This window comes from Argentina silus (genome assembly GCF_951799395.1).
Source record: "Argentina silus genome assembly, chromosome: 9".
In the NCBI taxonomy this organism is placed as follows: domain Eukaryota; kingdom Metazoa; phylum Chordata; class Actinopteri; order Argentiniformes; family Argentinidae; genus Argentina; species Argentina silus.
Window position 1 is genome coordinate 12,985,931 of NC_139663.1, and position 60,948 is coordinate 13,046,878.

The 60,948-nt window shown below is 43.9% G+C and overlaps 3 protein-coding genes across 5 annotated transcripts; 1 reads left to right on the plus strand and 2 right to left on the minus strand.

Moving 5' to 3' along the window:
* Nucleotides 1-5,846: 5,846 nt before the first annotated feature.
* On the minus strand, nucleotides 5,847-21,798 carry LOC310810044 (ral guanine nucleotide dissociation stimulator-like 1). The gene is made up of 17 exons (XM_083677637.1): nucleotides 21,360-21,798; nucleotides 17,596-17,888; nucleotides 16,416-16,460; nucleotides 15,932-16,101; nucleotides 15,606-15,766; nucleotides 15,111-15,359; nucleotides 14,638-14,741; nucleotides 14,268-14,352; nucleotides 13,081-13,152; nucleotides 12,168-12,254; nucleotides 11,891-11,923; nucleotides 11,197-11,318; nucleotides 10,723-10,812; nucleotides 10,311-10,443; nucleotides 9,359-9,637; nucleotides 8,734-8,848; nucleotides 5,847-8,523 (listed from the first exon to the last, which is right to left on the minus strand). The coding sequence occupies exons 1-17, from the start codon at nucleotides 21,381-21,383 to the stop codon at nucleotides 8,393-8,395; spliced, it is 2,193 nt and encodes a 730-aa protein (XP_083533763.1). The 5' UTR covers nucleotides 21,384-21,798; the 3' UTR covers nucleotides 5,847-8,392.
* Nucleotides 21,799-29,719: 7,921 nt separating this feature from the next.
* LOC310810039 (choline transporter-like protein 2) lies at nucleotides 29,720-51,527 on the minus strand. 2 transcript variants are annotated; one of them, XM_083677631.1, is made up of 22 exons: nucleotides 51,391-51,527; nucleotides 40,428-40,476; nucleotides 40,236-40,309; nucleotides 39,993-40,077; nucleotides 39,725-39,809; nucleotides 39,511-39,627; nucleotides 39,143-39,203; nucleotides 38,294-38,417; nucleotides 37,893-37,976; nucleotides 37,364-37,476; nucleotides 37,097-37,228; nucleotides 36,867-36,966; nucleotides 36,493-36,585; nucleotides 36,173-36,257; nucleotides 35,665-35,927; nucleotides 35,440-35,534; nucleotides 34,723-34,826; nucleotides 34,488-34,561; nucleotides 34,300-34,370; nucleotides 33,897-33,985; nucleotides 33,476-33,560; nucleotides 29,720-30,891 (listed from the first exon to the last, which is right to left on the minus strand). In XM_083677631.1, exons 1-22 carry the CDS (start codon nucleotides 51,419-51,421, stop codon nucleotides 30,785-30,787), a joined length of 2,121 nt encoding a protein of 706 aa, XP_083533757.1. In that variant the 5' UTR covers nucleotides 51,422-51,527; the 3' UTR covers nucleotides 29,720-30,784. The 2 variants fall into 2 exon arrangements, with proteins under 2 accessions (XP_083533757.1, XP_083533756.1); XM_083677630.1 differs by lacking the exon at nucleotides 51,391-51,527 and adding an exon at nucleotides 43,240-43,712.
* Nucleotides 51,528-53,570: 2,043 nt separating this feature from the next.
* On the plus strand, nucleotides 53,571-60,664 carry gcdhb (glutaryl-CoA dehydrogenase b). Of its 2 annotated transcripts, none has more exons than XM_083677865.1 (12): nucleotides 53,571-53,606; nucleotides 54,540-54,655; nucleotides 54,964-54,993; nucleotides 55,315-55,455; nucleotides 55,721-55,783; nucleotides 56,426-56,596; nucleotides 56,964-57,093; nucleotides 57,912-58,128; nucleotides 58,520-58,623; nucleotides 58,810-58,935; nucleotides 59,213-59,373; nucleotides 59,523-60,664. In XM_083677865.1, exons 2-12 carry the CDS (start codon nucleotides 54,553-54,555, stop codon nucleotides 59,594-59,596), a joined length of 1,320 nt encoding a protein of 439 aa, XP_083533991.1. In that variant the 5' UTR covers nucleotides 53,571-53,606; nucleotides 54,540-54,552; the 3' UTR covers nucleotides 59,597-60,664. The 2 variants fall into 2 exon arrangements, with proteins under 2 accessions (XP_083533991.1, XP_083533990.1); XM_083677864.1 differs by lacking the exon at nucleotides 53,571-53,606 and adding an exon at nucleotides 53,835-53,898.
* The last annotated feature ends 284 nt before the right edge of the window (nucleotides 60,665-60,948 follow it).

Sequence of the window (60,948 nt, forward strand, 5' to 3'; positions counted from 1 at the left end):
ACTGATTTATGCATTTATAAAACCCTATAATTTGGACTTGCAGAGACAGAGTTGTAGACTTGTAGAGAGCACTCTGAAAAGTCCATCCTGCATTTCTCCAGTGTATTCCTCAACCAATGGGGTATGGGTTCAGATAGCATTCCTCATTCTATTCCAAGCATTCCAATGAGCCTGTCCTCCGATTTCTACCTCCACCAGCCTCCCCTGTTCTGAACCCATGCCCCACTGGTGGTCCGGTCCGGGGCCTCATCTGAGGCCGGGAGCGACATACAACAGACAAACACAGGCCACATTGACGGGATGCTTTCGTAAACAAGTCAGAGAGAGAGGGGTTAAGCCGGGACTTAACTCAGCAAGGGAATGAGACCCACTGAACCTGTAAGATTACGTTTCTCAGACGGTTTGATACCGGCGATGACAATCTCAGCCCCAGTCAAAACACACTGCTTTTCATTAGCCTTGGGGTTCAACCACTGTCAAATAAGCGAAACCTGATAGCTTTTGTGTGTGTGTGTGTGTGTGTGTGTGTGTGTGTGTGTGTGTGTGTGTGTGTGTGTGTGTGTGTGTGTGTGTGTGTGCGCGTGTGTGTGTATGCGTATGTGTGTGTGTGTGTGTGTGTGTGTGTGTATGTGTGTGTGTGTGTGTGCATGCGTATATGTGTGTGTGTGCGTGTGTGTGTGTGTGTGTGTGTGTGCGTGTGTGTGTGTGTGTGTGTGTGCGTGTTTGCGTGTGTGTGTGTGTGTGTGTGTGTGTGTGTGTGAGCATTCCTCTGTCCATCTGCTGTGGAGCAGAGCACACATCCTGAATGTCATTTAGCCCCTCAGCCTACCCTCACGCTCACTGACTTCCAGGAAAACTCTTTACACTGAAATCTTTTCACTCGTGGCTTCGTTGGTTTCTTCTTCTCAGAAGTAGTTCATGCATAGTTCTGTGTCCATAGCAACTTAGGGATGGACGGGCAGAACACGTTTACATGATCAAGGATAATCAACGCAACATCTTCTCTGAGAGTCTTGAAACAACCGAAGCCAGGAAAATTCCCCAGAATGCTTGAACTACAATGCACAATCACAACGCAAACTAAAACACACACATTGCCGAAGCACTGCCAAAGACTATCAACGATGAGAGATAGAACATTGTATGACAGGACGTCATAGAGGGACTCTCAAATTAAACCTGCTCTTATGCTGTCTGCTTCTTTTGTCCATTAAACAGTGTTATGAACAACTCAAATGGTGCTATTGTCCGCCCAGCAACAGACAGTGCAGGGCATAGGATATGATATGGGTGGGTTGCTGTTAAGAGACAAAAAGTAGGCCAGAGAGAGAGGAAGGTAGGGAGGGGAGAAGAAGGCCTACACTTGAGGGCATAGTGTGTGTTGTCTGGAAGCCATGTGTCAAGGCCAAGTGTGTGAGTCAGTGGAGCTGTTAACGTCATAGAACATGAGTCATATACTGTACTGGGAGGGCATTCGTACTCCCATTCACACACACACACACACACACACACACACACACATATGCGTGCACACACAGGCGCACACACACACACACACACACACACACACACACACACACACACACACACACACACACACACACACACACACACACACATACAGAAACTAGGTGAATGGAAAACGCATTAACACACCAGGCAAATGAGGAAATAATGACAGGAAACATGTCCGACTAACAAGGAACGGTCTCTAATTACAAGAACAGAGACACATGCTCCATCCACTGCCCACTTTAAGTGGGAGAGGAGCAGTCTAACCTGCTTTCAAACACCGTTACATAACTACAGCCAGATATAACCCAGGCCACTGGGGCAAAGTTCACAGTACGACCTGCTGATCTAGGGCACGGTGCTCAAACCACTAAAGGATACACTGAAGGGCAAAGAGGAGCGGAGGTTGTAAAACCAGTAGCACCAGCAGCAGCTTGAGCCACAGGTTGAATACGGAGAGAAATCTGTGTCGGCTGAGAGAGCAACTGTGGCTTTCTCAGCGTATTAAAAAAAATCATTAAAAAAAATTAACAGGCTGTAACACTACCAGTTAAACGTGGCACAGGACCAACAAAGCACTGCAAACAGTAACAGCATAATATATATATAATAATAATAATATAATATAATAGCATAATATGCCATTTAGCTGACGCTTTTATCCAAAGCGACTTACATTGCAGTCAGAGCATACATTTCAGTATATATGGTCCCAGCAGGACTCAAACCCACAACCTGTTAGCGCCATGTTCTACCGACTGAGCCACAGAGGACCACTGTCAGAACAATAAAACCTTAATAGCAAACCACGCGTGAGTCTCCAACCATATGACAACTGAGCTGAACTATCTTTAGGTACCCCCGCGGGAGAGAAGAAACCGCATGGTGGAGGAGCCTGTTTATCACTCACCTACGCTCATCTTACACGTCTCGTAAGAGCGAGGCAGAAACATTTGAATAACTTACAAAGTGTGTGGGAGGCTGAACATCTGTCTGTGAATCTAAATGTGAGTAGCTGGGTAAAAGTGGGCTATGAGTGAACAGGGGAGGGGAGGCTGGTGGAGGTAGGAATTGGAGGACGGGCGCGTTGTAATGCGTGGAAGGGAATGAGGAATGGTATCAAACACACGTGAATGACTGTAGAGCGCGGTTAGATGCACTGTAAGTGGTCGTACGTGTGTTTTCTGAGTGTGTTCATATTCGCATTCACAGTATGAGTAATCTATAAACTACATATAGTGTGTGTGCATGTCGTGCATGTGTGTGTGTGTGTGTGTGTGTGTGTGTGTGTGTGTGTGTGTGTGTGTGTGTGTGTGTGTGTGTGTGTGTGTGTGTGTGTGCATGCAGTGAATCTGTTTGTGTGTGTGTGTGTATGTGTGTGTGTGTGTGTGTGTGTGTGTGTGTGTGTGTGTGTGTATGCTTGTGTGCCTGGGTCACTGCGTCATTGGACTGCTCACTAAACCCCCAGCTTCCTCTTACTTAGAATGAGGAACCATGCTCTCCATGCAACAGCTCGATGCAGAGAGCAGACGCAGCCCCAAACAGGGCTTGGTTGCAGGCTGCAAGGGCACGTTCACACGTCTATTTATGATGTCGAAAACAACCATCACTGCAATTCAGCGACCTCAACACACATGCTACTGATGCCATTCAGAATTCCTCTAGCCTCATAAACCAGCCAGAAAAAAACTGCCAGATCAAACATTCTGTTTCACTTCATGCATATACTATGGATAATGGATTGCATTTCAGAGTGCTTTTCAAAGTGGTAAAAGCACTTGACAATGTAAGGAGTCGGAAGGAGGGAGGAGGAGGGGGGATTGTATAGACTTAATCATGATGCAAGCAACTTATCATTCGTGTTACCTTGAAAGTCCTGCGAAAGGGACATGACCTTTGAGTTGTGCAAGCTTCCATTATTGTGGAAATATGTCAATCTGACACAGAGGTCAAGTAGAGGTGCAGATTGACATTGATCTCCCTCATCAGTTCCTGTTAATTGATTTCTCAACACATCACAACAAGGGCTAACAGTTCTCATCTTGCTGTATAATAACCAGGGGAGGCTGGTGGAGGTAGAAAACGGAGGACAGGCTGATTGTAATGCATGGAACGTAAGACATGTTTGATACCATTTCTCATTCCGTTCCATGCATTACAATCAGCCTGTAACCCTATAGACCTGGGCAAAATACGTATTTGAAATGGCTTCATATATTTGAAACAATTCAGAGGTGTGCTTGATTTACATTTTCAGGCACAACGGAAGCAATGGAACAGCCTCAGAAGTACACACACTGCATGCAAGGCTAGCTTAGTCAATGAGATGCAGCCTCATGTAAAGATTAGTATTCTTCAACTCTGTGTGAAGATAGGCAGCATTGATATAATGGCTGCTGCTCCAGCTGTAGGTCACACACACACACACACACACACACACACACACACACACACACACACATTTCTGGCTGGCCATCACAAGCATACATAATACATGAAAGTGCATGAGCTGCAGTAGCGTCCTGTTTCTGCTGACCTCAGCGTCATCTAACCCCCCCCACACACACACACTCCCTCCCTCCCTCCCTCCCTCACTACCTACACACACACTGTTCCGAACGTTTTGATTGTGTCTTGTGTTCTGTTGTGTTTCCGTCCCTCTACTTATCTCCATCCTTCTCAGGCATTCTGGCAATCCATTTGGTTCAGCTGCACCTCATTCCTCATCACCTCCACCGCCAATCAGAGGACGGCCCCGACAGATTTAAACCCTTCCTCCCCTCACAAGATCCTTTTGTTTCTGTCTGTCTGTTCAGAGTGTGAGTGAGTGAGTGAGTGAGTGAGTGAGTGAGTGAGTGAGTGAGTGAGTGAGTGCGTGCGTAAATGTATTGTGATAATTCTCTGTTCAGACCTTATTCCTTCATAATTCATCACTTGGATTTTTTTTTTCTGGTTACAGAAGTGGTATAGGTGAGAGCAGCCCATGGGTATACATTTATGCACCTAGGTTACTCTTATCTATATACACTAGTTAGTGGGGGGCAGGTGCCATCTGTTGTGTTTTCGGTTAGCTTAGAGTGTTGGCGCTACACTGTGTCTAGTGGCATTCTTCAGTATAGGTTAGGCTTAGTTTAGGGCTACTTTATTTTTGGTTCTTCCCTCCTCCCCCCCCCCCCCCTCCCCTTAGTCCTGGTACAATAAATCCTCATTCCATTGTTCCCCTTGTGTCCTTGTTTTTCACTGTTCTCACTCCTTTGTAACTGTCTGCGTGTGTCCTATGTTTACGTGCCTCATCCATCCCCTAGACCTGGGCCGGGGTTCGTAACACACACACACACACACACACACACACACACACACACACACACACACACACACCCTGCAGCACATAGAGGCTCAGTGACGCCTTAACGAATGAATCCATCCAGCCAATATCAGTCTGCTGAGTTGGCATCTGCTGCTGCAGTCAAGTGCATTGACCATGGGTAGGGGTGTGCCAACAGGAACTCGATAAGCATAGATTTTTTTTTTAGTCGTTCTCAAGAGAAATCCTTTACTAGAGAAAAATCACCTGATTAACTACTCTATCAATAAGCTGAGAACTGGGTTTTACATCAATCAAAAACCTGCCCACTTCAGAGAGTATCATCACTAGAGTATCATCACTATCACGGCTATTATAGGATATCACATCCTACTTCCATTGACAAATCGTACTTGTAGATAAGTGTGTTATGTGGAAAGACAGTGGAGTGGATTTTGTGCGAGCGCACATTCTGTTACAGAACTAAAGCACAGACAGACACGCTTTGTCTTTGTTGCATCCTATTGCCACCGTGTGGTGATCCGATGTACTGTACTGTTCTACTTCTGTAGACAGCTACGGGAGAGCGGGGTGTGTGAAGCATAAGGTGTCTAGTGCCATCTATTGGCCTCGTTCTATAAATGATTTGGTCATGAAAACAAAGGGAAACATTTACAGACATTGGCATAATCATCTAATGGTTCTTGGGCTTGATTCAGCGGAGGCAGATGGAGGTGGAAATCGAGGACGGGCTCATTGTAATGCATTGAACAGAATAGAGTTTGACACCGTTCCTCATTTTGTTCCAGCCATTACAATGAACCCGTCCTCCGATTTCTATTTCTATTTCTATCATTAATAATGAGTTGTAAGTTTGCCCCTCTGTCAGTAGGGGTCAGTCCACTCATGCATAGGCCTATATCCTACAATCCAACATCCAAGAACGACAATTTGTAAAACACTGAGATTGTTTTACAAGCCTATATATTACAAGCCTATAGTCTTAATGACAGAATGAGAGTTCCTCATCATCTCTTTATCTTTTTTATTGAGTCAGATGTTTGAAGTACTCACCATGATATCTAAAACATAGTCATAGCTCATACATTAATTTACAAAAGATGACAAAGAAAACTTTAACATTTCTGATGAACATAATAGAAAACATAAAACAAATCATCTGATAGTGTAAATCTGTTAATTTACAAACCCATTGGGTCATCAAATGAGTGCTAATCTTGCAGCTGTGCAGAGGAGATTCAGTCAGAGATGAGGTGGCAACAAACAATGACAGGATCACAAAGTGAAATAAAATCAATTTAAAAAAGCACATAAACTGAATCAGACAAGTCATGCAAATTCCACACAGAATCAGAATCGACTCAGAAAGTGTTTATGTGAAGGATCGTAAGATCCACCAGCCTCCACTGTTAAGCTCCCCATTACTCCCCATACTTGAATGTTAGGGTGTGTCCCAATAGTCTTTCCTCTATTAGATGAGAACATCCAACATTCAAGTCTGAGATCAGCAGTTCCCAAACATTTTTATTTTCTATGAAGACAAACATGGTCTGTAGCCTATGCAGTGTTTTGGGGTTCATATCCAACCAATTAGTGCATCTTTAGACGATTAGAATACACTTGGACATCGTTATTATGTGTTGCATAATTGCATTATTATGTGTTGCATCCCGCAATCAAGTTGTTGGGGGTCACAGGAAATTATTGATGTCAATTTAGGGTCGCAAGACAAAAACGTTAGGAAAACCTTGCCTTAGACAACCTCTTCCAATGTTATTTAAGAAGGAAGTGAGGAGGGAGGACGCAAGGAATTGAGGGAAGGCTATTGAGACACAACCTGTGTCAGAGACTGTCAGACTACATCACAGACCCCCTTACGTCACAGCCTCCTACGCCCATTGAGAGCTTCAGAGTTCACTGGCAGCTGGGTGAAAGATGGGACGTCAGTGCTGCTGTGTGAGATGAAAGTCAGTCTTGCTATTTATAGCACGGTAATTAGATAGGGGCTTATTCAGTCTCAGTGTTCAGATTTCCCCTTTTCACTTTCTTGTCGTAGGATCTTGCTCAACCAATTTGGTTCAGTACTGAGATGTGAAACATGTCAAAAGCTTAGTATTCATCCGATAGGCCTCTTTGCCGAGATAATCTAAATAAAGCAACCAAGATGTCAATGCACCTATTTTAGAAATACATGCTTATAAATACCTATCCTTCTGTGGTGCCATTTTATCTTACCAGGAACATTACCTGTGTGTCAAACCGATAGTTGAGCAAACCAAAAAAACACAGTGAAAAACTGGAGCGATTCAGAATGAATTAATCTTAATCCAAGTAAGGTAGAACCTACAGTATGCATTATTAACAAGAGCCATTTGTAGACATACATATAAAACGATGTAAAAACAACAGCTAAAAATCAAATCACTTGCACAGTATCCACTCTTGGCACTAACAATGAAATGCAACTCCCCATAGACGATTACAACACACACATCATCATCATCAACATCTTCATCATCAACGTCATCGTCATCGTCATCAAAACTGTGATAGTCTTTAAAGGTTTGTGAGTGTCCCTTCATACAGTAGGGCGTGGAATGCCATCCAGCCAGTCAGGGCAGCCACTCCCCTCTCTCTCTCCCGCACTTGATCAGTATCGCCATGACGCCGGGGCTGACACTGTGAGGAACATAGTGATCCTGGTGAGAACATTCCCACCCACTTCTCAGGTAGCAGAGGAGGTGGTGGTACGATAGTCAGTCAGTCAGTCAGTCAGTCAGTCAGTCAGTCAGTCAGACTGACTGACTGACCGACCATGTGTGTCTGTCTGTCTGTCTCTCTGCCTGTCAGTCTGTCTGCCTGCCCATTAACTACAGTACAGTATGCCCTTTACTGAGCATCTGACCACATTCCCTTTTAAGACTCACAGGTTATTTTTCTCCCTGGTTATGTTTCTCCCCGTTGGGGAAACGTCAGTCATCTCATCCATGTCCATTTAGAAATGCAGGTCAATGGTGTACACCAGAAAGGAGACACAATAGGGAACAACAGCAGAGAGTGTGTGTGTGTGTGTGTGTGTGTGTGTGTGTCAATCTTAACAGAAATCTCAATACTAAACTCCAGTGATTTTTTCGATGCAATGTTTCTGCTGATGGTTGATGAAGTGCCGTGTGATGTCCTCCAGGAATGTTGTGTTCAATTCTCCAAAGGCGAGAGTTCACTCCCCCAATAAATAAAGGCAATTCTGTTGAAAGAGTTTTAAAATGTACTGTGGCTCTAAAAATCTTCAGATGTGTCTTCAGTGTCTTTATAAAGTGCCATTGTCATACCGTGTGTTATCATCAATCACACAGTATGCTCCTTTCATTTCACCACACGACAGACATGGGTTTGTCCATCTTGGAACAGGATTTAATCATGCTCAAATTATAAAATAATGTAAAAAAAAATAAAAATAACTATGAACATGCAATAAAAAAATCCCTTAAGCCCAGTCCTGGCTTGCTTGAATTACAGTCACTCCTCCACGCCATAGAGGGCGCTACTTTGTATAGCCTAACAACCAAGACTGGACGTTGCGGCCAGTGGTTTCTTCCGGCCTCTTGGACACTGGCGAAGAACAAAGTCATAGTTGGCCGAGGTGGACATGGCGTAAAAGACGTTTGCTTTGTCTGGAATGAGCAACTCTGGAAAAGAAATAAGATAAATTAGAAATTAACCATGACTGTATAACAACAACCACCATGACTGTATAACAACAACCACCATGACTGTATAACAACCACCATGACTGTATAACAACCACCATGACTGTATAACAACAACCTTGACTGTATAACAACAACCATGGCTGTATAACAACAACCATGGCTGTATAACAACCTTGCAGTGCTCACCTCTCTCCTGGGAGATGACCTGAATGAGGGTGAAGTCCTTGCTGCTCATCAGCTCCAGGTTGTGCTTCTCCAGGGCTCTCTGGATCACCTGGGCTGTTTTGTCCTGACTGGTCAGCTGAGGAGGACCCACAACATCAGAGTCAGAAGATTCAAAAGATTCAGCCATTCAACATACAGGAGAAGAATGAGGAAGTGAATGATTTGGCCACCCTTCAGCCAGCCAACCAACCATGGTGCTAGTACTGTATGTTGCCCTGTGCTTATAACCAATGATCACTTGAGTTGCATGACTAAAAAGTTCATCATCTACTCAACCATCTCCCTATTCTCAAAGTGTATTTCACAGAGAAGTCCCCAGATCTCCCCCACTCCATTCCCATGATCCCCAAAATGGCGCCATTTAACAGATGCTTTTACCCAAAGCAGCTTACCGTACAGTAAGTGCCTATTTGCATATATGGTCCCAACGGGAATCGAACCACCTAATCTTAGCATTGCTAGCACCATGCTCTACCAACTGAGCCACAAAACTACCTAGGACTCAGACTAAGCCTAGGCCCACCCCTACCCCTACCCCCACCCCCACCCGCAAGACAATGTTAGTCTCCTGTAACTTTAGGCTCACCAGGATGCTCTTGTACATGTTGCCGTTGTTGCTGCCACACTCCACGCTGACCCTGACGATGCAGGAGTCAGCCACCTGTCTGTTGTACAGGGGGAGGGACGTCATGGACACAGAGCGCTTGTGGTGGGAGACATAGGGGGGTTTGGGCTGGGTGGCCACGGAGGGGGCCGGGGTGGAGAGGTCTGGCTGAGAGCTGTAGGAAGAGCTGGACGAAGTGGTTGAGTCTGAGGAAGAGGAGGGGAAGGCCTCGGCTACGTTCTGGCAGGAGCTGGATAAAGACTGGCGTAGGGGGGGAGAGAGAGAGAGAGAGAGAGAGGGAAGGAACAAGAAGGAGAGAGAGAGGGGAGGGACAGAGAGTGAGAATATCGATGAGTGCCATTGGAAACAGTGAAATTGTCACACTTTGTGCTTTGTCTGTCTGTCTGTCTGTCCTCAACACCACTGGGTACAACTGCAGTATTGAGCCATGCTTCACCAGACAGGCATGCACTAAACAAACACCACTCCTGCTTCACCTGGTCAACTGACATTCCTCTTCTCAAGGACATGAGTTTCGATGGAACGTCAACGTAGATCAGGATGGTAAATTGGAGCTTATATAAAAGAACCATTTAAGAAAATCACTGCTGGACTTGAGTTAAAGAACATAATACTTGCTTGCTGCAGGGTTCGTTTTAATGGCTAACAGGATGTGCTGATGGTAAACTATAACTACAGGATGTTTTTCAGTACACTGTGATCTGTAATCCTCAACGGATCATTAACTGAATCAGAGAGAGTGTGTGTTTACTAGAGAGAGAGGGGGGGGGATATGTCTGTGTGTGAGAGATAGAGAGTGAGCGGGAGAGTGTGTGTATAATGTGTATAAGAGAGAGAGGGAGGGGGAGTGTGTGTGAGAAAGAGAGTTGAAGGTTAAAGGAAATAGTAGACGTGTGTGTGTGTGTGTGTGTACCTGCAGTCTGAGTGAGGGGGAGGAGTGAGGGATGGACAGGTCCTCCATCTCTGATCCACTGGACCCTGAGGAGGACACACTGATCTGGTCTGCATGGGTCTTTCTGCTGCTTCCCTCGCTCACGGTCAGGAGTCTGGAGACACACCACACAAACACACACACACACACAGGGTTAAAATGTGCCTGCACAGACCAAATACTGTATCGTCAATATCCAAATCCTGGATTTTGAATGAGGACTCTATGTACTCAATATGTCGTGATTTGACTAAAGTAATATGTCATAATAAGTTTAACCCAAATTGTGTGTGTGTGTGTGTGTGTGTGTGTGTGTGTGTGTGTGTGTGTGTGTGTGTGTGTGTGTGTGTGCATGTGTGTGTGCGTGTGTGTGTATGTGTATACTAGTACTCACGAGGAGAGTTTCTTGCTGAGCGTGCGGTGGCACCAAGGAGTCGGGGAGCACAGGTCCACCGGAGGCTCCAGCCCTCGGGACAGTTCATAGCTGTGACATAACACATTAACAAACAGTTAGAACTATTGTATAGCACTGTATGTCTACTAGTCATTACTGAGCAGCAGATGATCGTATGACAGCCCTTCAGGACAGAAGACACGTGAATGCCTCTAAACACACAGGGGTTGTTTTAATGTTTTAACTCTCAACAGAGTGTCCTTTATTCATTACTGGAATGAACTCTGTACCAATGACAATGGAACACTTTAAAAACATGAAAAGAGGCCCTTCAGGTTACACTCCCTGCACATGTGCACAAGGGTTTATTGGCAGACCAGGGCCATCATTTTAAGACATGATGATTGCACCCCTCAGTGCCACCCTCTCCACACTGCTCTACCCATAAAGCCACTGAGGGGGAAAGACTCTCACCTCTCCTGGTCTGTGAGCAGCTTCTGCCCCTGCAGCCAGGCAGCGATCCTGGGGTGATGAGGCAGGTGGTACTGGGAGCAGGACGCCTGGAGCTGCCGGATCTGAGATAGAATCTCAAACTCCTGAAAAGAGAGAGAGGGGTGGACAAAATGATGAGAGGGATGGATGGAGGGATGGAGAGAGAGAGAGAGATGGGAGGGGAGGGCCATCATGAGCCCTGTCACCTGTGTGGTGACACAGGTGACTAACCCTAACCCTAACACCTGGCGATACTACTCGACCAGTTATGTTGTAATAAAGGCTCCTTAAAGAGGGAGAGTCGTTTGGAGAGCAGAGCAAACATCCTACAGCACAAACGTGCGTCTCTCTCTCTCTCTCTCTCCCTCTCTCCCCCTCCCTCCCTCCCTCCCCCTCGGCATGTCTGAGTAGCAAAAACAAAGGACGGCGTATTGGACGGCGTACTACAGTACAGTTAAGTTAAGTCAACACTAGCGAGCACACCCTGCCACTCAAGAGGACAGGAGGCATGTGGAGATTGCACATGTAGAATAGTTCTTGGAAACTACCTTTCGTTCTGTACTTTTTTGCTCCCTTCTTACTTCTTTTGCTCCCTTCACTTTTTTAAGTAAGAACACATTCACTGAAGGCTGAGAGATGGAGGGAGATAAAAAAAAAAAAAACAGGAACAACTTACCCTTCTCCTCTTTTCAAAGTTTATGAGGTCCCCCTGTTGAGAAAATAGAACAATGTTCCATTGATTCATGTCTGTGTATTACTGTCAATATCAAACACTCCTCCTATACGTAAGTGGCTCTCAATACTGGCGCTGGACGTCAATGTGACGTCATTGGTTCTCTACCGTCTGGTCCACAGAATTAATTAATTACAGTTGAACTTTATTAATTCTGAATTCTGATTCTATAGTCTGGTCAGTCATGTGACCTGGAGTGTCAGTGTGTGACTGTGCTTACATCCACAGTGTCTATGAGAGCCGTGTCCAGCATGGTGAGGACAGTCAGGTAGGTGCCCAGGTAGGGGACCACCCCACTGGAGATGCTCTGGAAACACAGAGACAGAGAGAGAGACAGAGGAGAAGAGGAGAACGTCAGCAGGGGATTCTAATTACAATCATAGAATATTGTAGAATCTCCAAGGGATTTGTTAGGGAGTCAGTGACAGTAAAGCACTTTTAAGACTAACATCAAGACCCATCTGTTTAGAGCTGCATACAGTTCCCCTTAGGAACTCCCCCTCCTCACTACCCTTCTCCATTCATTTATGCTATGTGTTTTGTTAATGTGTTTGGTTAAACATAGAATAGAACCTTGGATGATTGCAAACGGTGGTGTACAATCTATGATATAGCGTTAGACTAGAGAATGTGCATAGGGTGCTCAAACAGCCTGTCTGGTCTATTATTACAGCCCTCTCCTAGGCTCGTCATCTGTGGCCATTTGAAACTTGTCAGAAACGTCTGTGGCTAAAGATAGAGTTGTCCTCTCTTGCCACACGAGAGACGAGAGAGAGAGAGACTCTCTTTCCACATCAGGGGATTCACTGTAAGCCTTGTGTGGTTTTGCAGCTGAAGGGGACGGGGGACGGGGGGGGAACTCATGAAACAGAAACTACCACTGAAAAATACTGAGTGGACAATACTACGCTTGCTCCTTCCCTTTTCCTCCCAAGATACAGGATTATAATAAACCTATTTGTATTGCACTCAGAATAACAGGGCTCTAACACTGCTGCATTCATACAGTCATTTATGATCCAGTACCTTTGTGCATTGAAGGACGCACTTTGAAGGCTATACTCTATGGCTGACCTCAAACTCATTTAACAACAGTGTATCACATGTCTGCATGGCCAGTATACATAGCTTACCATCTGCCTGGCAATAGCACAGCGCTTGGATATCTTGGGAGAAATGTTATCCATGGCTGGATGGCTCCCATCCTGCAAGAGGGGTCAGAATAGATGGAGCTATATTCAGTTTATGGGTTCATGGGCACATATTGCATTGTCAACCTATCCATCTGCAATGCTTTATGCATTCACGTTTTATCGCCTATAATTTGTCATTGCTCGCTGTGCAGGAGCTGTCAAAATGAAAGGGTCAGTTAACTACAAGTCATACTGCTGAAATGTTGCTTTAGATGCAATACTTCATACAAGGTGCATTGCACTGTATCTGGTAAATACATAATCTGTCTTCAACACGTTATGCCATCAATGCAGTACCAACTGTGGCTGTTCTTCGTACAGATAAGAGATTACAATGTTGAGTTTTTAAATCCAAGCAAAAAGGAGCGGTTGAGTGTTAAACGGTTGGAACAATAGCGCTCTTGTTGCTAACGGAACCTAGCGATAAGGACACCGGCACCAACAGTGTGAATACTTGAGAAGCGGTTTACATCTATTAAAGAAGGGTTCCTTTATACAGGGAACGCCTGTGGCTGATTCACTGGGGGAGTGGATAGAGTCTGGAGTGGGGTGGACCGACACCAACACAATGAGCAGAAATAAAGGTGTGAGATACAGTAAGCCGTTTCCATAGAGACTCGTGTCTAAATCAGGTACTTTGTGCAGTGTTGACAACATTAGCAAGGTCGCTTGGATATTCTACAATATACGTAAGTGTAGAAGTGTTGACTAACTTAAGAGGCCTTTCACTGGAGTCAGACCTTAAGTACCTATGACGCAAATGCCTGTAGCTGGCTGAGAGATAGGAACATCCTTTCTATGTACTTAAGAACAATGTTTTACCATTAACACACTGCTAGGTCACTTCACTAAACATTTACTCGACGGATGGACGGACGGACGGATGGTTTTCAATCAGTAGTCAAAGTAGACTGTGGAGGAGGTGGTGCATGGAAGATGAAAGCAGAGGTCAAAACAAACCGCTCTCATAAGACATACATAACACAGAGTTGACACATAACATAACATTTATAACTTCAGCATTTTTAACCAAGATGACCATACGCTGTGCTGGGTGCTTGGTTGAAGGTTAAACATAACAGCATTTTTTAAATCATCTTTGATATGTCTTTTTAATGTATTCTCACCTCCACAAGGATCTCCCTGTTGGTCAACACACAGTTCTCATCAGGAAACGTCTCACACAGGTTGTCAAAGATCGCCACACTCTCCCTAAAAACCCCCCACAAAGCATCAATAATGTCAAAAAACATACAAGACATTTTACAGCATATGAAATATGACAACGTTTAGGGCAAAGCTAAAGGCATGATGTATAGCCCTATAAACTATGGTTATAGAGTCTATAAACTAGATAATCTAGAAGTGAATAATTTGCTTACATAGACTGAATTCTTAGAGATGAGGGTCAAATGCCCTTGTTAATAAAGAATTACTGTCATATACAGTTTAAATGATTGGCAGTTAAACTACACGACTCTGTCCTTCAGTCCGTACCTACACACAGCTGCCCAAGTCTTTCTCAGCCTGTAGACTGCATTGGACTGAAGAGCCGACAGAATGGCCTTCAGAGATGAGAAGTTCTTCAGCAGACGACACTCCTGCAGAAGAAAAAACACAGTCAGAGGTTAAACTCTGTAGACTGAATGAATGGGGTTTTGCAATCAAGTTTACTTCCCTGGTTGTACTGCACTTTAGGCCCTGGAAAGCACTGATTGACTGAGATTTGATATGTTTGATGCCCGCACAAAAATATTTTGGCCTGCCACTGAAAAGTTCTGACTGAGGTTATGAAGCTTTGGAAAGGCTTGGATTGAACTATTTGGGCCTAAATGGCTTGGTCAGGTGGTATATCAGGTCCTTGACTCACCAGTGGCCCTGAATGCACTGATTGACTTTTTATATGTTTAATGCCTGCACTAAAATGTAACTAATATTTTGTGGTCTGAGATGCCAGCTCCTTGACTCACCTGTGCTACCCTGATCCACTTCTCCATGACCCGGGCCCTCTGTGCTGGGGAGGAGGGCGCCCTGCGGCAGGAGGTCGGACTGGACGTGTTGGAGTCGGGGCGGCACAGCAGAGAGGTGATGACCCGGTTGGTGACGGCGTTGAACTGGGCAATGGTGGCACGGATGGTGGAGGACAGGTTCTCCTTCTTGTCTCTCTGGGACCAGACACAGCCCAGACACTGGTAGGGCACCACCTTCACAAACAGACCCTGAGACACAGAGATAGAGAGAGATAGAGAGAGAGAGAGAGAGAGAGAGAGAGAGAGAAAGGGAGGAAGAGGGAGATATGGAGACATATTATTACTGATCTACTCCTGTGTCTGAGTGATAGTTCTTACAGTATCTTATTTCAGTTGTTTTCATTTTTAAAAGACGCTATGTGGGTATGAAATAAACTTGAATGTAATCTAATTCCATAGTAAGCAATTACAATGACAACCTAGATTGACACTTACAGAGTCCAGTCGGGTTAGCTGTTCCGCAATGCCCGTGACGGAGAAGTCAAGGATATCTCCCTGATCCAGAGAGTTCTCCCACTCTGCTAGGCCTTCCTCCCCTGAGCCTTCCTCTTCCTCCTCCACCTCCACCTGGGCAGAACACGCACTGGTCTTCACTTCTGGGGAGGGAGGGAGGACGAGAGAGGGGGTGGTCAACAATGAATAAATGACATCAATGTGTTTGTATCTGTTGTTATACTCTAAATAAACTATAACTAAATTAAATCAAGTACAATCCACAAAATACGCTAGTTAGGTGACAGAAGACTGTACACTGTAGTTACCTTGTGTCTGGAACCTGCTGAGCAGTGCTTCAGCGCTCTGGGCCAGGGGGCCGTAGGAGGGCTGGCAACGCAGGTGGTCCAACAGCAGCCTGAGGGAGGGGTGCTGGGGCGCGTCCCGGAAGTCCTCACTGTACTCCTCCAACCAAGTCTCGATTAGGGGCAACAGAAGACTGGGGAGACAACAACAACACAAATACATATTATAAAACCTAATTTACATAGTCAAGATATAAGATATATAATATAAATGCCATTTAGCTGACGCTTTTATCCAAAGCGACTTACATTGCAGTGAAAGCATACATTTCAGTATATATGGTCCCAGCAGGAATCAAACCCCCAACCTAAGCGTTGTTAGCGCCATGCTCTACCCACTGAGCCACAGAGGACCACATATAGATGTCATCAATGTTAAATATATTGATGAACTTGACCATCCATAGTCAAGATTAAATGTGATCTAGGGAATCTCGTCTCTACTCACCTTTGGTGACATTCACTGTTGTTCACATCTGAAGACACATTGTCCCTGTGGATGTAAGCAGGGACACAGAGTCAGATTTGGTGAACATGTCACATTCTCTAAGTTATTTTTGTAGTCGTTGTGTGTGCTTCATTTAACCTCAGAAAGCTGTTTTCTTTCAAAGAAAGGCTATTTTCGGTGTGTAGTTCCAAAGCTCTGTTACACCCTGACAGTGAACTCACTGCAACCATGAGCTGAGGCAACTCATACTTCTGTGTAATTGTTGTTGTTGGAAAAACCTGTAATAGCTACCTACTGGGTGCTTATTATCATTACATCAAAGATGCTGAGATAACCACTTTGTCATGGAAATAATGCAAAAAGAAAAAAAGCTGACGCAACATGGGGACTTTGGATGGACAGCAAGAGGAAAAACCCTTTAATCTGTGTACAGCGCAACATTCTGAAGCTAATTTGGTTCTCTTTATTTAGTTCTCTGATTATAAGGAATGTGTCTGCAGAGGTGGGTTTGCTGGAAGGCATTTAGAGAAGAGGAGGAGGAGATGAGGAGAAAATAAATGAACAGATAAAAGCCACAGAGCACTGTTGTTGAGAGAGAGAGAGAGAGAGAGAGAGAGGGGGGAGGAGAGCGAGATAAAGACAAAGAGAGAGAGACAGAAAGAAAGAGAGAGAGAAAGTGAGAGAGAGAATGTCAAAGTCTGTGTCGCCGTTCTAGTTATGTAAAGCACAAGAAGGGGTGATTACAAAACTCTGTTCGATCCCTCCACTAACCATTAACTCAGTAGAAAAAAGGGTTTTAATAATAAATAGCAAAAGTAGAATGTCAAGGTGATTTCACAACACATAAATAGGTCAAACTACCTCAACCTTGTGCCCTCAGAACGTTTCACACTTACAGGTGCACAATGTCATAGATGACATGGCAGGTGTATGTGTGTCATACATAACAGCCTTTACGGACAAAATGAGATGGTATACATCTCCCTGAGTGAAACAATAAAAGTATTTATGAGTACTATAACACCTCTGGAAGAGCAGAGTTATGAAAGCAGAGCACCTTTCGGTTTAATCGCTCCTGCATAGTAGGTACAGAATATAATTGTGGCTGCTGGTTTAAATGGGTCAAACACAACAGCACTGAAGAGTCGGTTGTGTTGTGTAACACAATGTCATGGCCCACCTCTGGAAGAGCAGTTCTATGAGGGCAGAGGTCGTGGTGAAGGTCCGGTAGGTAGACAGGAAGATGCGGCCGTAGTCCGGTTCCTGGCTGCCCGGGTCCAGGAGGTGGGATACCAGCCGGTCCAGGGTGGCGGCCTTCAGACGACGGACCTTGCAGGTCCGATACTGGACAAAGTCGTAGCATGGCCGGGCTTCGGTTGTTGGGTTGGGGGATGTCTGAACAGGCTCCCGGCGCAGGGTGACCCCGTACACAGCCCCCTCCTCAAACTCCTCGCCCCACTCCTGCACTGGGTTCTGGGGGTGAAGATGGAGAACAAGAGACTTGGGGTTAGGGAGTGACATTGGGGAGACTCCATTGCTCTAGCATAGATACATGCAGTGAAGCACCAGTGACCACAACCAACACACTAGTGTTTTTGGAACAACACTTGGGTGTAAAGGTGGGCCATTAGTGGGTAAGGATGGCAATAGGTGACCAACAACAAACAAGCTAGGTCAACCCTCAGACACGCAAACAACTTAACCCTCCCTGAGTGACATGAGTGACACACACACACACACACACACACACACACACACACACACGGCATGTGCTGACACGGTTGCCCTTGCAGGTCCATGATGAAGACATAAACAAAAGAGAAAGGTGCAGCTCTACTATATTTCAAACTAAAGTATTTATTTCAGCAAAATACTCCAAACAGCAACATTTAGGAAAATAACAGTGGGGTGTGGCAGAGACTTTTTATGCAGGTCTATGATGAACACAGTGACCACACAAACACAGTAGCTTCTCAACAACACTAGACCGAAGACTCTTAAGTCCATAATAACGGGGTGTAGAACCACACTGATGTTGATGGTCCATCACACTAACCCAAAGGCACGTTCTCACACTGCCTAGTCAGCAGAAAAGTAAACTCTTCAACTTTAATGTCTTTGTTAAACAGGGAGTCATTTGGTTAAACAGGGAGTCATCTTCTCATATCATTATTTTACAGCTGACTGATACAAAAGTAGGGTGATATGTTTGCATCTGTACACCAGGGGAGGCTGGTGGAAGTAGACATATATATTTGCATCCGTACACATAAGACCTGAGGGGGCCCTGCCTTGTACGGTGACTCTAAACGCAAAGAACCAGGGATGGAGGACACAGTGGCAGGCGGCTCTTCTGATCTCAACCATGACAGGGAAGTAAACCTATTCATCACAACCTCATAAATACAGTACAATGGTTGGCCCAATTCATAAGAAACAGAGTGTGCGTGACGTTAATGTATGCAGAAGTACCGTTGTACAGAAATGGATGAAAAGGAGCACAGCTTGCTCATTGAGTATGAGAGCAGTGTGATACAAATAGAGGCAGCGCCTGGGTCGTGTAATTAAAAAGGCAGAACAATGAAATTCGGCTAAAATCCGGGACGAGCTCATCAATAAATCAGCATAAATACATTTTTAAATCAGTTTTCTACAGGGCTGGGTAACACTCTATATACCCCTCATCTCGGTGCCAAATTGATCCTTCCGTTTAAATCCAGCCCCCCCCCCCCCCAACTGTACCCACATCTCTCTCTCTCTATCCCATCCATCTCTCCCTATCTATCTCTCCCTCTCTCACCCCTTCCATGTCTCCCTCTCTCACCCTATCCATCTCTCCTTATCTGACCCCATCCATCTCACTCTCTCCCCCTATCCACCTCTCCCTCTCTCACCCCCATCCATTTCTCCCTATCTGACCCCATCAATCTCTCCCTCTCTTACCCTATCCCTCTCTCACCCTATCCATCTCTCGCTCTCTCTCCCCCCCATCCATCTCTATCCTCCGTCCAACCCACCATAATGTGGGCTTTCTCCCTGGCCTGTCCTTTCCATTCTCAGAGCTCAATAGTCAGGTTTGGTTTCTAGCAACAGGAGGGCCATTGATATTATCATGAGTCTGGCATGCTTGACATATGTCTTCCACCCAACTATCCCTGCATCATCGTAGACACGGCAGATCACAAGCATCAGGTTTCACATTCAAAAGTTGTACGCAATATGAAAGAGATATTTACAATGTATTGTGCAATAATAGTTAAAACACAACTCATGGCAAGGCTGGCAACCACAGAAAGGAGATTAATAACATTGGACAGAATACTACGGCTAGCGAACATCAACTAGAATGCATCTTTGTGTATTCCGCTTTTTGTGCTTGCCTTGCAGTAACCAGGGCAGTAGTTCCTCTTAAACACACTGTCACAGATATGGAATATTGTCATGTGGTTAGATATCATATACACAGAACAAATATCTAGTTCCTAAATAACAAGAAATGGCATTTAGGCATTTAAAATGTCTTGTGTCTCTCAATGTTCCTTCTGCATGTTATGGGGGGGGGGGGGGTTAAGACATTTAAATGCCTTGTGCCTCTCTCATATTCGCTCTGTGTTTTATGGGGGGGGGGGATTTAAGACATTTGAAACGCCTTAGGGCGGTTTCACAGACAAGGCTTAAGCCTAGAACTGGACTAAACAGCATCCTCAGTGGCAATTTGCCATTGAAAGTGTGAATTAGTCCAGGACTAGGCTTAAGCCTTGTCTGTGAAACCGGCCCATTGTGTCTCCCAATGTTCCCTCCTCATTTTATGGGGGGTTTAAGACATTTGAAACACCTCTCCAGTGTCTCTCCAATACTCCCTTATCCATGCCAGGTAGCCATGCAGGTATGCCAGGTGGATAGGCTGGGCAGTGTGCACTCAAGACTCAGGACCCATGACATCCATTATCCTGCTCCTAAATTACAGGAGGGTGACTGTCTGAGAGCTGCAGGGCTGACTGGCTGTGCGTCACAGCCTAATTATATACACCTGACCCCTGAAACGGGACAGGCCAAGAAGACCAGCCATTATTTATGGTGTGGTGGTGTGGCAAGGGCAGATACACTGCTGACCAATCACAGACAATTGTCCTTGATAGAATACTGCATTGTGGACGGCATTCTCTGTCGATGGATATTACACAATTTATTGATGCGGTCTGTGTTTCACAATACTATAGCAGCCAGCTACACTAAACAAGATATTCAAAACAGGGGAGAACTGGCCCACATTTCAGCATAGACACAACCATGTGACACCACCATAGCCATAGAATCAAGACATCAGAATAAGTGGCCTAACGAGGCATAACAGTTTTTTATCCAGTTTCAAGAATAAATAGACCTTGGAGTTGAACGGGTGTCCCTGGTCCTCACATCACATTGGAACACGCACACACGCGCACGCACACGCACAATCAATCTCTCTCTCACACACACATACAGAGCAAGCACACACAAATATGCACACACACAAATGCACACCCACACACACACAAACACACAGGTTAATGCAAGGACGTATAGTTTAGTACAGTGCAACATGCACGAGAGCTCTAATGCTGGGCCTATACATTATGTTGCATATTGCTGCTCGAGGCATATTCATGCAGCACAGATATAGCACTCTGACAAGATATCTCTTACTGATTTATGACTAACAGGTGTGAAAAAATACATGATTTTCTCTGGAGCCCAAACTTAATATGCAATTCATGCTTTAATGCTTTATGTAAACATATGCATGCAGAATAATATTTATACAGCCTGAATTGATCACTCTCTATTAACGCCATTCATGTATAACTTTCAAAAGCTGTCATTTCAAGCATGGTATTCAGTTTTGCAATTGCCTCTAGACAGCCTGTCACAATATTATGTTAAGTTATTATTAGATTCCATTACCATTGTTATCTCCCATTTTCCCATCTCGTCAAATACCGCTCGTCTGGAGGTTTATGGTGCGATCATTTCCATGTTGTTCAAAGTGATGTTGATGAAGCTGAAATTAAACATCCACTTCGCGGGAGGTGAAGTTTACGGCTGCATGGTGTATAATATGAAAAGTAATTTACAAAAAAGTTTTTCTTAAAACTACATAAATGTAAGTCATTAAAATACAATGTAACTTTTTAAACTGCGAATTACTCGTCACATTCTGCGTCCGCATAAAGATAGTAGTCTATTAGTCAAGAGCTACCAGGCATAGTTGATCAGTAAAAGTGTCAATGTTAAAAAAAACTTTTAAAAAATCCGTTTAGCACACTATTGCTACGAGCTAAAGTTCTCCAGGACTCGCAACCAAGCAACGGCACCTGTTGCGGTGCTGAAACCCTTCTCAAGAAGAAGCACAGCCGCTTACGAACTTCACCTGAAATTCACAACATTTATAAAGTGGGTGGTGACTCTGCTGTGGGAGGATGGGAGGAGGGCGTCTGTGAAAGGGGTGTGCACTGCGCTCTCCCTGCAAATCCATCGACTTGCTGATAAAGATGTTGGCTACATTTTGCTTTTTGGGAGTTTTAGAAGTGCGTAACACTTACTAAAGAACAATAAGAGTCTATTTTAATTATATTCTGACCACAAGAAGAGCACAGACACCTCTGTCTTTGCATTCCTATGTCTGCACCTGAGGGCAAAGACGAGTATCTCGTTTAAATCCTAGTGACCTCAGTTACTGGAGCATTCCTCCAGAACATGCATGATGTTCTAGTGACATCAGAGTGACGCAGGTCACCGGTGACGATCGTAAGTTGTCTTCTGTACAATGCTGTCAATGTGTTTTGTCAGTGAGTTTTCCATGAAATCCTGCTCACCAATGACCCTGTTGTCCTGAATGAGTAGCAAGCTCTTTCATCTCATTCCCTGTATCATTTGAGTTGCTATGTTTCATCTGCAAAGGGAACTCACTGTCTAATAAGCCTGTCATCAAAGTTGTTTATGATGTCAAGTGCTTAATAGGAAGTTGATGTCGCGCTTTTGTGATGTGCTGTCACCATGGAAATAGTTAATTGTGTGCTTTAATACCAGGTTGAAGTAACACGTTTGCGGTGTGCTGTCACCACCTCCCCTCTAACTGTGCATGGTAAACAAACGTGACAGAATGAGCACAATGGTTCGTTAGCACTCGATATTGTTGTCTCGCTCTGCCTCTCTCTCTCTCACACACACACACACACGCACACACGCACACACACATAGAGATGAACAGAAACAAACACACACACACACACACAGCTTATCCCATTAGTAATCCTGTATCGATTTGTTTGTTTTTGATCCAAATCTGCCCCAGTCAACATTCAACAGAAGGGCAGCAGACGGAACATGCTGGATAGATAAAGCTGGCCCCTGACACCTGCCCTCATCCAGGTCATCATCCAGGTCATCATTCAGGTCATCATCCAGGGCTAGTGTCACTGGCAGGATTTGAACCAGGGCCCTCTCTCATGGTTGACCCAGACGTAAAATCAGGCAGGGCTACTCATCACGAGAGAGTGAATCCAAATCATTCCGCTTCACTGATCCTTACCCAACTGTCACTAGGGCACTGTGAAAACACTTGTATTCAGTATGGATGGTTTTCTCAATAACAACTCAGTCTGAGAGCATCTGTATGTCCAAAACCCAGCCACTACCTTTTCCTACCATTCCATTCAATTGCCAAGAGAGAGTAGTGGAAACTGTCACAGATTGTTTTGAAAGAGCAAGAGCATTTGAGGAGAAATATTTTTGAGTCAGTCATCTTTTTTATTTGCCTGGGAAAAGTCAAATGAATCTATTTTTAGTAATATCCACCGTATCAGATTGAATTACCTCTGGCGCATTTCCTTGAATTTGGTTGTTTGTTTTTTATGTGGTGTTTGAAGTGGATCTGGGTCATTTGCCTAAAGGGAGCATCAACAGACACCCTCTGCCCCCCCCCCCCCCCCCAAACAGACACAGCCAGGACACAGAGCAAGCACAAGTTCACAAGCAAGAACTTTAGCTATCGTACAAACAAGTGCAAGAGGTGAGGTCAGATAGGAGGACAGGCTCATTCCGTTCCTCATTCCATTCCATGGATAACAATGAGCCCGTCTGCCGATTTCTACCTCCACCAGCCTCCCCTGGAGCTAGCAACATGTGAGGAACCACCAACAGTCGCTAACTAGGCCAGATGGAACCGAGACAGGACTGGTTGTGTCCTAATAGTTCTTTCCTCTTTTCCTCACATCCCCTCCTTGCTTCCTTAGTCAAAAAGCATTGGAAAAGCATCTACGGGGAGCCACCTTTGATCTTCTCCTTTAATGTGCATTGAGAAAGAAGGGAGGAGAGAGGATGCAAGCAATAGAAGAAAGACTATTGGGACGCACTGATACAGTGAAACGCCAAAGCTCAGAAGCAGGTCATAGACCAGGGGAGGCTGATGGAGGTAGAAATCGGAGGACGGGCTCATTGTAATGCATGGAATGGAATGATAAATGGTATCAAATACATGTGGATTGGATTGACCTATAGTATCTGGTTCCATTAGTTTAGGGCGTTCATAGTCATAGACTTTCTCTCTGTGGAATGAAGTGCAATTACTGTATATTAACATGCCACATGAAACATACACATGTTCCCTCAGTAAGTGCCCATATGCTAACTAAGTATTGTTGCTGTATGTACACCAGCAAGGTTACCCCAACAAAGCCTGTTCATGTACTTTGATATTCCACGATGGAAAGAGAGGCATTTCTTCTTCAGTTACTTTCGTTGCAATACATTTACATTACATTTACAGCATTTAGCAGACGCTTTTACCCAAAGCGACTTACAACAAATGCATTTGACTAAGTAGGTGAATCATTATCCATCAGTCATCATAAGAAAAAGTAATTTATGCTAGGACAAGGGGCTATTGGCAGTCACAATACCAGAGACTTGATTCTCTGACACTCACCTTTCTTTTCCTTTTTCAGTACTTGGCACCCACTTCACCCACTTCAGCCAAAGTCGTGCATTGTTGGTAATTCAAGTGTATCTGTTTACCTGCTCATGGAAATGCTATCATATCATATCACACTCAGGGCTGCCAACAGCAGGGACGCACCTGTATACGTCAGGACCTCTCATGTACCTGGTATTAAAGAGGTATCTCCTAGTTTGGGTGTGATAAGGTCAGGTGAGGGGCAGATTTAGTGTTTTGGATGGAGTTATGTCTCTTGCTTGGTGCCTTGGTCATTTGAGGACAACTCCAGAGGGTTTTATGAAATCTGCTAATGGTAGATATTTAAATATATCAATATTTCATCTGATTCTGAAGGATAATAACTCATCTTTTAAAAGCTACAAATTATGCTATACTCTGTGGCCTTTCTTCTGGAATCGTCAACACACCTAGATTCCACAACGGTGTCTCACTAAGCTGATTGTGTAAGGCACTAGTAACAGCCCTGTTTTCAAACCTCGCGTTTTGCCTCCTGCAGGTGAAATTCCAATCAGTGATCATACTCTCAACTATGATGCACGCAATGATTACACGTGGGCAGAGCATTGACTACATTAGCCCCGCCTTCAGGGTCATCAACTCAACCTCATTGGTTCTCCTATCAGTCAAATGTTCAATGGACATCTGACGTCAGATAATGGTAGTAGACAGATGACACAGGAGATAAAGGTCAGTTTGCGTGTCTAAAATGATGGATATCTCCCATAGCCAATAAGCAACTACCATCACCCATCCAGCAGTGACCCACAGGAGTCAACCATGTGACGGAATCTTCAAATGTCTTCTTAAAATTCTTAGAATGCAGACCATTGTTTGTAGAAGAGCAGACCAAATTATGAAGGCTACAGCTGTTGTGTAGAATGTAGAATGTCAGTAAATTATCTGAACTATATACACATTCCTGCTGGTAGAGAGAAAGACAGTCCAATCATACCTGAACTTCAACCTGTATGGCTGATGACATGGTGTCTACACCAGACTCCTATGTTGTATGTGGACTAAATGTCACTACAGCATCTTGCTCTCAGGACTCAGGACTCAGGTCTTTGTTTCTACAGCCTGATTGCGTATCAGTCAGGGGAGGCTGGTGAAGGTAGAAATCGGAGGATGGGTTCATTGTAATGCATGGAATGGAATGAGGAATGGTATCAACCAGCCTCCCCTGGTATCAGCGTACACTAGTCCTGCTGTTGGACTCGGACTCAGTCTTGGCAGAGATCCAACCCACATGTACATCCCCTTCATGAAGGAGAGTAGCATAATTGGATGGTGAACCATTGACTTTTACTGTTATGTAACAGTCCACAATGGTCATTGTGCGGCAACCGTCATTGTGAACTTTCCGTTGTTGTTAAAAAGGTCTCCAGCTGAAACATCGACCCAATACATTCGTGCAGAGGTCATGGTGTGTGCAGGAGTTATTTGACTATTACCAACTGTCTGAAATGGGACCATTAGACCATAACCATTAGGTCCTAAAGGCATAATTCACTCTTTTTCAACTTCAAATTATTTTTTTACTTGCTGTACTGAAGGTGTTGTCAGTCCCCCCCCCCCCTCAATGTTATTGTATTGTTTTGTATTGACATCAGAGGAGGCTGTTGGAGGACGTGCTCATTGTTATGCATGGAATGGAATGAGGAATGGTTTCTGCCTCCACCAGCCTCCCCTGATTGACATGTATTATCCATCCTCTATACCGTGACACTGACAACTGAAAGTGTCTTGGACACATTCCTCACATTTAAGTACTGGCATGCTTGTTGGAGTCACGCTGCCTGCTGAATACCGGTCTGAGCATTCCTCCTGATTAAAGAGAGAGTCCATCTGTGTCAGTGTGGGCTTTGGTCAGTTAGGTCACCTATGTGGTCTGAGTCTTACAGTTGATAGTGAAGCCTATAACTCTAGGTCTAGATCTGCATACAAGAGCAAATACTTTTTACATGACTACATTTTTGCATGGAATGATTGCCTATCTTTGTAGAAGTGGCATCAAGGATCTGACATTGCTGAAGCATCTAGACCCTGATGCCTCCGCCACCATCCACGTTCATTGCATGCCAGCCAGACAGTCTCAAGGGCTGTATCCCCCCTCATAACGCTAACAACCCTGTTCCCTCATTACACTCCGTTCTATCATCCCTCTGGGAGACAAGAACGAACGGAATCCTCCATGACACCATCGACCAATCACAACCTCAGGAGCGGCGAGCTCTCAATGACCTGCATCTCTCCTCCTCTCATCCTCCTATTATCGCCCAGTTTGATTCCAAACAAAAGAGACAGATAGAAGTTTAGAACGTTACAAAAAAGAAACACCATGATACCATCATGAGACTTGGCCAGTTAATACAACCAGAACAATACGATAACGTCCCAGTCTACAGTAGGGGCAGGGAGAGGACAATGCAGTAGCACTCCTCTTTCCTCGTATTACAGTGACGGAGTTTGAAGCTGAAATGAAGGAGCTGGCCCTCTGGGGAAGGTTTGGGTGCCATCTCCTTACGCACTACCGATCGCCCCAGTTATTGTGCTGGCTGACGTACTAGGGCACCAATCACAGTCTCATGATTAGCCCTGAGAGATGTTCTAAATAACAAAAGGGTTGGTTTCCATGATGAAGAGCACAATAAAAGAGATATCCTTTTTTCTTTGAGTGAAACTGTTATAACTCAGTTTGGAAATACAGATTATAATGGATGATATTGCAGAGTAAGTAATATAATACAGCCTCAGAAGAACTTACATGAAGTACATCGGATGGTACAATACATATGTAGGATCCATACATACAGTAGGCCTGCAAGGCTGAATCTAATTTGAGCTTGGACTTTCACCCATATTCTGTTGAGCATTTATGCGTGTATATTTCAAGGATCAGGGTAGTTCCTGAATTGAATGAGTTGAGAGGCCTGCATTGTTGAGAGGCCTGCATTGTTGAGAGGTCTGGGTTGTGGAGAGGTCTGGGTTGTGGAGAGGTCTGGGTTGTGGAGAGGCCTGCCTGGGTTGTTGAGAGGCCTGTGTTGTGGAGAGGCCTGTGTTGTGGAGAGGCCTGTGTTGTGGAGAGGCCTGGTCTGTGGAGAGGCCTGGTCTGTGGAGAGGCCTGTGTTGTGGAGAGGCCTGTGTTGTTGAGAGGCCTGGGTTGTGGAGAGGCCTGTGTTGTGGAGAGGCCTGGTCTGTGGAGAGGCCTGGGTTGTTGAGAGGCCTGGGTTGTGGAGAGGCCTGTGTTGTGGAGAGGCCTGTGTTGTGGAGAGGCCTGGGTTGTGGAGAGGCCTGGTCTGTGGAGAGGCCTGGTCTGTGGAGAGGCCTGGGTTGTTGAGAGGCCTGGGTTGTTGAGAGGCCTGGGTTGTGGAGAGGCCTGGTCTGTGGAGAGGCCTGTGTTGTGGAGAGGTCTGTGTTGTGGAGAGGCCTGTGTTGTGGAGAGGCCTGGGTTGTGGAGAGGCCTGGTCTGTGGAGAGGCCTGGTCTGTGGAGAGGCCTGGGTTGTGGAGAGGCCTGGGTTGTTGAGAGGCCTGGGTTGTGGAGAGGCCTGGTCTGTGGAGAGGCCTGTGTTGTGGAGAGGCCTGTGTTGTGGAGAGGTCTGTCTGGGTTGTTTGATCTGATTATGTAAGAGTGTGCCTCAGGGATGCTCTGAACTTCTCAAGTTCAACACACAGGAATCTCTCATGACTTAGGACCTACATGGATGAACAACGTGGATGAACCACACGGATAAACCACATGGATGCATTCCATGTGTTTGATAGCACTCCTCATTACATTCTATGCGTTACAATGACCTCGTCCTCTGATTTCTACCTCAACCAGCTGCCCCTGCTAGAGCCCCTGTTGGATGAAACATACATAAACCAGACATCACAAGGGGTTGAGAGAGAATGAGATGAGTACAGTAACTGAGCAGAATCATCCACTGAGAGGCCTCCAAAGTGTACACTACTGCATCACAGTAACTGCAGACAAGAAATGACTCCATGTTGTTTTCCGCACAGAGGTCTGATACCATACAAGGAATGGTATCAAACACATGTGAGCACAATGAGCCCGTCCTCCGATTTCTGCTTCCATCAGCCTCCCCTGGATTCCATAGACGTGATCCTGTGCTGTGATTCCACAGATCGGCACATTGAAATGGTGCTGACACAGAGCCGGTATGTGCTGCTGACGCAGAACCAGCATTTAGACCGGTCCAGGTATGAAGATGCCTTATCTTACCCAGCCATTTGTAGAATGAACCAGGCTGAGCTGCTCTCTCACAGTAGAAGGCCAAATGTGAGAGTGGCGGGCGGGGGCCGAACCTGGGTCTCCAACGTGGAAGACCCAAGCGTCCACCATTAGGCCAAGAGGACATCCTCAAGGCCTGAGGGTTGCATTTTAACATGCAACATGTTAAAACATGTACAAGTTTACATGTCTCAGGCAGGGCTACTTTATCAGGAGAGTGTGATTCCAAACCACGTCTGCTACATGAGCAAGTCAGGACCCTGGTGACCGCCTGCCTATCTCTACTGGATGTGGAGAAAGACTAGGGGACCACAAGCAGGTGTTCTCACATCTATTCACTATATTACATCCATCTATCCATCTATATTATCTATTCCAGGAGAGGCTGGTGGAGGCAGAAATCGGAGGACGGGCCTATTGTAATGCATGGAATGGAATTCCTCCAAATTCTACCTCCACTAGCCTCCACTGCTCTATTCTATACTACAGGCTCTGCCCTAGTAGCACACTGACTAATGGCACTACCCTTGTAAACAACAACCCTTTATTGAACCCTTTCTTTAATCGTTATTTATCCAGGTTACCCTGGTAACAGGCTGACTCATGGCCCTGCCCTGGTACAACAAAGCATTCTCATCCTGGAAAACAGCAAGTCACAACACACAACTGTATAACTCTTGCATTGGCTTGAGAGCTCCACCTTGTGGGGAAAACGTAGAATGCAGACATAACATTATTGATATGGCTCTGCAGTGGTCATGCAGATTCCCTACAAACTCTGTGGGAGATGTTTAACTAGTGCAGGGGAGGCTGGTGGAGGTAGAAATCTGAGGACGGGCTCATTGTCATGCATGGAACGGAATGAGGATTGGTATCAAACTTTGTTACTATTCCTCATTGCATTCCATGCATTACAATGAGCCTGTCCTCGGATTTCTGCAGTACCTCCACCAGCCTCCCTGAACTAGTGATATCTATTGTGGTCAGCATGACTAGTGTTTAGGGATCCTTCAAACCTAGTTTTATACACTTTTGAGCATGTAGTTTAAGAACACACAGGACATACAGTATGTAGAAAACTATTTTTATTTCAGCTTCAGAGACCACACTGACATGCTGAATCCAGCTCCACAGGCATTTAAAACAGACAGATCCATGTACGTAGACTGTATGTCCCACACCTCATTCCCTGGCAAAGTTCATAATAAACATCATTCCGATTCTTGCTGTTCGATTGTTATTATGAGTTTAAATTTCTGGCGTCATGAGAAAGAGCTGGATGTGCTGTAGAACCAATCATTGTTTTTTATGAGAATGACAACATTGATGTTCTTGATGGCATGATCAACAGTGTTTGAAGGCGGTTACATACTCCTCCATAGTATCAATGGCTTTGGTAACAACAATAAAGTCAGAAAATATTGCAAAAATTCAACATTGCCATGTCCACATTATACTCACAGACATGTTTAGAAATACAAGTCTTAGTATTTATTCAAATAATTGCATAGCTTGCATAAGGTTACACATTTCAAACAAATTACAGTTAGAAAACAGCAACATCTATTGTTCGTAAATACATATATATATATATAAAAGCCTTTACCAAATAGATTAGTTCTGTGCTCATATTCATGTAACGCACTCCAACAAAATACTAAAATTAAAATACAACATGCACATAATTTAAATATTGGCCTGCAGCCGAACTTTGATAAGTGACCTAAAACAATATTCAAATGGGAACCAAACTTGGTTTCAAAAGGAGATGTGGTTATCAAAATACAACTTAAAAAACTAACTATGATTTTATTCTTAAACTAAACCTGAAATTAAAACATTAACGTTGCCTCGCTTATATTAAGCAGAGGCTTGCAGCATTAAAATTCCATTTGGTGATTTCGACACCTGGCTGCATCAAGAGGGGACGGCACTTGGTGTTTTGGACTTGTGACAAAACTGATTGTCACATGGGCACTGGGTCATGGTTGTGACATCACAAGGTCCTTGGCCAATCATGTCTTTAAAAGGCATATTCCACTATATACAAGCACTCATGGCAATGGACATCAGCACTGAGCCTTTCCCTTCATGCACTGAGCCTTTCCCCTTCCTCCACACCATGAGAGGGCGCTCTAGTCGGCAGGTGTTGCCTTGTTCTTCTTGTTCAGGACTTTGAGGAGGTTATCAGACATCAGGTAGGGCCGTTCCGCACTGCCATCGTTCATCTCCAGGTCCTCCACTATGAGGTACAGAGGAAAACGTCATGAGACAAATACAGTTTCAACAATCACAACATCAGTGTCAGTAGGCTGTCTCTCTAAACTGGGAGAAGACCGGAGGCAACTTGCAATGCATTATTAGCAAAGCATTCAAAGTATATCACACAGTAGTAGCTCTGTGTCGACTAACATCGCTACAGTCAGTGAGATGACATGAGGTTCGTCACAGTTGGTGAAGCTTTTCTATTGGCTAAACCGGTGGGATGCAAGGAGGAAGTTACCTTGGCTGGCTTCTCACCATCCACATCAATAGAATGCAAAAAGACAAACGAGGGGAAAGAGGCACATAACAGAAACACTGGTAGCTTTAATCAACAGCCGAGGACCCACTACCAACATGCAGGAAAAGCATAGAAGACGGCAAGAGAAAGAGATCTACAGTTCAGTAGCGCTTAGACAGCTAGACGCCCACTGCATACAGCATATGGGGCGGTTTTCGCAGACACAGATTAAGCCTAGTCCTAAACTAGGAAAATCTCCATTGAAGATGCTTTTTAGTCCAGGACTAGGCTTAATCTAGGTCCAGGAAACCAGCCGTAAGAGTCTAACGGTCTCCAGAGCTGTGTGACATACAGCCCATGCTGACAGGCACACATTTCAAGGCAAAGAGGTATCCGATTGCATTTCTCTGCAGTAAATAGGCCCACGCATGGAGCTGCCTGCTACCCTCACAAGTATCCCTACGAAGTACATAGTACATAAAGAAGTACATACTGTATGGCTTTAGTAATAACAGTGAATAGGCATTAGGAAATAAAATAGTGCACTGATACAGTAGTAGAAGTAGTAATACTGACAATAGTAGCATTGATAAACACCATATAAGGAGTGCTTGAACTGTAAACAATATCTTGCTGTACATCTGTAAGGGTTCTGTACTTCAAATAAATTGACATCGGATCAAAACTGACAGTTTGTAAACTAGGCACATGATTGGCTTCAAGTTTGCTATGGCCAGTGGCAGTGGTAGGAACACAGTGTAAATAGCAACAAGAACACGCCTTCTAGGATGTCAGCTTGACCTTTGACCTAGAGTAGGCCAGCAGAAGAACTTCCGTTTAGATTCCGGCTGGGTTTCTTCATGTATATGAGTTCAGTCTTTCCCATGTGATCGAAACTATCTACCATTTGCCAACCGAAGCCATTCAGAGCACAATTCCACAGTCTAAGACACTATATACACATGTTTCTATGGGGAGGAGCAAAGACACTGTTGTCAACCTCATTGATATTTTTTAAGTGTAACTCGGCAAAACGCATCCTGGTTAGTTTCTCTATTTCAATTAGTTAGCCTTTCCATTTCAATTAGTTAGCTTCTCCATTTCAATTTCTTGGTAAATGTCAATGCTTCAATTAGATCTTGGTTCACTTAAAGAAGGAGAGAACCATTCAACTTCAGGCTCTGATTTAAAATCAACCATTAGAAGAAGTCCATATGTACAGCATAAGACAGATCTGAAGGGGACTGGGAGTCAGAGATCTCGTCAACAGTGTCTTTGCTAAGACTACTCTACAGTAGCTAACTCCTAATCTTCCTCCTCCTGCATCTGATGCTGTTGTTGTTGTTGTTTCAGCTGGATGAAGTCATCGTCCTGGGGCTGGTGAGGTGGAGGCTGTGCTGGCTCCTCCATGTCATTGTACTCCAACAGGATATCATGGAGTCCCAATGTCATGTAATACGGCCTCTCTGCGGAGCCGTCGTTTCGCTCCAGGTCCTCGCCTGGAGTGTGTGTGTATATGTATATGTACGTGTGTGTGTGTGTATATGTGTATATATATATATATATATATATATATATATATATATATATATATATATATATATATATATGTATATACGTACACAGGTTGAGGGATGGGCGATTGGATTATTGATAAACCCAATTATTGATTGGCAAATAAAACACAGTTTGGTTTGGTTTAAACAGGCACATGAAGGTCAGAGAGCCAGTAGGAAGGGACGTGGAGGAATATATGAAAATAGTGAATTGAAGGAAGGAAAGAAAGTAAGAGAAACAGAGAAAGAGAGAGAGAGAAAGAAAATGTTAAAATAGCAAGCAAAAGCACCCACAAGCATTTTAGATCTTGCAAGTTAATAGATCAACACCCAAACTTTACAAATGCCTCCAAATCAGCCGGTTAAAATTAACCATACATAGCCAGGTTAAGAACAATGAATTTGCTATGAAGCATTTTGAAGAATAACTTATCATGCAATCCATAATTAGTGGCAGCCCAACACCGTAAGCAGTGACAGAATGATTGAAGAGAGAGGAGGGTCCTGTTTCAGTACATGAACTGTGTCAATGGCATGCCCACACATTGGGGTTTATTTTGACTTCACTAAACTTACCATTAAGTTAATGGCTTGAGTTAGAGTTAGAGTTGCCAGCATTAGACAGGCATCTGAATACACCATATGACTGCACCGTAGCTTAGATTTGCATGAGCAAAACACTTGATACTCTTGATTCTTTGTTCACGTGACGGTATGAGGACGTCTAGGCCTAATGCCAGAGACAGGGTGTTCTAGTTGGTACTTACAGAAGCAGAGGAAGAGTGTGTCCACACACATGGCGTAGACGCTGAAGAAGCCGTGAGCGATCAGGTAAGAACCAACCACCACCGTCTAGGAACAGACAGAAACATAAACACACAACATGACAATATTCTCCATAATCTACATTCAGGCTGCCAAGAAAAATCTTTATGGGGATGTCTGGGATTAGGCATTTCTGAGTCCAGGGCCCAGTGTTTAAAAACTTTAATATTGATCAGAATGATGCAGATTATTTTTTGCAGGATCAGATCTACAATTATCTGGCAGATTTGGATATAGGGGAAATCAGCTAGCTCGATCTGATCCTGGATAGCAAAAAAGAATCAGCAAAAAAGTGTTGAAATACTATGTCCTGGAACCCAGCCCTGTACAGCAACAGAACCGGCGGAGGGCCCTGAGACTCACCAGGATAGGAACCCAGTAGTAGTTGAGACTGGGGGCCGTGTCCTCGAAGGCCTTCACCCTCCCAGAGAAGAAGAAGAAAGCAAATATTCCTGGGAAACAGAGGAGGGAAGACTGCTGTCAGACACTCATGTAGCACATTGTTTTACATCAGATGGCATTATTCTAGCACAACCCCACTTTGTCTGAACTACTATCAGTGTGTACAGAATCGGGCGCAATCTGTTGTAAGACAGTCATGTAGCTAGCACATACTGTATCTGAGTATCTATAACAAGAGGTGATCTATCCAACTCAATGAAGGCAACAGTAGTGTAATCCAGCATACTGACACAATAAGAATGGTATTGTTGTAGTTCAGCATGATGTACAGTTCTATAAAGAGAAGCCATGGGGACTCACTTACCCACAAGCCCCACAACGAGGAGTTTGCCCAAGAACAACAGAAAGTCTGTCACCTTGTCCAGAACAGCCACCCTGCAAGATCAGACAGTGACGATCATTATCATGTGATGATCGGAGTCAATACGTAATGTTGATGGAAATCACACACACACACACACACACACACACACGCCCTTCATCCCAACTCACCTGATCATGTTCCTCATGAGGAGGAAGAAGGCATCTTTGGCAGATGTGCAGAAGTTTTTGCCGTATATCGCCACCTAGAGGCAACCGAGACTCAATCATAATCAGACTCAAAACACCTCAAAACCAGACTTACCACTTGACACCACTAAACAGAAGTGCAATATGCTCCAGAGGTATCATGTAGCTGCCATTTCTAATGCATTTTGATATCCTAGTAAATAGCTGGCATACGCACCATAATGTAGGCATTTCTATTGATGAACTTGATGAATTTCTCCAGGCACCAGAAGCAGCACTTGAGACAGCACAGCAGGAACTTGGTACACTTATTCTGGGCCCCTGAGGGTGATGACAACAAACAGCAAGGCATAACCAATCAGCATAACGAGCAACACAAAGCAATACATTTGACAACCCCTCAAACTGTTTCCAAAAACCCTTATACACGGAACGAAAAGCAACACTAAACACAATATTTACAGCTATTACTTAACACATTTATTTGAACACAAAAGTAAGCATAAAGTATGATGAATGCTATATTTACTGTTACAAAGATGTGTTGATGTGCAATATGCGCATTGACTCCATGAGAAAGCGCTATACACATTTAATATATTATTATTATTATTATTATTATTATTATTATTAATAATAATATGGTGGGGAAACGCAACAGCAGTAATGGAGTCTATAGCTGACCTTGGAGCTTGTGGTCCAAACACAGCATGTACAGCAGGGGAGGCTGGTGGAGGTAGAACGGAGGATGGGCTCATTGTAATGCATGGAATGGAATGAGGAATGGTGTGCTTGTTACCATTCCTCATTACATTCATTACAATGAGGCCGTCCTCCGTTCTACCTCCACCAGCCTTCCCTGATGTACAGCTAAAAATGTGTGGTAATGTGAACATTGTGCGGGCAGCTACAGTAGTATAGTGTCATGGCTGACCTTGGAGCTTATGGTCCAGGTACTCCAACAGAACCCTGATAATCTGGACGATGGACAGGATGAGCGATCCGAATGCCAGAGAGCCTGTGTGATACCTGATCACCACACACACACACACACACACAAGCAACAAAGGTCATGACACACTCACCTATACACACAGAGTATATACAGTAAGTAGGCACATAACATCATTATAGAGTATCTAAACACACACACACGCACCTGAGTGATCGTCCGAGAGAGGAGAAGATGGGGAAGGCAGGCATGTCGTCAGGCTTGACAAAGGCCCAGTAGTAGGAGGCAAAGGCCCCAGCCAGGGTCATCTGACCCAGGGCCGTCACGAAGTTGGCACACCAGAAGAACAGGAAGACGTTGTAGAACTGCAGGCCGATCAGATACTTGTGGTAGACGGTCTCTCCTCCGTAGAAGGCAAACATGCACTCAGAGTCTGGGCATTCGGCTTTCATACTGGTGGAGCTGAAGTTCTGGAGGGGAAACAGAGAGAGAAGGAGAAATGGTTGAGTGATTATTGGAATTATATGAAATGTTGATGGTGGTCTTCTTGTTCTATGTCTCCAAATAAGATGTTTTGAGAGGTTCACGGTGAAGATCAGACAGACAGAATAAAGGTCAGAGAGTTTTTAAGTGCTTGTTTTCATCATGTTAGGTGTATTGAAACCTATGTGAAATTAAATGCACTTTAAATTAGAAGATGGGCAGAAGGACTCACAGCAGGGTCACAGTTCTTCCTGGAGTGCTCACAGATGGTGTCGTTGAACACCTTATAGACGGGCTCGTTAGAGGTGGACAGGAACCTGACCACAGCTGTCAAGGACTACAACTGAGACAAAAGAACTAAGAACTAACAAATCCCAAAACCACACATCCAAGCAAACACACAGCCATCATTCTACAGACTGAGTCTCTTTCCAACACACTGCACAGCAACCTAACCTACACTGCTACAACTTCAGTTAATTAAACTACTGCACCATCATTGTAACACTACTCAAACTGAGACGGCTACATGATTTCAGCCATAAAGGATACACAGCAGTGACGGCCCAGAAGGCGATGACCATGGCCAGGAGCAGAAAGGTAAACAGGGGGTAAAACAGGGCTGACATCACATGACCGATGGCTCTGAGAGAAGAACAAAAACATCATCATTAACCGTAAGCAACAGAGTGAAAACCCCATGTCCAAGCTTAGGGAAAACTGGACCCATGTTTTCCACATGCGTCATTACTTCACAATTTCACAATCATTTACTGCTTTCATTGATCTACATTTCCACCCCATAGAATTAGAATTATCATTCCAGAACTTGAATTCTAGAATTTTATATCAAAATGCTATGTTCCACCCCTCCCATTCTTAAAAGGCTTTGGTGAGATCCTAGAGCTGTGATTGGTCAGACTGACCTGCTGGCCTCCTTGATGAGAGCAATGGCGATGAGGATCCTCTTCCTGAGGAAGATGAGTAGGAGGATGATGACCACCTCCACAATGGCCAGGATGATTACTGGGAGGGGGGAGAAAAAATAAAAAATAAAAAATTGCAACTCAATATGTATTGGTTTAGTTTTCGTACAAGCTTTAGGGGAAGTTAAGAGATGGTTGGGGTAAGGTTGATAGTTGGTTGGAGGACTCACTGAATGCCAGCCAGGTCTGTCTGATCTGCAGGTAGACAGCAAAGTCAGTCTGGAAGCCCAGGTCCTGCAGAGTGACGTCAGACCCAGACACTTTCTTTAGGTTCACATACTCCATGGAGCAGTGGAAGATACCTGGCATGTCAGAGAAAACATTTCATTTACCATTTATGTAAAAGAAACCCTGGTCTCAGCAGGTTACCCCATGCCTAAATAAAGGTTTAATTGTAATGTTGAAATGTTTTATGATGCTAGTGGCCTAGTCCTCACCGTATCCAATGACGAGAATCACCATGACGATCATGACCCACACCATGATGCCAGCCAGGAAGCGCATAAGGACGATGAAGAGGAGACTGGTGAGCATTGCAATCACCAACCCTCTGGAGAAAGAGAGAGAAAAATATTTTTTCTTTCATCCATTAGTGGCCACATGTCCAACACCCCTACCCAAGACACCCCTGGCTTTAAATAATATTTAAATAACAATAACAACAACAACAAGAACAGAGGTCTGAGGTCTTTGGTCTGAATTTCTGAGGTAGTACAGAAAAAAAGAGAATATGATTTGAGTTGTTCACTGATCAAGTGCTTGGAAGACTGTTGGAGGCCCGGGCTCCTTGTAATGCATGGAATGGAATGAAAATGTTTGATACCATTCCTCGTTCCATTCCATGCATTACAATGACCACATCCTCTGATTTCTGCCTTCACCAGCCTCCCCTGGTTGTAGGCCTGGTGTACAGTCCCATAGGACCAATGCAGACAGGAAGTTGTCTGAGGTGAGATAGTGACTTACATCAGGATCCAGTACCAGGACTGAGTGTAGTCTTCAAAGATCTTCATGGCCACTTGACGGGCCTCAATCACCACAGTGGCATTCCTGTAGGGAAAAACAATAGTGACCAATGCTGCTTACAGTCGTCCATTAGAACAGCAGAAAAAGGGACACGGAAGGCCAGCACTTATTCAAACTCAGTATTCTAAACACTTGGGGCTGGTTTTCCGGACACAGATTAAATTGAATCCCTGTCTAAAAAGCATCTCCAATTGAGATGTTCCATTGAAAGTGTGATTAAATCCACATCTAGGCTTAATCTGTGTTCAGGAACTACAGCCCCCCTAGATGTTAGAATACCTTGACTGGGAAGGAAAACATTGGACTCAAGTCTGTGTTTCAAACATGAACGGCAGACTCACTTGACTCCTGCCAGCAAGTCTTTGGCGTCTCTCTTGTTCCCGTTCCCGTCGTCAAACACGGAGTTGTTCCCTACAGTGACCTCTCCTCCCTTCATACCCAGGGCAGGGAAGCACCGGCGTGTGACTGGAGGGTAGGAGAGAAGGTGGAGGGTAGGAGAGGAGGATAGGAGGTGGAGGGTGGAAGAGGAGATAGAGGAGGGGAGGGTAGGAGAGGAGGTAGAGGGTAGGAGAGGAGGTAGAGGGTAGGAGAGGAGGTAGAGGGTAGGAGAGGAGGTAGAGGATAGGAGAAGAGGATAGAGGGTGGAGGGTATGAGAGGGGGGAGTGAGGAAGACCCACATTGGACATATCAGATCAATGCAACTAAACAATGCATTTTAATTTGCTTTGAAAGAGGATTTTAATTGGCTTGACTGCAGTTCCCAAGTTCTCCTCTTTGGAATGTCACTACACACGGGGCACATGCAACTGATCTCTGATTGGGTATTCAAAAGGGGCGCGCATCGTTTGTCAGATCGAGACAACAGAGGTAGTGAAGATGGCAGCAGTTACCAGATGCACGTTCACATCAATGAGACGTGCTGTACAGGTTTGTAGGTTTGGTTGACTTCTTTTACATATCTCCCCCCATGTGAAAGCTCCACATAGGAAAGCTAATATTTGGTAGGAATCTCAATAGCAATGTCACATACTGTAGATAATGCAACCGCCCACTTCGGCCTATCAGAAAAATTGAAAGACAAAGAGAAGACTGAAAGGATGGGCAAATCAAATGGATAACGGGCACATACAGAGACAGCCAGGATGAGATGGGCAGGGGAGGTAACAGAGGTGGTAGTTGGTAGACTTACAGGGTTTGCTGGGCATCAGCATGGCAGGACAGAGGCCACTCTTCAGGATTTCTGGTGCACTCTAAAACACACAACAATGACTCTCAAAAGAAATTGATCCAGAAATTCATACATATAACATCTTAATGTTTCAAATTGAAACTGACTAAAGAGGGGCAACTATGCTTGCAATCCAAAAACTGTCAAGGGTACGGAGTTCGGGGAGTGCGGAGCAAACTCTTGACATTCTAGGTCAAGTGACATTGGCCATAGAAGCTTACGGAATCTTAGAATTCTATGAAATGTTGACGTTGGAATGGTATCCATCATGTTGCTTTGTTGAACTTCTAGTCCTGACCAGCTCAAATTCCTCTTCTCAGGTAACTCACCATTGTGTCAGTCACCCCCTCCTTGCAGAACTTCTTGTAATACGTGAAGTCTGCCCCTTTAGTGACGTGGGTGCTGACCAGCGTCATGAACCTATCAGGGCATTTCTCCACACACAGCTGGGGGTCAAGAGAGATATTAGTGAAGGCATAAAACGTTAGAATGGAGGGCTACATAAACACAGGGTGGGAGGTGGTTAGGAAGGTGAGGTCACACCTGCGTGGTGGGACACTGGAACTCCAGCAGCACCATGGGACTGGCACACTTCATGATGTTGAAGTAGAACAGCAGGGGCTTATTACTGGAACACACACACACACACAGTTTATGTTTAGGCCATCACTTATCCAGAGAACATAAGTCTAAAGACCAGTGTGGACCAATGACTGAGAGAATAATAAAGATAACACCAACAAAATCATTATACATTGGGTTTAAAGTGGCCTTAAACCCACTCTCTGTGAGTGATGGAGGCAGAACTTACTCCAGAGGTGTCCCTGCCTGCCCACAGAACTGCCCCCTGCTGTCCGTGGGGTAGATCACCTTCCTGGGGTCACCCTGAGACCAGGCTGGGGGAGGTGAGAGGAACTATTAACATCATGGCACTATGACATCACCATCATAACATGTGATGACATATAAATTAATTAATTAATAAACCCCAGTTTGAGTTTCAGTGTCATGTGTTCATTAACTCTCCACCCTTTTAAAGTCTTTGTCTACTTACCAAGAATTCCCACCGCAACATATCCCAGTATGGCAATAATGAAGAGGATGCAGCAGACAATGTCAGTGCAGCCCCTGGTAATACACAGAGGAGGGAATGGAATGGTATGAGTCCAATTGTGCTCAAGTATGAATAGAAACTGCTATATTGTCTACATAATGGGGATTTTAAAAACCCCAAATCCTCTCTCACCTGTTCTGGATAGGGCCTTTGAAGGAGGGGTCATACTTTTTTGGTTCACCTAGACAGAAAACAATGCATCATGCTGTATTCTAAGTGTTATTACTACCAGGCCTATCATTTCACACAGAAACAGCTTCTAACAAACAGCTTAAAACTGTTATTTAGTTAGAATGCAGCTCTCAGTTGAATATGTTATTTAGAATTTGAAGTGACATCGAATGAAACCGAAGGCTACAGTACATCAGGAAGGCTGGTGGAGGTAGAAATCAGTTGAGGGGCCCATTGTAATGTATGGAATGGATTGGGGAATGTTATCAAACAAACATGCATTATAATGAGCCAGTCCTCAGATTTCTACCTCCACCAGCCTCCCCTGCAATACATAGCCTTTCACTAGACTCCTACTCTGTATATTTCACACAGCAGACACCCCCACCCTCAATCTCTTCGCTGTCAGTCAGATCACTTTCCCACAAAGCAGGCAGACACGCCTGGCAACCAGAGAAATTCCTCCCTAGTGACTAAGCAGACCCTCTGAAACATGAGAACCTGCGCAGTATCAATACACAACCACCAGGGGTCAGCAGTACCTCAGTATGGTATGGGCAAAACCTATTCATCTCTATTGGATACTGCTAAATTTGATTGCTGATTGATGGTATTAGATGAGGCAGACAACCCTGACATGGAAACATAAATACCACACATTACCCTTTTCATTCATTATGGCAAACAAATATTGATTCTTATGAAGAGTAAATGTTCATTTTCATAATTTAAGGTAGGCATCTTACGAGTAGTCTCCAATGTAATTGAATTGTTGATATGTCTCAAAAGAACAGCAAGCATGCAATTATTGCAAGCCAGTGGGGGCTGGTGGAGGTAGAAATCAGAGGACAGGCTCATTGTAATGTATGGAATGGACAATGAGCCTGTTCTCTGATTTCTACCTCCATCAGCCTGCCCTGTTGCAAGCATACATATGCACACACCCAATACTCCTAGAGGTGTAGATCTAGGGAGAAAACATTAGGGTCAAAAGGGGTAGGCAGCTTCTGTTGAGAGTAGGAACGCGTAGACCAGGGGAGGTTGCTGGAGGTAGGATGGAGGACGGGCTCATTGTAATGCATGGAATGAGGAATGGTATCAAACACGTGTCCATTTCATACCATTCCTCATTCCGTTCCTTCATTATAATGAGCCTGTCCTCCGATTTCTACCTCCACCAGCCTCCCCTGGTATAGACTCCACACCCATCATCAGATGACAGAGATCTAGGCTACCTTAGGTCACAGTCTGTATCAGTGAGCACAGGGAGGGAGTAGACATGACCAAGCCACAAACATAAGCTGTATTAGTGGTTAGTTATTAGAAGACAGAAGACTAACCTTTTACAGTAAACCAGATTCAGGCCTTGCATCGAGTAAGAACAGAGGTGATGACAATAAGCCACTGGTAAGAGTTTAGCCAGGCCATGAGTGACTGATCTACAGCTTCTCTCCAGGAAGACAACAGCATATTAATTTATCATAACCTAGACTCAGCAGCCTTGAGCAGAAAGATGCCATGGAATCAGTCATTGGTAAGAGTTTAACTCAGGCCATCCATGGGTGACTGATGCTCACCCTCCCTTCAACATCAACACACAACACAACCACCCACATCACTGTCTCTGAGAGATAGGCTGAGTCACTGGGTCTAGACTATGGAGTATGGTTTTACTGCATGGCGTCATGGATCATTAATAATTCACACCACTGGTCAGGCTGCTAATGCAGCATGATGCATTTACTGGACCTGCTCTGCCACACCATTAATCCTCTGGACACAGAGAGAGAGAGACAGACCCTGTTCAGACACAACCCCTAGCCCCCTCTCCATACAAACTTAGACCTAGAGATGTGGGCCCTGTTCAGACACAACTCCTGCCACTGTAAGTCACTTTGGATAAAGGCGTCTGCTAAATGTCTAAAATGTAAATGTAAAAATGTAGCCCCTTCACCTGACACACTTAGGCCTGTTCAGAAACAACCCCTAGACCCCTCTCCCTACACTCCTCTCCTAGACCCCTCTCCCTACACGGTATAAGCAAGATGGTAAGAGCCTACACTAGCATACCATGTAGAATGCATGTAATATTGTTTCATTCTATGTAGTATGCTAGTGTGGATATTGGAACATTGGATATTGTGTGTGTGTGTGTGTGTGTGTACACCATCAACCTGAGGTGCCCTTGAAGACAAGGTAGGGGTAGTTACAGAAAGACAAGGTAGGGGTAGTTACAGAAAGACAAGGTAGGGGTAGTTACAGAAAGACAAGGTGGGGGTACTTACAGAAAGGCATTGGTACACTAAGACATATCAACAAGAGGGAACAGGTGTGAATGTGTTATCAATTCAGTCCAAACTATGCCAAGATAAGGACAGCTAATCTTTTGGTCCAGTGCTTTTACAGTGCAGCAGCAGCATTTTAATGAATAGAGAACAAACATTAATGAAACCCTTTGCGAGCAATTCTTCCACCACGCCTGTATACATTGCTAGCCAGCAGCAGGTTCAACCCACACCCATATTCTCTCTCTCTCTTTCTGCCATCTTGTCATGCTGATACTGAAGCTCCAGTTTCACCCAAACACACAAATTCCACTCTTTACACTTTAACAAGCTGACAGAATCCCTTCCTGGTCCAGCAGTAGGGGAAAAACCCCTCTTTCCAATTAATTAACTTTGATTCTAGAACCACACAACAACCAATGGAACACTAGTTTACCTCAGGACAGAGAGGAGAAATGTTGAGCAGAGTGAGTAAGCACAGAAGTTACCATTCTTTCCATAGTAGGTTCCCTCCTCCTCCTCCTCAGGCATCTTGGAATTCCTCTCTGAGGATTCAACTTTTGAAATGACCGGAAAACCCTTTCACTGTTCCCTTCTTTTCGTCAACTCCGTTTTGCTTCACCTCTTTTTCCTGCCGACCGGTGTGTCTGTGTTTATTATGTATGAGAGAGAGAGAGGTAGGAGAGAGGGAGAGACAGGTATTGTGGAGGAGAAACTCGTTCAACCTGTCCTGAATGGCTTTGATTGAATGCAGGCTGGTTCCTTAGTCAGCGTGCTCCTAGTGTTTATCCCCCAACAGCTGCCTCTCTCTCAAAACTCTGGTGGCACCTGCTAATTTCTCTCTTTCTCTTCCCCCTTTTTCTTTCCCTTCACCACAGAGCTCCTTATGTCAGTGTGTATTTCTCGCTATCTGTCTGCTTTTGTTTCTCCTTTCCTCTCTCTCTCACTCTCTCTTTCTCTCTCTTTACTCTCTGTTTTTCCAAAGACAGCCGAGCAGGCAGGTAAGCTCACCTACAGGCTAGGAGGTAGGGAGGGGTGGGAACACAGCTTAGAGGGGTGGAGACAATGTTGACTTATTTATCTAAGGACCCTCCCCTCCCCCTCTGAGAAAGAGAGAGAGAGTGCTGCTGGATATCTCTTGTTTGGAGGAGAATCCTGCTGCTCATTCTTATTAGAAACATGTGTTTGGTGGGAAACAACATAGCTGTTGGCTAGTTGTGCCCTCCATTACGTACTATGAATCAGAGGCTGATGAGACTCAGGTGTACTTGCAGTAGGATTACATAAAAAAAACTAAAAAAACGAATGCCCTCAATTTTGACTTGCAAATGAACACATGATCAACATATTTTGCTTCCTTTATTACAGATATATCCCCTCTGACAATATTGGATTGGTAATTCTTATTGAACCAGTCAAAGAAATGTATTCTTTCACTTTAATTTTCGTCTATTCACAGGGTAGATTATTCAAATGCCGATCGTTCTGAGGTTTATTATTGACAGGTGTGTTCTTTCATTCTCAAGCAACACATGCCCCCTCTTGTGGGCACATTGTAGTATTACATTGGGTGGTTCCATCTAATCTGCCTGAGATCCACACATGCCATTTTAACAAAAAAAAACTAAAACTAAAATAACACATCCTGTTGGCCCATTTACTCTGCTTTTAGTGTTGGTGGTCTCACACACACAAGCATTTCACATTTAGATGCTTTTCATTATTTAAACGCCACTGTCAACAGCAATTAGAGTGACTTGTTAGCCTTCATAGAAGGTATAAATAAAGGATTTTGTTTATGCAAGTACAGTTATACAGTTATTAAAGCAGTGGATTTGGGTGGGTGTGTTTTATGGCAAGCTGGTAGTGCTGCTGGCAGGAAATGTTGGGAAAATTCTGTTGCAATCATCCAGAACACTTTCCATGCAGTGTAGCCGGACACAGTCCATGTTAGGCTGGGCAGGGCCAACTTTCCATCTTTACTCATTTGTGAGTGGGAGGAGGATGAGAAGATGACTCAGTGTCAATAAGCCACAAGCACATGATACAGTAACATTAACTTCATCCCCAGGCTACTGCACAGAGCACATAAAAGCCTGGAATGGCAGCGACTCAAACCTGATCTTAGTGGGAGTGAACTTACTGAGTGAAGGACGTGTTATTATTTGATATCAGTAAATCACCCAGCCTCGAGGCGTGGCTCTGAATCAGAAACTTGCGGTGTGCAAACACTAGGGGGGAAGTGCTGCTAAGTATATCCTTTAGTTTTCAACACTCTTTCTATTGGTTTAATGAAGGGCATGTTTGAGGCGTTGGTCCAACCGACTTTTCGCGCATTTGGGTGGAAAAGTGCTGATGCATTATGTATGGGAAAGGACATTTCCCAGCTTAAGAGGTCGAGTCCGATGGTCCTTTGTGGTTCCAAAGGCCTGATATACAGAAGATTAAAAAAAACCTGTTGCCAATTGAACAACGATCTTAGGTTGTTGTTCTTCTTCTTCTTTTTCTATTTTGTTGTCATATTCTATTTTATATCTATTACAAAACCGGATTGGTGGTTGTTGAAAATGACGCAGTATGTTTAGCATCAAACTGCTAATATTAGCATCAGCACAACTTGCTTTGCAGGTGTGGGGGTGGGAGGAGTGTGTGTGTGTGTGTGTGTGTGTGTGTGTGTGTGTGTGTGTGTGTGTGTGTGTGTGTGTGTGTGTGTGTGTGTGTGTGTCTGTGGGCGTGGGCGTGGGCGTGGGCGTGGGCGTGTGCGTGTGCGTGTGCGTGTGTGTGTGTGTGTGTCTGTGGGCGTGGGCGTGGGCGTGTGTGTGTGTGTGTGTGTGTGTGTGTGTGTGTGTGTGTGTGTGTGTGTGTGTGTGTGTGTGTGTGTGTGTGTGTGAAGGTGGAAGTTGGTTGGGAGCTGTAGCTGTACTATGCCCATCTTTAATCCATTAAGTGTATCCTCTTGAAGGGATCTACAGTAATCCAATTCCCTGGATTTTGACCAATGATCTATATACCATACATGATTCTGACTGATGTTGGTGCGTATGGCCTCAGCCTTGCAACATTCACTAAAAGGACAACTGCTACTTACTGCTGCATCACTTGGAAACCTAATTTGATTACAGAACGCTACATTTGTCCAAAGAGTCTCTACAAAGACACAAACATCTTAAAGACATAGTTTCTGTGGACGAAGAACAAACCCAAAGGCTAAGGGCTGGTTTCCCCAAACACAGATTAAGCCTAGTCCTGGACAAAATCACATATTTAATGGAGAATCTCTATTAATAGTCTAGTATTAGGCTCAATCCATGTCTGGGAAACCATCCCTATGTGGAGGTCCAGGGAAGTTTGTCCTTCAGGTATTTCCTTTGGAACTGTCTTCATTTCCTGAGTCAAGTTTCCCCTCATTATTATCTTGCGCCACCTCCTCCTCTTCTTTCTCAGCCCAGTCTACCAAAGGTCAAGTCATTCTTCCCAAAGCATGACCAAAGCTTTACAAAAACTGTATATGAAGCAGTAAAGGCTGGTGGTGGTAGAAGTCACAGGACGGGCTCACTGTAATGCATGGAACGGAATAAAGAATGGTGTCAAACACGTTCTATTCCACGCATCACAATGACCCTGTCCTCCCATTTCTACCTCCACCAGCCTCCCCTGATATGAAGTAGCATGCTTCGTGCAGTTACACTGGTGATCTCCTATACCAACACTGGTCTCTGATCTTATCTTATCTTATCTTATAAGATAAGATAAGATACATGGTGCTAATGTATACACAATTAAGAATGAGTACTGCATGTACCTACATTGTGCATTATGCCAGTAATTAATGGCTTAATGTACAGTACAGAGAAAAGAGAAGCATGATGTCATCAACAGCACATCACCACTAAAGTAACCGTGGTCCTCTGTGGCTCAGTGGGTAGAGCATGGTGCTAACAACACTTAGGTGGTGGGTTTGATTCCTGCTGGGACCATATATACTGACATGTATGCACTCACTGCAATGTAAGTCGCTTTGGATAAAAAGCGTCAGCTAAATGGCATATATATATATATAACCGTACAGAATTGTAATAGTACAGCCCGTGTCGTAGCAGCTTCCTCTCCCTCAGTCTGCCTCTCTTTACAGTGAGGGGGAGCGGAGTGTTGACTGTAGACAGCGTGTGTGACAGCTTCTCTCATGGGGTGTTTTCTACAGAGATAAAGAGCGTAAGAGTGCTGACTAGTCAGATAACAGCTGCTGAAATACAGAAACCAGGACTGGAGCCTTGTTGGAGGTTTGATAGGGAAGTGTGCCCTCTGCCTTCAAACGCTTTCGCTCTACAACAATATCCTCTTTGTGGTCAGGACTTTGTGTCACTACTTTTTAAGCCAAGGTTTGCGGTACAGAGGTGCACAGTAGAGCTAGGCAGTGGGCTGTGGGCAGTGTGCACTCTTAAAACAAATCATCACGGTTGAGAAAATAAACTTGGACACCCCCATAAGCTTAAAACAACAGCTTTGGTTTAGCCCACTATTTTTAGGGCAATCCTCAAGAGTCTATGTGTAATTTGAACCCTGCTCTGGACTACAGCCTATCATCGCTAACCAAACGCAGTCTGTAACAACACATCTCTCTCAGAAGATCTGGACAACCTCCTCTCCTTCTGTTTCTGGTTATATGTAGAATCATGACCTTCAGCTTAACACAAATGACAAGACTGATCTAAGATAAGAGACTAGGTGCGACTTTATCCCACTTAATCCTCAGTTACAACTATCTGAATCCTCCTTGGTAATGATAACCCCACCACACTCACACACACACACACACACACACACACACACACACACACACACACACACACACACACACACACACACACACACACATACACACGCACTCACACACACACACACACACACACACACACACTCACACACACACACACACACACACACACACACACACACACACACACACACACACACACACACACACACACACACACTCACACACACACATGCCCCTCTTCTGTCTGCCACCCTAATTTACTCCAGTCACAGTAAGAGACTCTCATACAGACAACACCACTGAAACAGACCCGTGACAGACTCTCATACAGTCATACACAGACACAACAGATGCCCATTCACGTCTTTTGTTTTCCTCCACAGGGAAGACTTAAACAAGCCAGAGCCTCAGCAACCAGCCGATCTGTCAGAATCTATCTGATTAGTGGGCTACTTAACGAACAGTCAGCAACACAGGAAACATGATTAGATTCTCTCAAAGTCTGCAAAATCAACCTCATTCTAAAGAACAACAATGCTTCATTTTGGTAGCCTGGCCTTTATATGTGTTTATGACCCAGTTTTGACAACAGTGCTTTGAATCAGTACTGTATAATACATGCAGAAGACCAGCAAGCAGAGGTTTTCACTTCCACACTCAACAGTCGCGCCTCCAGTCGGGAAAAGGAAGGGCACGGCAGGCACACAAATAGACGTCACGTTCCTCATGGTCCCAGTGAGGGTGGTCCTGTAACTCAACATCACTATTAAAGGAGGCTAGCCCCTGTTCTCCCCGTCAGCCCCCAAGGACCCCCTAATAACTTAGCCCAACACTCAGCCTGCTGTCTGACAGGAGCCAAACCAGAACAACTGGGTTAGTAATGGGTCACATGTTTGGATCAGACTGGTGATCGAGGAGATTAGAAGGAAAACGGTGGTAAGAGGGGTTTTTTCTCTCTCTCTCTCTCTCTCTCTCTCTCTCTCTCTCTCTCTCTCTCTCTCTCTCTCTCTCTCTCTCTCTGTCATGTCCTTTGACACAGCACAGTGTTTGGGCTAAGATACACAGTTTTTGAGTGGAGAAGAGACAGTGTGGGAACGAGGAGACTATGGTAACAGAGAACATCTGGGCCGGGCCTCAAATGTAGCCTTCATGTTCACAAACACCTCAAAACTACGACCCGCCAAGAATCAGGTTTCAAACCACCCACTCTCCTAACTATGTCGTATAATTACACATAATCTAAGACTGGATTTAGCTGTAGGCAGACTCTGATCCTGCCAGCGCCCCTGTTATTAAGGTTTCCTGATGAATCCCAGCCTGAAATTACTCCATAATGCGAAAAAAAGACATATGCCTGACTAAGTTGGGAGTAAAGCCGCAGTATTTCTGGGACATTTCCACTGCATCATGAAAACCTTGATTACAACCGTCTGGGTGCAACTACAGTACGAAATGACTAAATGACTAACCTTTCACTCAGCTAAAGCTAGACCTTTTGGGCAAGCACCACAGCTCACCTCTAATGTATTATAGGCTCTGTGCAGGAACTTTGACTACATTTGTATCTACAGAACACAGCCCGACCACATAAGAAAGGCATGGTTAAATAAATGCTATGCAATGTTGCTGGAGATATCTAAAATCATCTCTTCACGCTCCTGCAGCCTTAAAAGCTGGGTGTATACAACATGAAAATAAACGAGGACTCTTCATTTCTGCACAGTAGGGTTGCATGTTTCAAACGCCCCATGGATTGCTACCCTTTGTCTCATTTCGTGCAAGTTGTGCAGCCACAAATTGCTTGCAGACAGACAAGAACAAAACACACTCACAAGGAGCCGACAACACAGAGAGATTAAGAGTCTCTTTAAGACCAACTGTCACATATTCATTCAGTACATAATGTTCTGCTTCAAGTACATACATACAATACATACTTATTGTTTGGACTTAAAAAAATAATATAGAAAAAAGACAGATAGTGACAGATAATGACAGTAAGTTGCAGCAATGACTCAGTTATGACTCAATTTACAGTGTTAGCGGTCAATGACCCCATAGCATAAGAGGTGCATTTCCTGTCCAGCCATTCCGGGCTACTCCCAAGATTGCAATATTTTCTTGTTCAACTGCTTCCTCCCAAAAATTTTTGGGTTTTGAGTTGACCTTTAGACTTATAAAAGAGGCATTATAACAAATGCAGTCTCTTATGAAGGAGAATACTGTATTTAGTGGTACTTCATGTGAAGGATTGTTCAGTAAAATGAGTGCGTTGTGTAGAGTGGAGTGGAACGACGGCGGTAATGAGAGAGAGGGGATTTTTACAAAATCAATTAGTGATCATGGGATGGACGGTCAGGGAGAGGAACAGGGTGTGTGCAGAGGAGAGGAGATAAAAACAGGGGAGCTACACCATAAAGAAAGGACACCGTTAATGAAGAGAGGAGACAACTAATGGAAAGGGGAGACAACCATCAAACTAGCCTGTCCCTCTTCCATGCTCTTCCACAGGACCCTACAAACCTCAAATAAAACCTGACTGGCCACACAACAACTCAAGAGACTACTCTGTAGATAGCAAATCTGTCAGAGAGGTTTCTACAGTACATCTTGTGGACGGAAGTGACCTCTGAAAACAATCCTTCAGCTCGTAAAAAGGGGATCCAGATGTTGTAATGCTACTGTACAAGATTCAGCCAGACTTTACAGTCTGATAGAATCCTGTCATCCATTTCAGATGTATCTCCTTCACTTGTTTCTACTATATTTAATAATAAGAATATCATATAATATAATAATAATAATACTATAATATAATTAATAATATTTACTGTAACTGGAGTCTCAATGCTGTACATGGAGAAGGCAGAACAACAGCTGGCTCTGTCATTTTGATATGCCTAAAGTCTACTTTGGCAAAGATTCTTCATCCTTTTAGGCAACACAAATAGCTAGCAACTAAAGCATTGTGAGTCAACAATTTTTTCAAATCTTGAATGAAAACTCTTTGCCTGTGCATGTGTTCATAAGATTTAGGTGTAGAGCTTGTTTACATAAACCTCAGCGAATAGTAGGTTATTATTACTCACATTGCCTAAAACAAAACAACCAAAGCATATTTTGTAAAATCAGACACAGTCCTAATGTGTCAGGCATTTTTTAATTAGTAATCTATATTTAGTTAGTTTCCATCAGCACAAAGCTGGGAGGTCATTCTCTGCCGTGCCATTCTAGCCAGTGGAATGTAGCAGCAACTGGACATGCAAAGGCTGAGTTAGGACCAAGTTGGGACACTACAATGTGAAACAATAAAGTGAGAAAGAAACTTGGAGTATAGAATGCTTGCATGCGCACGATTAAACAATGTGTATACGTCATTGTTTGCACAAGGAGATTGCTATTAATCCATTTGAAATATCGAAAATATAATTATTATTGCACACATTTCTCTAAGTGTATGAATACACGCACAATGAAAGGACCTGGGCGTGGGAGTGAGATGCAACAACAGTAGCTACATCTGCACCTCAAAAACCTTTTTGGTCCAAGATTTGCAATCTATATTCCTAAATCTATAATGGACAAATCCATATTCTTAAATATGTTCTTACACTAATACTGCCGTTTGAATTGATAGACTTAAATACTGTAGTACGACTGAACACAGCCTAAAAGGAGGCAGAAGTAATTGGGTTACCACAAACATAAATGAAATACTGTTCACTGGTTGTTGTGGTGGTTACATGTATCACACTAAAAGCTGCGCTTGATAACTGTATTGATCCATGAAAACGAAACTACCGTATGCCCCAGGACAGATACAATAATGTTTAAAATCCCTGGTCCATGACTGAAAACTTACAATATTTCGGTATCTCCTCCTGATCCATCATGGAATAGTGTGTCCACGTATCAACTAAAACCTAGACTCGATATGTCATAATTCACAGCCTGAGCAGAAATGTTGTCACTGTAAGTCCGACACGTTTACTTCGCTGAAGTCCACTCCAAATCTGGACTAACCTCATAACATTTACAGAGACATTCCTTAGTTGACAAAAATGACCAATGAATACTAAGCAAAACTGAGTGACGGATAAATTAGCGAATCACTACACATGGGTGGGACCTCGTTACTGCACCGCTCATACACCGCTAATGTAACGGTATGATTCATGTGTAATCGAGTGTCAGCTTCAGTGTCTATTTCCAAACAGTGTGCAATTCGTTTTGGGGTTTTTCGATAAATGACAAACAGGGGAGGTTCAAAGCCTTCCTAAAGATTTTACCTGTTCAGAATTTTTCCAAAATAAACTGAGATCTGATGGGCTGAGCTAAACAAGAAATGAAATATTAACCTTTATACGGTTATAATGGCATTGATAAAACAGAAAGCCAATTCGAAAGGTCTCTGACTACAGATACAGATCTTCGGGAGAAAGGAATGCTGTCCAAGGGGGGCTGATGGGCATTAAATTACATAGGCTCTAAGGGGGCATAATCTTGGCTCCAAAACAACACAATACTATTGTTCAAAACTCAGTACCGGCCATATAAAGTTCGATGTATGATTAATGATTAATGCTAATCGTTCATTTATTCATTCATTCATAATTCAGCCTAACAGCTGGTGACTACACTCCAAGTCAGTTTTTTTTTCAGCGTCTCTCTGAAGCTAGCTGGATGGTGTAGCGGAGGTGATTTTGGATCACACCCTCGGGGTGAGCCTGCTCTGCCTAAGACATGTACACTCAAGTGGCCCTCAGAACTTGAGGATGTCCTCTTGGCCTGATGGTATGGCAGACGCTTGTGTCTTCCACAGGCCTGAGACCGGTGTTGGAACCATTTACATTTATGGCATTTAGGAGACGCCTTTATCCAAAGCGACTTACAACAAATACATTTGTTTAAGTAAGTGAATCATCTATCCATCAGTCATCATAAGATAAAGTTGTATGAGCCCGTCCTCCGTACAATGTGCCCGTCCTCCGATCTCGTACAATGAACCCTGCCCGTCACAATGGCACATTTCAGGACTTATTATCTTACATAAGTGCATGAGAATTATCTGCATGATTCCTTCAGCCCTTCTAATGCCCCATTGTTACTGCCCAGAGCCACACAGTAGTGGTCTTAATGAGCAATAACCAATGTAAAACACAATTAATATGGTTATAGATCTATATGGACAATGTTTTGTTGGGTATCAGGTGCTCATGTTTGCGATCATGCATTCTATTGGTCCTTTACTGCACCTTATTGCATCTTGAACCAATCATTCACCAAAAATGAGAAATAACTTTTACTGCAATATATGCTGCAATATAATGTATTGTATGACTTCTACTGCAATATGCCACCTAACAACTAGGGCGCATGAGTGTTAAAGTCATGCTAATGTGGTTTTTTTTGGTCTATTTTTTGTTAAGTGCTGCTCTCTGCTGGTAAACTCAGTCCCTCTGACAGAATGGGAAAATAATCGTCATCTCACAAGAAAAACACTCAATCACTTAAATAATAAAACCATCACCATGACCCAAATGAAGCACAGTTCTTGTCATTAGTTATGAATTGCATTTGTCTCTGTTTGTCTCTGTTTGTGATCACTTATGGTGACTATTTTACCTGCACCATGCTGTGATGAAAACCGTCAAACAACATCACCATGACAAAATGGATAGATAGGTAGTACTTGATTGATCCCCGGGGGGAAATTAAGGCAGCTCACATCACAAACAACAACAAAATAAAGTGACAATAGAATAATAGAATAAACATAAAATAAAATAGACATCTGAATCATTATATACAATAAGAACAGTCCAGCGTGATTGAACATCCCCCAGCCTGACTCTGATCACCCCGATCGAGCCAGTATGGATAGTGACAAAAGGGAAACATTCTGTTCACGTGAGCCAAATAAATGCATAGTGGCAGATGAACTCGAGGCCCACGCTTTCTGAAAATAGTTACATACATAGCCACGCCCTGAATTTACACGCCCCCGCTGATAAACCTATCAGAGGTGTTTCCACTTGACACTTCGGACAGCGTGCGGAACTTTCGAAAGAAGCCATTGTGAGTGATGATAAAGACAAAAGTGAATGTTGCTTGTACCTAAAAAATGTTTAGGGTTAGGGTTTTAATGTAACCGTTCTAACATATCATATCGTTCACATTATGTTCAGACTATCCATGATTTTGTTCTTTAGCATACAAGGGTTGAATCAGCCTGTGTGCCACACTCAACATGGCGACAGGAGCTAGCCAGATATGTACATGCTTTACGTTTTTACGCAACCTTTTTGACGTCCGTTCTCACTACCTTGATAAGAAGAGAGGCTAGCTTGGGTCACGGATCTTTAGTGCGGTAAAGTACTTCGCCGTGTGTTTATTTAGTAAACATTATTTGAGGCATTTGAGAAATAGTAGGCATATGTTTGTATAACGTCTATCAGCAATGTCTATCACAAATTAGTCGCTCTATTTGAATCACTGCGTTTACAGTTTGATAGCCTTGTTAGCTTGCATACTCTGCTGTACAATACGTCTGCCAGCCACGTCAAGTTTTTAGTATTTAGCAATACGTGAAGGTGTTCCTGAAACTAATCATGACTTAGTTACTGACATGATGATCTTATATTGCTAAGAAGTTTTCTCGCTTGTTTACTTTAAACGACCTGTCATTGAGTATAATCAAGCAGCAGCCAGAATATGGTTGCAGAGTGAAAGCAGTGCAGTGCAGTCAAGTGGGGTGATATTAGGAATGTAAAAGTTGACACTGAAAGTTGAATGAAATTTTAAATGTTCAGTCGTCTGCGAGTAGTATTCGCGCTAGTAAGTGGATAATTGCTTTTAGAATGAGTTAAACTGATTACAGTCTCAGATAGATTAGGCTACTTGTATGGTCTTGTTGATACTGTTTTGTTTTTTTCTCCGTGGTTTTTCTGTGGCTTGACATTTGAGTATGATATCTAAAAATCTGTCATGCAATTTTCTTTTTCCTCTTAGAAATACATCCACCATGGCAATAAGAAGTGCAGTGTTCCGGCTGCTGGTCAACCCTCAGAGATGTGCCCTCATGTCTGCATCAAGAGCACAGGGAACAGCTGTGCCTGCACAGTGGGGTAGGACTTCGCTTCACTCTTCACTGTTTACACTGCTTTCTTGTTCTTTCAGACTTCAACTATCTTTAACCCCTGGTTAAGACTGGCCTAGGACTGGCTTAAACTCAGTTGACACATGCATTTTAAAACCTGGGTTTAGGATACACACACACTGAAGCCCAGGGCTATGCCGAAACATTGGCCTTAAGCCTGCTGTGTTTAAAACAAGCCTTCTTGTGGAGCGTTGTGTCTCTAACAGTCAAGGAAAGTGATCTATATGTGTTAGGTATTAATGTGTATCTTGTTCTCACCTTATTCCACCCATGCAGAGAAGACAAGTGAGAAGAAGGTTAAAGCACGTAAGTTGATACTAACTCCATTCCAAATACATCCTACATTATTTACAGTAATACAGTGTTTATATGTGCTTGATACCAGTCATATAGGGGCTTTACACGCTACAGGGCCTACCTGAACCATACTGTGCTACTTTCCAGCACTCTTTCGGTAACTGTGGTGGATGAGAAACAGGCCAGCCCAGTACAGCTTGGCTCGGCTCGGCTTGGTTTGGCTCGGCTCGGCTCTGTAGTGTGAATTAGGGTATACACTTCTCTCTGTATCTGGCATGGTTTGTTGGTGATTTAATGGTGCTTCCGCCATGACCTTTGACCCACCACCAGCCAAGGTCGAGTTCAACTGGCGCGATGGCCTGGAGCTGGAAGGCCTGCTTACAGAGGAAGAGATCATGATCCGAGACTCCTTCCGCACGTACTGTCAGGAGAAACTCATGCCCCGCATCCTGATGGCCAACAGAAACGAAGGTGGGGGTGGAGACACACAATCATCCACGGTCCCATTCTGGCTTTCTATGCCAAAAAAAAAATACGATTTTTAATGTTTACACAGTGTTGAAATTGGTCTTCAACCTTACAGTGACACTGACAAGATTAAAAACCAACACAGACAATATTAGAACAGCATTTCACATCAGCTCGTCAAGGTTACGGTGGTCGCATTTACATAAACAGTGACAGTAATGTATGAACATACAGAGAGAGAAACGGCTGTTTGTTGTGTCTTTCTCAGTGTTCCATCGTGAGATTGTGTCAGAGATGGGGGAGCTAGGCGTCCTGGGCCCAACCATTAAAGGTGAGTGAATGACAACCCTTTTACAGCCCCTTCCCCTTTTACAGCCCCTTCCCCTTTTACAGCCCCTTCCCTGCTACAGTGCAGGTTACCATGTCAAGGCCATGTGTATATCCTGTCTCTGTTTGATGACCAAGCATAATCACTCTCGACAATTCACAACTGTAAAGTTAAAAGCATTTTGTAGTAGTTTTGCATTTCAGTATATCATTAATAATAATATAATTAGTAATATAATTACTTCATTCAGGTTTGCTCACGCTTCAAAGGGTTTATCTTATCCACCGTAGAGAGCTGTACTGTAGCGTTCTTTTATGTTTTCCAGGAGAGAGGGTAGTAGTGCGTTTTGTAAACAGACTTTGGCCATTTACACAGTGGGCTGAAAGGCTGTTTTGAGCAACTGTAGCTGTCACACAGGGGAGGCTGGTGGATGTAGAAATTGGAGGACGGGCTCATTGTAATGCAAGGAATGGTATCAAACACGTGCATTACAATGACCGTCTTCCGATTTCTACCTCCCAGCATCCCCGGCTGTCATGCCAGAAACACAAAAATACAGAGAATGTAACCAATGAAACTTGCTTCATTGTTACTCCATGTCCTCACTCCTCTCCCTGTCCTACCTACATGACTCCTAACCACCAGGGTATGGCTGTGCTGGGACAAGCTATGTGGCCTATGGGCTGATCGCCAGGGAAGTGGAGAGGGTTGACAGTGGCTACCGCTCTGTCATGAGTGTCCAGTCCTCCCTGGTCATGCATCCAATCAACGCCTACGGAACTGAGGAACAGAAGGAGAAGTGGCTGCCTCGACTAGGTGAGGAGGAGGAGGACGAGGTGGGGGGGGGGGGGGATTCGACGTCTGTGTCCTCACATTTCACCAGTGTAAGCTCAAATAAAGCACAGCTTAGTCTTTTGGCTGGCAGGTATTGGGCTTATTTGTTTTCGAAGCTGACTAACACCAAGAATGACACTAACTGTTAGCAGAACTTCATTGGTCTGTTGTATTTACTCTGAAATGTCATTACAACATCACAGTAAGTACAACAAGTCAACAGAGTAGTGATCACAGCTATTTTGACACCAATGCTCATATTTTGGGGCACCAACCCACAGATAACTGATATTGTATTTGTTTATACCTGGGTTAATTTCTCCTGTAACCTGTCATGTCTGTCCGTCAGCTCGGGGAGAGATCCTGGGCTGTTTTGGTCTGACGGAGCCGAACCATGGTAGTGACCCTGGCGGCATGGAGACCAGGGCCAAGTACAACCCCTCCAGCCGCACGTTCACCCTTACAGGGTCTAAGACCTGGTAGGTGGGACCGGAGCCTTCTGCAACCACTATTCATCAATTTAGTCTGTCTGAGTCACGTGAACAAAACACTAGAATGAGAGCATTTCCCATGACAGACCTATGATAATCTCATTAAAAGTACAGAAGATACAGAAATTGTTTGTTCAACCGAGGGGGCGGGGGGATTTAGGCCACAACAGTTACAGGTGGATACGATTGATCTCAGGCCCTGTAATTGTATTAGCTTGTCTTGTAGACTTTTTTGTTTTCAGATACAGATTCAATGTGCCAATGTGAAACACCCTTCACTACTTATCAAATAGCCGTCTATTCATAATCAATAGGTTCATATTACAGTTTGAACTAAAACCTACCACAGACATTTGTTACAGCTCTCATTTGTCTTCACAGACATAGTTTTGCTTTTATTATAACAACTTTTGACTTGTTATTGTTGTCAAGGTCAAGGCCTCACTTGTAAACAACATTTCACATTGTAAGTGCCTGTTTGTCCACAAGGTGGAGTTCTCCACAGTATTTTAATGTCCAGTCCAAATGATTAGATTCCCCTCAGGTTCTGGGCTCTCAGCTTCCACTGTCTGACTCTGAATTGAGATACATCAACAGTGGCTTAGAAGAATTAATACAGTGTGATATGCCCTTTGATTGTGTATTTAACCTTAGTGCTTTGACACAGTACTTACATAATCTTGATACTGAATGAATAAATGTTAATTGGTAACCCATCTGAACCTATGATCAAAGATCAAAGTTAAGCTTGAGTTTTTACAACTGTCACACTTATTTGAACACATTGACCGTCTCTCCCTCCACAGGATCACCAACTCCCCTGTGGCCGACGTCGCCGTGGTCTGGGCTAAGTGTGACAATGGAAAGATCCGTGGCTTCATCCTGGAGCGTGGCATGAAGGGCTTCTCCACGCCCAAGATCGAGGGCAAGTTCTCCCTGAGGGCCTCTGCCACAGGGATGATCGTCATGGACGATGTGGAGGTCCCTGAGGAGAACCTGCTGCCCAAAGCCTCCGGCCTGGGGGTAAGCAGAACATACTGTACTCTCAATAGGATATACACTCAATGTAATAGTAATGTGGATGTATGCACAGAATTAGAATGAGTAAAGTGGACATGGGAATTTAGGCTAGTACACTAAAGATGGCCAACATGGAATTGTAATACATCATTTTTAAATTATGGTGAGGTTTTAATATAAGCCATGGATGGGATTCTTACCTCACCTGCACATGTACTTTTTTTTAATCAATTTTATTCTTTCACTGTTTTGTCATTTTTTATGTATGCAAATCAATAAATAAATAACAAATAAAAAAAGAATTGCCATGGAAATCATTATGTAATCATTATGTAATCTGTATGATTGTTGCTGGTGATGTATGTTCTCATCTGTGTGCTCTCTCTGGCTCCAGGGTCCCTTCGGCTGTCTGAATAATGCCCGCTATGGCATCGCTTGGGGGTCACTGGGCGCCGCAGAGTTCTGCTTCCACGCTGCCCGCCAGTACACCCTAGACAGGTGAGAAGTCAGAGTGGCTCCTGAGCAGTAAACCCAGGATGAGATGATTAGGATGACTGATCTAGAGTCTCTGCATTTAGTTTTCTGTTGATCAACTCGATTCTGATCCCATCCCCTCGTCTTGTTGTTAGTGTGTTCTTGTTAGAGATTTGGCAGCTCATGATATTTTATGTGGATTCTTATCAGAATCCAGTTCGGAGTGCCCCTGGCCAGGAACCAGCTGATGCAGAAGAAGATGGCCGACATGCTAACAGAGATCACCCTCGGTCTGCAGTCCTGTCTGCAGTTGGGGAGACTCATCGAAGCAAAAAAGTAGGGAATCGGAAATTAGCGCCTTGAGGAAATACTGGGAGATATGCACACTAAGAGCATATTGTGTTGTTACCGTGCTGCGGTAGCTAGTTTGAGGACAAAATTCAAGAAGGGTGAAACAATAGTAGTCATGAAACAAAAACATATCCTATAAATTCTATGTCAAGAACCACTCAAAAATACTGTCATATGTGGAGCTACAAGTGTTGTCTGAGTGTAAAGTATACGGCTTGAGTCAGAGAGTTAATCGTTTTACGTGTGGTCTCTCCCCCCTCAGAGCGGCCCCAGAGATGATCTCCATGCTGAAGAGGAACAGCTGTGGGAAGTCCCTGGACATCGCCAGGCAGGCCAGAGACATGCTGGGAGGCAACGGCATCGCTGACGAGTACCACGTCATCCGTCACGTCATGAACCTGGAGGCTGTCAACACATACGAAGGTGAGGAGGGAGGACGGAGGAGGGAAGATGGACGGAGGACGGAGGGAGGAGGGAGCGAGTAGGAAAAAGGCTAATACTGTATGAGGAACTGTTCTCACTGTTCTCAAACGCACATTTGTCTTCATATGTGTTTTTCCCACGTCTCCCAGGTACCCATGACATCCATGCCCTGATCCTGGGCAGAGCCATCACTGGACTGCAGTCGTTCACTACGGACAAGTAGACTTCTGCCACTGCTGCTGCTGCTAAACACTCAAATGGACAACGAATGACATCAATCTAAAGTCTGCGGTCAAGTCGTTTTGTGATTGCTTCGATGGATTGTCATCAGTAACAATAACGCTATAATTTTTTCTTTCTCTTGCGTTTGTAGAATATGTACATTAAATCTTTGTTTTGAGGGAAATACTATACCAGGTCTGGTTTTAAAGACAAGTATATCATCAAACTTCTGGACTGTTGTGAAGTGTAATTATTTTGAAAGTAGTTTTTTCAACTTGAAGCAAAGCTATTTTTCTACTCTCTGTCATAATACCATAGCCCTTCTAATACCCGAGTATTGGTTCATTGTGCACAGTTTCTGACTACAATATGTTTGTAAGGAAACTATAAACAGTAGAGGATTGTATGCAATTAAATCACTAGCTTGTTACAGTATAATGATCATAAGACAAACAGTTTTGAATTAGGTCAAAGTCAGTCAGTATGTCTGAGTTGTTTAATTGTGTGGGTCATCGTATTGATGATTAAGCATCCTACTGTAATATATAACACAATAGGAAAATAATTCCCTATCTGAAAATGTCAAAGAAAGCATTACATTTTTTTATGTAATTGGCAAAGTTGAATTGACCATTTAGGCAGAATTCTGTTGTGAAATCTAACGTATATAAAAGTATTGCACTTTATCAGGTTATCTGTCTCTCCAGAGCACAGATGTTCTGCATGGTTTGGAATAGTGTCAAAGGTCAAGGATGTTAATTCAAGCTTTTTGTAAATAAAGCTTATTGCAGTACGTCCATAGTCTCTGTCTTTTTTTTTTATTTATAGATTTCAGTTTACGTGTTTTTTTAACCCAAAGGTCCATTGTTATTTAATTAGACGCAACTATGTTTAGAAATTGAAATCATGTTTCATGAAATGTTATTGTTTTCATCAAAAAAGTGGTCTCTGTAATCCTGGATGGTTTTGGGAGTTATGTATGATGCAATATAATTTTAGTTTAGTGTTTTCTATTGTTTGTAACTACGGGGGCCTTATCCTGAGGACTCAATAAAGATGATGAACATTACATGTACGGTGAATGCTTTACTAAATTTAGCACAAGCTGGTGCTCATTCACGCCGACTACATTTGATGTTTCATGCAATTAAGTCACAGCAGACTAGCAGGAATTAACTAAAACAGCCACGCAATTTTTCCACGAACACTTTAATAACAAACGCTTTTATCAACCTTCTCCTTTGCAACCTCTCTGTATTATGCAAGAGGTCTATTGGAGTTGGACGTATACCACAATCAAACCTTTGACATTGCTTTAGTGGTGCTGATTTTCCAGGAATAGGAATATAACAT

Excerpts from the sequence above, each read along its gene's own strand:
- LOC310810044 (XM_083677637.1), bottom strand. The coding sequence starts at position 21,383 with ATGGGAAAATGGGAGATAACAATG. Across the intron at positions 11,319-11,890 it reads ACTTTGAAAAGAGGAGAAGG|GAGTTTGAGATTCTATCTCA; the intron begins GTAAGTTGTTCC and ends CTCTCTTTTCAG. Across the intron at positions 9,638-10,310 it reads CCCCCTCACTCAGACTGCAG|TCTTTATCCAGCTCCTGCCA; the intron begins GTACACACACAC and ends CCCCTACGCCAG.
- LOC310810039 (XM_083677630.1), bottom strand. The coding sequence starts at position 43,282 with ATGCCTGAGGAGGAGGAGGAGGGAACCTACTATGGAAAGAATG. Across the intron at positions 40,078-40,235 it reads TGTTGCGGTGGGAATTCTTG|CCTGGTCTCAGGGTGACCCC; the intron begins GTAAGTAGACAA and ends CACCTCCCCCAG. Across the intron at positions 37,977-38,293 it reads GACTTGCTGGCAGGAGTCAA|GAATGCCACTGTGGTGATTG; the intron begins GTGAGTCTGCCG and ends TTTTCCCTACAG.
- gcdhb (XM_083677865.1), top strand. The coding sequence starts at position 54,553 with ATGGCAATAAGAAGTGCAGTGTTCCGGCTGCTGGTCAACCCTCAGAGA. Across the intron at positions 55,456-55,720 it reads GATGGCCAACAGAAACGAAG|TGTTCCATCGTGAGATTGTG; the intron begins GTGGGGGTGGAG and ends TGTCTTTCTCAG. Across the intron at positions 58,936-59,212 it reads AGACTCATCGAAGCAAAAAA|AGCGGCCCCAGAGATGATCT; the intron begins GTAGGGAATCGG and ends CTCCCCCCTCAG.